The 72,089-nt window shown below is 37.6% G+C and overlaps 3 long non-coding RNA genes across 3 annotated transcripts; 1 reads left to right on the plus strand and 2 right to left on the minus strand.

Annotated features, from left to right (window-relative positions):
* Positions 1-19,380: 19,380 nt before the first annotated feature.
* LOC131506176 (uncharacterized) lies at positions 19,381-47,448 on the minus strand. Its single transcript, XR_009258770.1, has 3 exons — positions 46,806-47,448; positions 32,806-32,868; positions 19,381-19,480 (listed from the first exon to the last, which is right to left on the minus strand). It is a non-coding gene; the product is annotated as an uncharacterized LOC131506176 (long non-coding RNA).
* A 106-nt stretch (positions 47,449-47,554) lies between these two features.
* Positions 47,555-49,744, plus strand: LOC131506177 (uncharacterized). The gene is made up of 2 exons (XR_009258771.1): positions 47,555-47,782; positions 49,032-49,744. It is a non-coding gene; the product is annotated as an uncharacterized LOC131506177 (long non-coding RNA).
* LOC131506178 (uncharacterized) lies at positions 48,076-49,076 on the minus strand. Its single transcript, XR_009258772.1, has 3 exons — positions 48,989-49,076; positions 48,793-48,853; positions 48,076-48,220 (listed from the first exon to the last, which is right to left on the minus strand). It is a non-coding gene; the product is annotated as an uncharacterized LOC131506178 (long non-coding RNA).
* Positions 49,745-72,089: the final 22,345 nt, after the last annotated feature.

Below are 72,089 nucleotides of genomic sequence, written 5' to 3' on the forward strand. Positions count from 1 at the left end.
ATTGTTCTTTGTCTATAGCCATTGGCCACACATCCACCATAGCAAGTCCCTAATTCTGAATTATTGCTTTCAATTTTCCTGTTACAAAGCTAAAGAACACTGCGAGAGGATATTGAGTCGTGTGTGTGTGTGTGTGTGTGTGTGTGTGAGAGTATGTGTGTGTAGTTTTCTAGTGTCATATATTGTTCTACTGTTATTGAGAATAAATAACTCTTCTGGAAGGCAATTAGTATGTGCATTCTCTAGAATCAAATAAATTTGCTTTATGTTTTCTAAAAAAAGAAAAAAATTAAAGACAAAATTATAACCATATGATTAAATATTGTAACAAATCAATAATAATAAAGGATTGGAACCCATCTAAATAACAATAATAGGGCAGCAATAAATTAAATTCTGGTACATATGATATATTGAAGAATACTCGATCACATGGGAAATGTGTAGTATATATATGCGTATATAAGTATATATATATATATATATATACACATATATATACTTATTTAAAAATACTAGGTTATAATATGTAGCTATACTATGATTTCATTATAAAAACTATTAAAATCACATAATAAATGCACATGAAGATTTAGATACATAAATTTAAATATAGCAGTTGATGTACAGAAAAGAGTGATGCTACTGAATTTTATTTTTAAGAAATTATAATTTTACTCAAAAGCAGATATATTTCCATTTTAAAATGCCATTTGGATTGGAATCTCTGATGCAGCTATTTATAAATATCCATAATAAAAGGAAAGAATGAAATTAAAAGTTAATAGTGTGAGATACAAAGACTACAATAGTGAGATGAAGAGGAAATTAAGTGAGTTAAGGTAAAAACTAGAAAGAAACTAAAATTTGAATAGCTAGATCAACAAAAAACAATATTATCAGAATAGATTCTGCAGAATCTTTATTTAGTCACATTGAAAACACAGAGAATCTTTTTAAATTAAGAAAAAAGAGACAAAAGATAAAACCATGATGATGAACTTGAAAGACCTTACACTCTAAATCACTTACCTCGCTTAATCTGCTAACTTATGTCGCAAGAAAATTTTCCACAATCTAATGACCAAATAGGCTTTTATTCAGCGATTCATGAATCAGGCAGCATCCAATCAACAGGTAGAAAGGAACTCCAAAGAGGTGCATGAAGAGAAAGACTTTTATAGAGCAGCATGAGCAGAAACAAAGAAATTACACTGGTTGTTTGCTGAATGGTTAAAACACACTTCTTTTACCTAGAGCAAAAGGCAGTCGCAGAACCTGGTCAGGTAGCCTGTGTTGAGATTTTACATACGGCAGAATAAGAATGTGTAAATTATTTATTGAATTTGGTGTTTAGAATCACTTACGTTGAAAAAAAAATTTTAAGTCATTTCAAAAGTAGACATTTATAGAGCTAAAAGTAAATTATTTATTTCCAAATAACTGAGGAAGACAAAAATAAAGCTAAACAAAACAAAGTTGTTTATACGAAGATCATAAAAAGGAGCAATAAAATAACCATAAAATAAAGACAAACTATGGAAACTAAAGTTCCAGAATGACAGAAGACCCAGTATATCATTTACAATCACAAATAAAAATGACTTAAATTCTTTCTTAAAATTCAGTGGTTTCCATTTTATCATAGAAAGATTAAAATAGAACGGAAAGTAAAAGTAAGTCTAATTCAATGACACAAAAATATAATAAATAAAATAAGTATAGCAAAGCATAAATCAAAATAACATTTAACATATCAAATACAAATAATATAAAAGATGAGCAGTGGGGCACATGTGTGGCTCAGTCGGTTGGGTGACCAACTTTGGCTCAGATCATGATCTCACAGCTGGTGAGTTCGAGCCCCACGTCAGGCTCTGTGCTGACAGCTGGGAGCCTGCAGCCTGGAGCCTGCTTCGGATTCTGTGTCTCCTTCTTTCCGTCCCTCCCCTGCTCACACACTGTCTCTGTCTTTCTCAAAAATAACCTTTAAAAAACTTAAAAAAAAAAAGATGAGCAATTAATGAAAGATAAAATACAGAAATCAAAAATTCAAAATATCTGAAGACCAAACATGTATGTTACAATGACTGTTTGACTTCTTAAAAAATTCAGTGGCTCATATTGAGTGAAAGAAGATACAAAATAATCATTCTTTTTATATTATGTCCAAGGATAGGCAAAACTAAACTACAGTGAGAGAAATCAGCAATTGGCTAGATAGGCAGTGTGCAGAGTATTGGGTTTACTGGAAAAGAGAATGAAGGAATGTGTTGGGTATGAATACAATGCTGTATAACTGGTCACTCTTGAAGGGTGGTCCAGACCAGCAATGTAAGTACTACCTGGGAACTTGATGAACATGCATATTCTTGGGTCCCACACCAGACCTACTGAAATAGAAACAGGAATTCAGAATGAGGGACCCAGGAATCTGTATTTAATAAACCCTCTCACAGATTTTAAATGTATGCAAACCTTTGAGAATCAGTACTTTGTTTTGGGTGATAGTTACATAGATGTAAGAAACTATCAACAGAACTAAGTGTTTAGAAAACTTTTTACGTAAATTATAATTTTTTTTTTAAAAAAGTCAAATATAAAGATTCACTGTTCAAAAAAAAAAGGCTTACATTTTGGAATAAATATAAAAATACGATAAAAATAAAACCCACTAAACAATGTAAATGCCAGAAGAACATAAACTAATTATCAGCAAATAAAGTTTAACAAGGAAAACACACGTGAAAATAGAGGAGTAGGTTGTGGGGGGCGGGGGAGGGGGCACCTGAAATTAAAGAAATGTGATGTCCCATGACTGGCTTAGATATACAAACTGGAAGAAAAATTAAATGGCTTATTTCAAAAACATCTTTTGATTCCTATGTGATATGAGATTAATATATAAAAAGGAAAATGTAAGTCAGTTTTATTTAATTAATTGGACAGAATTTTGTATAATTTTTAATGCTCTTTAAAACATTTAGAACATGAGATATCAAAGATCTTTTAGGACACAGATTTCTTCAACATCCTGCTCAGAGATTTGGCTTAAAAACAAAGTTTATTTCTATGGAATAGGGAAATTCTCTATATTCAGAAAATTTAACCAGTCAATTACTGGGCAATACTAACAGCTGTGTTCCATTATAGACAAAATATGAATTCTAAGGTAATCAATCTATCATACTTAATATGTATTTGTATAAATCCCCGATGCCTTTTACAAGATAAATGTAGTTGCTCAGAGTAGTGTATTGAAGCATTTAAGGAGCAGTATGTCAGTGTTTTAAAGTAGGAGTTAGTGTTGTATCATTCTAGGAGAAAATTTTAAAGTCCTTTGATGTCTTTGTGGACAATTTTTTAAAAAGTTCAAATGCTTGATAAATTTCTATGCATTTACCCCATGATACCATTGTGAACTTTTTAAATGGTTAAATTTAATACACAGGAAAAAATATATATTTCCGCATGGAGAAACAACGCAATTTGGTGATTTTCACAAAACTCATTTATTCTAAACGTAGGACATCATAAGGACAGTGAGAATCCAGCATTGTTTGGGGATGGTTCTCTAAATTAAACAGGAGAAACAGGAAAATGTTTAATGAAGGATCTCCTGTTATAAAGGCAAGTTGTAGAACAGAGTTTTTTTATATTAACTTTGGACAGTGACACAGGAAATATCCACCAGGATGTGCAACTGTCATCTCACACTCAACAACTACCACAGCAACGGCACGAATAATCTCTCATCTTGGCCTCTGCATAGCTTGGCATTTCCTGTGTCTGTCAACTCATCAACTAATCATGACATCTAGAAATCATAACCAATTTCCTCCTTTCTTTATTCTCCTATTTCTTACTAGCTATCATTAGTTTTCCCTTTCTCTTCTTAAATATTCCTGTTCCAGTTAATCTAATCTTAGGTTGCACTGTCCAATAGAACTCTGTGAGATAATGGAAATCTTCTGTAAATCTACACTGTACAGTAGAGTAGCCAGTAGCCATATGTGAGCATTTGAAATATAGCTAGAAAGACTGAGAAACTAAATTTTCAATTTGACTTGCTTCATCCATACATGCATTTGGTCATTTAAAAATATCTTTTGGGGGGGGGTGCTTGGGTGGCTCAGTCAGTTAAGCATCCAAATCTCTATTTTGGCTCAGGTCATGATCTCATGGTCATGAGATCAAGCCCTCCTTTGTGGAGCTCTGCACTGGGCATGGAGCCTGTTTAAGATTCCCTCTCTCCCTCTCCCCCTGCCCCACCCCTGCCTCAAAAAAATCTTTCAGAGGACATCTACTATGTACGCAAGCATAGTTAAGCTTCTAATTCCAAAAGGGTCCAGTGGCAGAGAAAAGAAAGTGATAGATATTTGTGCATAGGGGGTTATAGGAGAGTGGACAAATACCAACTAGGTGCTCAGAAAAAACTTCTTGGGGAAGGTGGTGCTTTAAATGAGACTCAGTAGGTAAAGAGTACAGATGAAGGAGGAGCAGAGAGACATATATAGTATTAATGAAGCAAAAGAGAACATGGTCCACTTGGGGGGAAATTATAGAAGTTTAGCATGGCTGAAATCTGTAATTTGAAGTGACGAAAATGTCATAAGATGAGCTTAGAAAAGTTACTCAAAGACTCCAATGTCATGTCTAACCATTCCCTGCCCCCTATTTTAAAGTGCTTAGAAGATAATTGTTTGGTAATGGACTAATCAGGACTATTTTGTTAGTTAGAATTTATTTTTAAGCAAAAGAGAGATATAATCAGATGTGGAGTTTGACAAGTTATGCAGGAGAATGGATCAGAGTGTGCAAAGTTTGTGGGGCTGTCAGTGGGAGATTGTTGCCATGGTCTTAGCCTGTAATGACAGAAGAGAAAGAAAGTAAAATGTATTGGAAAAAAATTATTATGGGGTTAGAATCAGCAAGATTTGTGACTGATTACCTGTATGGGGTGAAGGGAGTTGGGGAATCAAGACATCCCACAGGTTTCTGACTCTGGCCCCTTTGACTTACAAGAGTCATTAGTGTGGAAAGGTTTGACTTGGACCAAAAATTATTTCTAAGATAACTCACTCAGGTGGCTCTTGACAGAAGACCTCAGTTCATAGACATATGAACCTCTTGACAGAGTTCCATGAGTAGTGTCCCTATGACTTAGAAGGTTTCACCCCAGAGCAAGCGTGAGAGGAGAGATGAGAGAGAGAGAGAGAGAGAGACAGAGAGACAGAGAGAGAGAGAGAGGACACAATGCCTTCTAATGACCTAGTTTTGGAAGCTGTGTACCATAGTTTCTGCCTTATCCTATTCGTTAGAATGGAGTCATTAAGTCCAGCTCATAGTCAATGGGAGGGAATTAGGCTCCACCTTTTGAAGGGGAGAGTGTCAAAAAATTTGTGGACATATTTTAAAATTACTGCACTAATATAGGGGACAAACAAGCTTATTTATTCCAGCAGGAGGCTTCACTCTAATTATTGTGGGGGAACAATGAACTTAGTTCTGGTCCCACCCACTTGCCTTTGTGAAATATATAAATGGCAATTTTCAATAGACTGTCAGGGAATACCTGTAGCAGGAATATATGGATGGAAGTAGAGCCCAAAAGTGATTGTAAAAACTGATAGTCAAATTGTGTGAGAGAACCAAGAAAGAGTGATGTGTTAATGAATCATAATATTTGGAAAAGGAAGAAGTGGATATAATACAAAATGACTTTAGGTTATAAGTTACTCCTGGAGAGGAAGAAACAGGGAAAGGATGGGGATTTTTAGGCATCCCTTGTGTTTTATTTATTTATTAATATAGTTAAAAATATGGCAAAATGTCTGTATTCGTTTAATCCAAATGATAAGTCATGAGTGTCTGTTATATTTATTATGTGAATTTTTATATTTGAGACCCTTGTGTACTTGAAATACTTACAATGTTAATAAAATTCCAAAAATGGATTAACTTTTGAAAGTCCTGAAGAAAGTTAAGTAGGGCAAGGACTTAAAAATATCCATTGGATTTGGTAATCAAGTGGTCACTAGGGACCTTGATAAAAATAATTTCAGTGAACTAGTGGTTGTAAAAGCCAGATTTCAGTGGGATAAGAAGTTAATGGGGAGGTTGGCTGGAAAGGTCAGATATTGGACTTCGTAGAGCAAAAGAGATTATATTTTTGTTACTGCTTCCTTCTAAAACAAGGTGACTTCAATTTATTTATTGACCAAGGTGTGGGGAAGCCAGTAGAGAAGGAAGCCATGCGATACCAGACCCGAGTCCCCAAAGAGCAGAATAAGATCCAGAATGCACATAGAAGCCTTGTCATGAATGGGACGTGGGCCTTTCTTTGTCTTTTTATGTGGTGGGGAAAAAAAGGTGAGAAGGTGAAAATAGAGCTTCTAGAAATAGCAGGAAATTGAGGGAGTCACTGAGATAAGAAGGATAAGAATGGGTAGGGCTTATAAGCATCATAAAAGTCTGGATATCTGTTTTAGGAATCAAAAACCTATCACAAAACACTGCCTGGAACTACCTGCCTGAGCTATACAGGCTGGTTTCTAAGAAGCAGATGGTGAAATGGAGTTTTGGGTGCAAATGTTTATTGGGGACCAATGCTTATGAAAAAGTGGAAATCATCTAAAGCTTTTTTTGTGGACCACAGGGTGAATAGCCATGGAGCATTCATATTGTTAAAATAAATGTATCAATATGGAGAAATCCCAAGAATAGAACATTGAGTGAAAAAAGTAACTTACCTAAAGGTGTCTGTCATATGGTAAAATTTGTATAAATTTTTAAAGCAAACAAACCAATAGTATATGTTATGTTATGGATAAATATAGACAGAATAAAAGTACAAAAACCCCTAGGGGAATGATATACATCGGTGTAGGTACCTCTGGTCGGCACGAAATGGAAAGGAGTGGGAGGTTCTGTGAGGTAATTATGTCAAGCCTCATTCTTGACACATAATAAACACAATAAATAAGTAAATAAATAAATAATACAATAATACAATAAATAAATACAATAGATGTTAACTAATATAATAATAAAACATTAACATATGTTTATTCTCACTGGTATATATACAAGTATCTATTACAGTATTTTATTTTATTGTTATTATGTTTAAAAGCATTCGTACTTGATGATTTTAAGGAACCAAACACCATCAGGGACCCTTTCCTAATTATACAAGGCCAATAATAGTACTAATTTCCAACATGATATGTGACTTTCATCTCAACTTTCTGAGGGCCAAACCTCTATGAATTAATTGGTGATGAAATGAAATAGTCAAGTCAGTGGCATACTGTTTGACTGAATACACACACGCTCATATGCATGAACATCCTCTTAGTGTAACATAAGCACCAATAACCTCATTAAAGGCTAAGGCCAAGTGCATCTGTCTTTCCTCTTTATCTGATGAATTCTTCAAGGGTAGGACAGTGTCCCTTTACGCTCTGCCAGCCGTCCCTGGCATATTGTGAGCACTCAATAAATAATAATTACTTCAATCCCTTAATAAAAAAAAAATCATGCATTTCCTCAATAAATAATACTTAATGATAATGAAATGACTGAAAAGAATGGCAAAACTTGAAAAAAGTTCTAAATGAGATATACCTGTTTGAACCTAATTAAATATAATTTTATGAAAAGTGTACTTAGAACTTAACCCTGTAGATTTCGTATTGGTATTCTATGCCTTAGATTTTAGGACACTATTGTTCTTTTAGTTCATATTATCACTAATGTCTTGGCTATATTCACATTTATATAAACCTGTTATGCATGTGTGTGTGCATATATGTATATGTGCATATCCCTCTATAAGTGTGTGTGCATATATGTATACGTATATATATTTGTGTATGCACAAATACGTTTTTTCCATCTCAGTCTATATATCACTGATTCTCAGCAAGACTGTGAGGCATTACAGTTCTCTTTGTGGGTGTGTATGTGGGAAGAATATTCTCCATTTTGCAACACCATTGATACTATGTGGCCTCACTGTGCCCCCAACCTTTTATGCCGTGTCCTCAACTATCACAGGTGTTAGCTAATATTATCATTATCATCTTACTATTTAGCTAATCTCATAAACTAATTTGTAATGAGGTATTACTATGTCAATGAATTGTTTTCTTACTTTAATAAGGACTGTTGGTACTTTCCTCTGAAAAAGTGATTGACAGTATGAATTCGAGACATACATACCGTCCAGACATGCTGTGTTGGAAATGCAGTTCCACAAGGATCCTTTGGTAGTACTCAGATTATGACATATGTAATATTCTTGCTACACAATTCAGATGAAAGATAAATTCACCCTGACATTTGTTCTCAGATATCTAGCTTTTTCATCAAACAAATAAAACTATAGAAAATATTGATTTTATTTTACTTTACTTTTAGGTTGTACAGCATAGTCTTACTAAAATTTAAACTGACGCTGGTTGGCTCAGTTGGTTAAGTGTCTGATTCTTGGTTTAGGCTCCGGTCATGATCTCATGGTTTATGAGTTCAAGCCCGCATCAGGCTCTGAGCTGACAGCACAGAGCCTGCCTTGGATTCTCTCTCTCCCTCTCTCTCTGCCCCTCTTCTGCTCTCTCTGTCTCTCAAACTAAACTAGAAAGTTAAAAAAAAAAATTAAACTAACTTTCAGAAATGCATTTAGTAAATAGAGTAGCAAAATCATGTGACATGCTGTAAACCAATCTAAGTTGATATGACCACAGTTATCTACCAACTTTCCATTTTGATTTTCACTTGGACATCTTCTTGGAGACTCATCCATTTCCTCCTTTCCCTTCTATAACTACAACTGAAATTAAATACTGTTCATCTCATTCAGGATCCAGGATGTGCCTCTCAAAAAAAATGAATGACTGCCCTTTCTGAGTTGGTTCCATAGAGTAACTTTAAAAAGTGAACACCACACTTGAAGAACTATGTAATTCAGACAATGTTTTTATTGATGACAACAATTTTGCTTAAGTGTGAATGCTTTTTTAAAAGAGGATAATATGAGAAATAGATGTAATAAAAGGAATGAGCCCTTTAGATGACAATGGGGTGATAATAAGCTTGTGATGCTGTGCTTATGACTTATTTTGTTATTTTAGTCTAATGGCCTGAAAGGTCCTTTAAAAATCATCTAGGTGGATATATATTACCTGAAGATAATAGTGTTGATGGTTGTTTCCATTTGACTTTAAAATAAACTTCAAAGTCAGGAACTTTTTGTATTATGTTGAATTGTTCAATTATGTACTTTTGAAAGGCATGGTTTTCATATGCAAAATATCTTCCCAACATGTGCATGCTTTAAAAGAATTCTTTTACTCGAAATGTAAAAACACAAAAATAAATACCTCAATTCAACCAGTGAACTTGGTTGATGAATCCTCTAATGGAATAGCGTGTCAACTCTGCCCCTTTTAAACTCACCTTTGTCTCTAATGCCTGAGCTATCACTGAAGATTAAAGATTGGATTCAAAGAGAGCTATTCTTCATATTTTACCTGCTCATTAAATGCCAAGATAGTTTTTTACTCAATTATACATCTGCCAATGAAAATGGTGAGCAAAGACAACACCAAGGCCATGTTTTCCTTTCCATCATTGTCCCCTAGTGAATTACAAGGTTGTGAGCTCTCTTAAAACAATTTATATTGACCCAGGCTTCATAAATCTGGTACAGGAGACTGAGTTGCTGAGCTATATGTTGTGGTCATGTCTTTCTGCCAACAACATTAATCACTTGCTCAAGAAGAAGTAGCTGTTCAAGAGTGTTCTGTCTCAGGCTCTTGTCAGAAAGGACGTCTCAGCAGAAGGCTTTAATGTTGCCCTTTCCCCTCTGGCTTTCTACACTCCTCTCTATAGGTAGGTTTTCAGGCTCTAACCTACCATGTACTCTTTATTAGGTAACGTCAAAATGAACAAAAATGTAAAAAGAATCATATGCTCGTGAGAAGAATATTATATTTGTTAGCCACAATTTCTAAAGATGGAGATAAAATTAAAAAGACACTAGATACGTTTGCATATGAAAAAAGTAATCTTCCATGTTTAGAATCACTTGAAGTTGGAGATGTATTTGAGATGAAATGATTTTTATTTGTGCCCTTGCGATGAACTGCTTCTAACTCATTTTTTAAAACAAATAATTTTCTCCTTAAGGAACTACTAAACTTAACCAGAAACCAGCCAGCACATCTGTCTCTGAAATGTTCCAGGGGAAGACATTAACAGGACTCTGGTAAGTTATGCATCTGGCCACCAACATTTTATTTGGAAAAAGGAAAGAGGGCTATGACTAATATACAGGAAATTATGTTATTTGACACCTTATTATATTAGAGAAAAAAACAAAACAAAATATTAAGCTAGTATGAATGAAATGAAATAAATGAGATTGTTTTAGGTATTATATACAATAATTACTCCATTTCTTCCCATTGCCTTAGTGAATTAACAGAAGCATTACTATAATATTTTTACTGAAAGTAAATAAATAATATGCCCTTTTAAAATCTCAATTTTCGGGGCGCCTGGGTGGCTCAGCTGGTTAAGTGTCTGACTTCGGCTCAAGTCATAATCTTGTGGTTTGTGAGTTCAAGCCCAGCGTCAGGCTCTGTGCTGACAGCTCAGAGCCTGGACCCTGTTTCAGGTTCTGTGACTGCCCCTCTTTCTGTCCCTCCCATGCTCATGCTCTGTCTCTCAATAATAAATAAAAGTTAAAAAAAATACTTTAAATACAAAAATAATAAAATCTGAATTTTCATGTGTCTTCCTATAACTACTATTAAGTAACTCTTAAAGGAGACTTTTGTTCTATGCGCAGAGCAGTTTGTAATCAACCAGTTGATTATTTTAAAACGGAAGATATACTTCGTTGAACACTATTCTCCCTGACACTACTGATGAGTGCCTAGAGCATTTCTTTCTTTCTTTTCGTTATTCTCCTGCTTTTTTAAAACTTCCATGAAGAATAGAGTATGTAGGGGATGCTTAGTTTTAGTTCTCAAAACAAATACGTTAGCATTTGATTACAGAGAGACAAATAGAAGAGTGCTCAGAATTATTTTTTTTCTAGCCAGTGTAGAGCATGTGCTACGCTTTTAGAAAATGTGGTTCTCCCCTCTTGCACTGTTGGTGGGAATGCAAACTGGTGCAGCCGCTCTGGAAAGCAGTGTGGAGGTTCCTCAGAAAATTAAAAATAGATCTACCCTATGACCCAGCAATAGCACTGCTAAGAATTTACCCAAGGGATACAGGAGTACTGATGCATAGGGGCACTTGTACCCCAATGTTTATAGCAGCACTCTCAACAATAGCCAAATTGTGGAAAGAGCCTAAATGTCCATCAACTGATGAATGGATAAAGAAATTGTGGTTTATATACACAATGGAATACTACGTGGCAATGAGAAAAAATGAAATATGGCGTTTTGTAGCAGCGTGGATGGAACTGGAGAGTGTGATGCTAAGTGAAATAAGCCATACAGAGAAAGACAGATACCATATGGTTTCACTCTTATGTGGATCCTGAGAAACTTAACAGAAACCCATGGGGGAGGGGAAGGAAAAAAAAAAAAAAAGAGGTTAGAGTGGGAGAGAGCCAAAGCATAAGAGACTGTTAAAAACTGAGCACAAACTGAAGGTTGATGGGGGGTGGGAGGGAGGGAAGAGTGGGTGATGGGTATTGAGGAGGGCACCTTTTGGGATGAGCACTGGGTGTTGTATGGAAACCAATTCGACAATAAATTTCATATATTGAAAAAAAAAAAGAAAATGTGGTTCTCATCCTTCGTTCCTTCGTTTGTGATAATTTTAGAAAACCACTTAAATAAGAGTTTAATTGTATACAATTTATCAGGCTGATCTCTTTCATATTGCTGGCAGTTTTAATTACTGTTGATAATATTGATTCGCCAGTTATAGTGAGTCTGGAAATAGAAAGGTCAATTGAATCGACTTGTTAAAAAGTATAAAATGGTAATAATTATCCCCAGCCCCATATGCGAAGTTGCCAGATAGTGGCAACTTGTACAGCCATCGATCGGTTCCCTCAGCATTATCTGTATGATAAAGACCATTTTTAATGCTACAGTCTCATGATGGATATAGAACCAGATTGCTGAAGATTTTTCCCTACTTATTAAGTCATCTTATACCATCTGTACCTGGACTACATTTTGCTTACAATAAAATTAAAATGAGTCTATGGGTAATGAAGACATTTAAAGGAATGCTGGATAATACAATTCAAAGCATGAAAAACAATACCAACGCTAATATTTTGTACACATACGACGCTGTAAGATAGTGAAGCCACCGTATGAATAATATTTATTTTTTAATGATGTAAAATAATGCTTACAAATCATAAAAACACACAAAAAATTTAAAGAAGGAAAAGCACCTCATAATCATAGAGGGATTAATGTGATTTTAGAACTTTTACTTCCACTTTTTTTTCACTCCATATGCTACTTTGTATTGGATGCAAATTTCCAAATTAAGATATCTGTGGAATCCTAATCTGCATTGAAGCAAAAACACTGTGCATGATCAAGAAACTCTTCTTGCACACATGGAAATCATGTAAGTCACAGGAAAGAATATCTATATTTTCTAAATGTTTATTTTTGAGAGAGAGAGAGAGAGAAAGGGAGCTGGGGAAGAGGCAGAGAGAGGGAGACACAGAATCCAAAGCAGGATCCATGCTCTGAGCTACTGGGCACCGGGCCCGACGCAGGGCTCGAACTCACAAGCTGTGAGATCATGACCTGAGTCAAAGTCAGATGCTTAACCGACTGAGCCACTCAGGCACCCCAGAAAAGAACATCTTAAAAGGGGTATTTCAAAGGGTAGGTGTTTGACAATATCTTTCCTCCTCAAACTGTAATTACTTTACAAAACTAAGATCAAGCTTGATATTTCAACATTGAAGTATCAGTAGGTTTCTAGGAATATCCCAAGAAAAATAAACAGTTAAATGGAAGGATTGAGATTATGATAGGCGTTTTGAGATTTTCATGCAGAAGATTATTTTAGATTTTTTTAAAATATATATATAGGGGAGGTAAATGACAAGAAATGAAAACAACTACTTCAAGAAATGGCATGGTAATTACCACAACACAAGAAAATTGAGTTGATCCATCTTTAAAAAGCTAATCTACTTAGAAAATACTTGAGCCATATTCTTTCTGGAAGCTCTTATAGCGTTGTCAATGTGCCATAGAATTTTAAGTCTTTATCTCCAGTGAGGTCTCTCTTACTCCAGACTCGTTTTGCCCACTGTCCCATACCAATCATTCGGATAGTTGAGACTCAACTTGTACTCAGCATGTCCAAAACAGAACCTCCCACATTTTGCCTAAGCCAGAAATCAAAGGGGGAAATGCTCTTCCCTTCAAATTCAATCAATGGTCAAGTCCTGTTATTATACTACTTAAACATCTGTAGCCCGTGTTTCACCTCTCTCTATCCCATGATGATTCCCTACATTTAGACCACCATTGCCTTTCATCCAAAGATGCTAAAATAGCCTCCTGGCTGGCTTCCTGGTCTCCTTTCTCTCCAATCCACATTGCAGTAAGGGAGAGAGATAGCAGGAGCTACGGAGAAAGGGAGGGGGGACTGAGTGAAACTCTGATTTAGACTCATCCTTGGCAAAAATCTTTAAATATTTTCTTTAAATTTCTTTTTTTTCTTTTTTTCCCTTTTTTTTAGAGAAAGTGTGTGAGTAGAGGAGAGGGGCAGAGAGAGAGAAAGTGAGAATCTTAAGCAGGCTCCATGCTCAGTGTGGAGCCTGATGTGGGGCTTGATCCCATGACTCTGGGATCACGACCTGAGAAGATATCAAGAATCAGATTCTCAACTGACTGAGGCACCCAGGTTCCCCCAAATATTTTCTGAGTATGAACAACTGGAAGTGGATTGCAGTGGCTCTTATGACCTGGTTCTTGCTTTCCTCTCCAGCATGTCTCTCTAACTAAACCTCTTGCCTTGAACCCACTGAAATATACTTCAATGCAACACATCCCTCCCTTCTTATCTGCAAACATTTTTGTCTTTGTTGAGTATTATGTTCTACCCTTTGCCTGGTTAGCCCCTACTCAACTTTCCAATATCATCCCTCAGAACACTTTCTAAATGTAAACTTCACTGGCCCCAAAGGCTTGGCTAGACACTCTTTCCCCCTATGCTTCCAGAGTACCTGTATTTTCTTCAGCAGGGGACCTATCATTCTGCATTGAGATTCCTAATTACTTGCAAGGTATAAGGCTAGGAATTGAATCTTTTTAACCATTATATCCTCAGGTTTATATTTTCCAGATTTCTCTCAGTTCTCATATGTATGCATTTAGGCTCCATTCAGCTGGACCATCCAGAGCCTGGTGAATTCGCCCCTCTTCTTCTTCTCTCCATTATTTTCCCTTGAAATCACTCATGTTTCCCCAAATCTTACTTGTTCTTCTAAGTTCTGTTCATTTGGCACCCTTTCCAGGAACCCCTCACCAGTAAAAAGTGCACAACTCCTTAGAGCCTTTATAACAATTATATAACACTTACTTGGACTTGCATGTTAGAGGCCTTTTTGGTAGTCTTCTCTTTCTTATAGCACATAGACAGAAACTATATATTATGCGTCTGTGTACTCTTAATTCCTACCACTTAACACCAGTACCAGGAAATAAGTGTTTAGTGTATAAATAAATGCCTGCTGATCTTTGGACTAGTTTAGAAACTCACGTGTCACATATACTAATCTCTGTCTTGGTGTCTCTCTTCCTGACATGCCTTCTCTTCCCCCACCACCCCCCCGAAGTCCATCTGTCCTTTTCCCGATTCACCTCCTTAAGGAGACATTTCAAAATCATATTTTCCAGGGAAGCCTTTTTGAATCCACCTGCCACACCCTGACTTCTCCCCCACTCTCCTTGTCTTGTATGCTTCCTTAGTATTTTATTTTATATGATATTATTTTATTTTTTAGAATATTACTTTGTAGATGCTAACATATCATGTTGGTTGTTTTCAGGTTATTTCAAGGATATTTATTTTGCCTCCTAAAATAACTTGTAAGTTCTGGACAGAAGCTTTCCAATACGACTCTCTGCCATGATGGACAAAGTCTATATCTGTGCTATGCAGCAGAATACTCTCTAGACATATTTAGCTACTGAGCACTTGAAAAGTGTCTCGTGTAACTGAGGAACTAAAATTTCAATTTTATTTAATTTTCATTAATTTAAATGTAAATAGCTACATGTGGCTAGAGGCTACAATATTGGGCAATGCAGTTTTCAATGCCAAAGAGAGTATATTTCAAATTATTCCTCTTCCCTAAGGTGTCTGGTACTTAACAGGAAGCAATGCCTCATGTTTATAAAGTATTTTACAATAAATATATAAACTCAATTAAATACAGAACCTTACTCAAGTTTCAGAATTACTCTTTCATGCAGGTAGGATAAATATTATTAAACCCATTTAATCTAAAAAAAATTTTTTTTAACGCTTATTTACTTTTGAGACAGAGACAGAGCACGAACGGGGGAGGGTCAGAGAGAGAGAGGGAGACACAGAATCTGAAATAGGCTCCAGGCTCTGAGCTGTCAGCACAAAGCCCAACGCGGGGCTCGAACTCACGAGTGGTGAGATCATAACCTGAGCCGAAGTCGGACGCTTAACCGACTGAGCCACCCAGGCACCCTTATTAAACCCATTTTAAAATAACCGGGAGGGTAAATGACTTATGCAAAGTCATATGGAAATCACTGGCAGATTGGAATCTGCCCCTTTAAAAAAATATATCCTAATCCTTTTCTTTTCAATGTTATGTTGCCACTCAATAAAGTCTACCAATAAACTGAATTATCAAAGCAAGGATTTAATTTGATCACAGAATCTTCATTAACTGGTCATTTATTTCTTCACTCAAAAAATATTTATTGAATCCCGGCAGTGAGTCAGGCATGCTACAAGCTGGCAGTAAACTGGTGAATATGTGGTTCCTTGCTCAGAAGGGACTGATTGTGTGTGGGTTGGGGAGTGGTGATGAGTGACAGTGAGTAAGCAAGTCGGTAAGTAAATAAATAAATGAATACAGATGAAAAAAAGTGCCGTGAAAAATATAAGCTGGGTGGTTAGGTAGAGAGTAACTGGGGAAGTCTTTTTCAGATAAGGTTATTCGAGGAGAGTTCTTAGAGTATATAAGATATGAATTGAGATCTAAAGGACGGAAAGAGTTGGAAACTAATTCTGGGGAGGAGGAACAGCAAGTCCTGAAGCTGAGAGGGATTAGCTGAACTTGAACTAAAGGGAGGTTAATGTGTCTAGCGCCTGGTGAATAGGGTAGGGGCTGTCTTAGTCTGCTCAGGCTGCCATAACAAAATATACAAACTGTGTATTACACAGCATACAGAAAAATCAATTGAAGATAGACCATGGACCTTAATGTAAAAGCTAAAGCTGCAAAGCTTATAGGAGTAAATATATGAGAATATCTTCATGACCTTGAGGTAGGCAGAGAGGTCTTAGAGAGGACAAACATATATAATATAATGCATCAATTGTCAACCAATTATACAATAGAATACAATGTGCTTTATAATTAAATACTACATATTTTTAATACAATTATACAATACAATATAATAATTGACAATTGGACTTCATCAAAATTGATAAAAACTTTCATTTGTGAGGGCGCCTGGGTGGCTAGGTCAGTTAAGCGTTCAACTCTTGGTTTCAGCTCAGGTCACCTTCTCATGGTTCATGGGTTTAAGCCCTGCATCGGACTCTGGGCTGACAGTGCAGAGCCTGCTTGGGATTCTCTGTCTCCCTCTCTCTGCCCCTCACTCTCTCTCTCTCTCTCAAAAATAAATAAACAAACATTTAAAAACAAAAACAAAACCTTTTGTTTGTGAAAAGACACTGTTACAAATGAAAAGACAAGTGATACACTTGAAGAAAACATTTACAATGCATTAATCCACCATGTATACAAAAGGTCTTAACTGTATAAACCACAAACTTAAAAGTATAAACCACAAAAAGGTGGGCAAAGGACACTTAATGAAAAAAGATATATGAACGGTCAATAAGTATATGAGAAGATGTTCATCATTAGTCGTTGAAGAAATGCAACTTTCCTGCACTCACTAGAATTGCTAAAGCAAAAGAGATAGGCAATACCAAATGTTGGTGGTGATATGGAACAAATCAACTCTCAGACATCTAGTAGAATTGTAAAGTGGTTTAACCAGTTTAGTAGATCCTGATAAACTTACATATACACCTACCTTTTGGCTAGCAATTCTACTCCTTTGTGTTTAGCCAAGATATATGAAAACATATATTTGACAGAAACTTGTACATTCATGCCTGTGGTATATTTATTTATAACAGCCAATAACTGTAAACAATCAAGTGTCTATCAAGATAAAAATAGAACCCAATTTGCGTTATATTCATTTGATGAAAAAATAGTAACAAAAATACTGATACATTCAACATCATGGATGAATCACAAAAATATACTGAGCAGAAGAAAACAGCATGAAAGAGTATATACAGCATGATTATATTTATAAGAAGTTCAAGTTCAAGCAGAATTAATTTAAAGTGATAAAAACTTTAAAGTAAAGTTTCGGGGCTCCTAGGTGGCTTAGTCGGTTAAGCGTCGGACTTCAGCCTAGGTCTTGATCTCGAGGTCTGTGAGTTCGAGCCCCTCATGGGGCTCTGCGCTGACAAATCAGAGCCTGGATCCTGCTTTGGATTCTGTTTCTCCCTCTCGTTCTCTGCCCCTCCCCTGCTCGCACTCTGTCTCTCTGTCTCTCTTTCAAAAAATAAACATTAATTTAAAAAATAATAATAAAATAAAGTTCCAGGAAGGGGTGAGGATGATTGTCTAGAAACGAAACCTTCAGGGAGTAAAGGAATTCTACATCTTGAGTGGGTGATATTACATAAGTGTGTCATTTGTCAACATTCAACCAACTCCACACATAAGCTCTGTACATTGTACTATGTGTAAAATATATAAAAGAAAAACGTCATTTACTAGTAAAATGTGATGAGTAATAAGAGTAAAATGCAAAGCATCTGACTGAAATGGAAAGGATCAGGAGTGAAGTTTATAATTTAACCCATCTCATTCGGGAACCCATTTTGGGCCCAGACACAGAGAACTGGACTGACTTGACAATAGTATTTCACTCTACCAGGCACATCGGCCAAGCTCAGTGGCTGGATACTTCCTTTCTTCCTACCTTTTTTTTTTTTTTTTTAAGTTTTATTTATTTTTGGGACAGAGAGAGACAGAGCATGAATGGGGGAGGGTCAGAGAGAGAAGGAGACACAGAATCTGAAATAGGCTCCAGGCTCCGAGCTGTCAGCACAGAGCCCGACGCGGGGCTCTAACTCACGGACAGCGAGATCATGACCTGAGCCGAAGTCGGCCGCTCAACTGACTGAGCCACCCAGGCGCCCCTCTTCCTACCTTTTAAGTACAGATACTCCAATAACTACCAGGAGATTCTGATCTCAAGAAGAAGGTAAGTTAGAACTTGTGATGCGATATAAATGCTCCCATTAGTGATATCCATTGACTTCGTCAGGTCCTGAGTTTGAACTCTGCTAGGAGGGCGGAGAATTTTCCATTTTGGAACTCATTTATGTTGTTATTCTGCTGCAGCCTGAGAGCTCTAACCTCCAGGGCACAGGGCAAGCCTCATCTGTTTAGCCTCAGTATTAAGGGAAGGGTGGTTCAGCTGTAGTCAGTTTGGCAAGGGTGGAGATGTAAATATTTTATGTTTTCACTTGCTAATTTTAAGTACATGCATAAGGCCAGTGGTTGAATACTAGCTTTAAATTCAAAATCAAAATAAGGCAAATTACAACTAATAAGTCCAAGACATCAGATTAAAAGAATTTCAGCTTTTTTTTTAGAAAGATGCTAGAAAATAAAAATGAACATACTTGGGTAAATATTTGAATAAGTAGATCTTCATGACCCTGGTGATACTCCTTTTAAAGGCCCTATACAACTAACTACCTGTTTCCCTGACATGCTTCCCCTTTACTTACCATCTCTTCAGATACACCTGCTGTATTTCTGCAGCTAAACTCTCAATTTTTTGAGCCCAAACACTACCATGTCACCACTATGATATCATTGAGTCTATCCTGTGACGTATGTACTATTATAATTTCTTATTTACAGATGTAAAAACAGAGAAGCTAAGTAGCTTGCCCAAAGTTGCACAGCCTCTAAGAGAATCAGGATTTTAACTCAGATCATCTAATAGACATGCTTGATCACCAAGCAAAACCAGCTCTCCTTAACTTGCCCCTTTCCTTCGCTTCCTCAAGCACTGATGTGCTTTTGCATATAATATTTAATATAATTCTTGTAATGACTTTGAAAGATGAGATGTCAAATCTTTACTGACTAAAAACAAAAAAAAAAACAAAAAAAAAACCAGAACACTGAATTTCAAAGATTAACTTTCCCAAGTTTGCATGGCTGGAAAGTGTTAATGGCACCCGAATTTGAATCCTTATCTACCTACCTGCAGCGCTGTGAGTTTTTCTACCTAAAAGACACACTTTTAACGTACAATTTCTCCCAGGCCCTTTTGTGTTTTAGAAACCATTTCCATATACGGCTTACTTAATTAGGTTTTACTGAAGCTAATTTTAAAATAGTTTACATTCTTTGGGCAAATAAACTTGAAGGGAACCCAGAAGTGAGTTGGAGGTCATCAGAGAACTGGGCAGTTGTGGATATGATTGAAACAGTGTGGCATTCACACATATTCCATATGTATTTTTCAAAACCTTGAGATCTCTAGTCAATATAAAATGTTAAATTTCTCTAAGTCTTGTTTTCCTTATCTTTAAAATAAAGGCATTGAGCCTGCTGCTTTTTAAGATCTTTTCCTACGAATCATTTTCTTTTCTATTCTGTAATATGCTCTGCCTATGTACTTTTGTGTTTTTTAAAAAATACAGAAGTATACAGGGCTTAGTATACTAAACACCTTGGAGGCTTAGTCGGTTAACATCTGACACTTGATTTTGGCTCAGGTCATGATCTCAGGGTTTGTGAGATCGAGCCTGGCATCAGGCTCCATGCTGTTAGCACTGGTAGCCTGCTTGGGATTCTCTCTCTTCCTCTTTGCTCCTCCCCTACTCGTGTGCTCTTGCTCTATCTCTCGCTCAAAATAAATAAATAAACTTAACAAAATGCAGAAGTGTAAACAGGATGGATTCATTATTTCGTTTGTTCATCTGATTTTCCATTCCACAAATATTTATTGAGAACCTACTAAGTGCCAGGCAGTCTGTTGACTCTGGTGCAACAAGTGTAAATAAAGCACAGTGTCTGCCCTCTGGAAGATCCCTTTGCAGAGTTGGATAAAGCTACACAGTACAGAGGGATGGTGCAATTCTCATGGGTGACATTCTTCTCAGAGATGACAGATGACAACTGCTCTTCCTTTCATCACTAAATGTACAAAAGGTCCGTTTACTTCATAAGCTAACACGCACACCTCCCTCTAACAGTGCTGTTATCTTTTGTGTAACTTCTTCAGAACCAGGAAGGTTTTTTTTTCTTTTTCTTCCTCCCCCCCCCCTTTTTTTTTCCACATAAATGAATAATACAGGAGACAACCAATAGCCAGTTTATACTCCCTGCTGTCCTTCCAAAGCTTCATAGCCCAAAATAAAGGTGCTGCGGAGGTGGAGAACCCAATTTCCATTCTAAGTTTCACACAGTGGGTTTCAGTCAATTAAAATTTCTGTTCCTAAGATACAGTTGCTTATGGAGGCAAGTAGCACCCACATTTTCTGGAAACAGTGATCCTGGTCTAGAGGAATGGTCTTCCCCCAGTATCTGCTGAGACCCCAGTCAAAGGATTCTATTCAGTTGCTGATGCAGGATTTCATCTCCTTTCTCAGGCATCAACTTCCTCTTATTACCTGGGTTTTGACTCCTCTAAGCAACACAACAAACATCTTAGGGGGGAAACAACATGTTTGTCATTCTTTTTATCCTCACTAATGCATTGGAAGTAGGCCATCTGGCTGCCTTTTGGGTAAATCCATTTTATAACAAGATTTTTTGTGTGTGATTCAGTAATTAAACCCCTTTGGATAGAGTTCAAGATGGACCTGCCTTATGCTGAATTTTGCTTTAGAGCAAACTGTTAGTCACAGGTGCCAGTGAATTCGTAAATCAGGATGAAAAATCTTTTATAGATTTTGGAAACTTAGTCATCTCTCTGAGTTTCTTCTGGCCTTAGGTACATTCTTCTTCAGAGGTGAGCAAGGTGAGAATATCCTTAGGATGGCCCCTGGTCTAACATGGCTAAGATTGTGATCTGCCATCAATTCTAAATCTAACCTCCTAGAGCTGAAGTGTTGAAATTAAGATAAGAGACTATTAATATTGTTAGTCATTGCTATAGACAGCATAATAGATTTATTCACTCACTCACTCACTCATTCATTCATTCATTCGGTAAACATTTGCTAGCTGAAGGTACAGAAATAACTAGAAAAGCTTGTGAACTCAATTTCATTATGACATGATTTATTCTATTAGAGACCCAATGTTGTGTGTGTGTGTGTGTGTGTGTGTGTGTGTCATTTATTATGTGGGGGCTTCAGTTGTCAAAATCTGATATGACATAACATCTCCTTTGGAATATTTTCTAAGAATAATTTATTTCTTTGGACAAATGGCCCCATCTCTTAAACCCAAAAAATATAAATCAGTACAAAAATATGGTTAAAAGTCAAGTGATCAGTCATGTTTTGTTGGATATCTTGTAGGAAATATTTCCTCTTATTGGCTAGTTGTGCTCCCAATTTCTTTTGCCATGAGTCATGGAAAGTTAATATTCCATTTGAGAATTTTCTTCTGGCCACTGATTCTTATGAAAATCCCTTTGAAAAAAATCATCACTTTGATTAGACCCTATTTGCCTTTCTTCTTGCTTTCTCCTTGGCATCCACTTTCTGACTGATGAGATGACCTATTCCTTAACATGCTTATGTCTTTCCTTAACTATGATCTAGTTATGATGTCATTCGTTTCAGCAGCCCTGAGAGCTTGTTTGACAAGGAGAGCAACCCTCTATGACAGTTAATTGGGTAACAACTCACTTTTATATCAAGCTAAGTTGTCTGCATCTTTTAAATAGATAATGAGCTTAGAATCTCTCCTCAGGCATACGAGTGGCTTGCTTTGGGAGGAGTAAACTCTTTGAGTTGGGGCATTTTCCCTCCTTGGGCATAGATTTGCTTTACTTTTGGACCCCCACGAATGGTCACTGTGGTATAGTGTCATTGAGTAGAGACAGAATGTTCCTAAATTCCTGGAAATTCACCAGATGGTACCAGACTTCAGCAAACAAATGGTGACTTTGGCTTCCTTGTGGCTTCTGTCTTGACTGACATAAATCAGCCTCCACAAGTGGACAGCTGATGTTTGTAGTCAGAGAGAAATGTGTTCTACGACTTAGGTCTAGATTCTGCAAAGACTAAAGAGGTAACAATGGGTTTGGGTGCATTAGACCAATTGTTGGAATTACATCTGGGGTCACACTTGGGAAAGGTTTTCATCTCGCTCTCACTGAGATTCTTAAAAGCTGCTTATACAATTGTAATTCACTTTGAAACTTTCTGAAAACAAACTTCATCATGAGATTTCTAAGGAATTTTTGGTTCTGGTTGGGTCCCATACTAAGAGAAAACTATCTAAGTAGAAGCCAAGACGTGCTGCAATCCAGACATGTTTATGAGGAGGCAAATTACCACAGGTGTAAAAACCTCTCAAGAGCTCACCGAGTTTAGATAAAATTAAAAATAGTTCATTGCAATATTGTGAAATGTATTTTTGTCACACATTCTTGTGAGTACTAAAGCATGATTATTTCAAAGGGTTGTCAAACCGATCTTGTATTCGCAGAATTTTTTGTGTACTAATGATTTATTTTTTGCTTGTGGGTTTGGTTCTTCTTGGCCACAGTGGATTGTTCTCTGTATAGTGTATGGGTTGGAAGGGCTTAAAAGACATATTGATGAGGTTTACAACTTGCTAGCTGGAACCCTTCCTTGTTAGTGAGGGGTAAATTCCAAAGATTCCCCTGCTGAGAGCAGACTTGAGGACATGTGCCTCCTTAGGTAAGAATAGGATGCTCTCTCAGTTCTAATGATCTGGGCTTGCCTCGGTGGCTCTGAGACTTCATCAGAAGTCTGTGTGAAAAGGAGTGAAAGGCACAGTGAATATTTAGAGTTGCAAACTTAATGTACATCAAGAGCATTGCCTGTGCTGCTCAAATTGATGACCAAAGCAATGTAGTGTATTACTGTGTAAATGAATGACCTGGTTTTTCAAGAGTTAAACTTGGAAGACCCCCCAGGAGAGAGGCAGGTGGGGTTCCAGGTAAGGGACCACACAAGACTTGATTTTCTCTGGCAGAACCGGCAGAAATTATGCCATTGATGGAAAAGCCATTATTACATGAAGAGGCCAGAAGCCTTTGAAGGTTAATAGAGTTTTAAGTTTTATATTTCTTCTTGGATACATTAAGCCATGCATTTAAATTTTGTTTGAATTAAACTATGTACAGAGGTTTCAAATAAAGCAAGTGGTCCACCTATCATACATTCTCCATCCTTGAGTTCCACTTCTCAATGTGAACTTTTTTTGCTTTTGCTTCTGGTATTCCTCTCCATTTGTCTAAATAGCAAAATATTTCTTTATTTAAAAATGTTAGACCTTATTATTTGATTTTTTACTACAGACAATATTTACCCCCATCCCTCCCACAGCCCTCTCTCAGGTGTACATGGGACTCTCCCCTATCATTCTAATACAGTTGTTTTGCCACTTTTGACTAAGTCGGTATTCAGTATTTAGATTATTTTTGGTTAGATAGATGTCAACTGCTAAGCCACTTGATATAATAAAGTGACTTTCCTATATTTTTTTTACAATTTTTGCATTTTGCATTTTGAGGTCTTTTTAAAAGCTAATAATTCTTTTTTAGTTCATTTACTTATGCATTCTTCAGTCATAAAAATCTCTGAAAGAACTGACCAAACACATCAAATAAGAGGTCAATTTAATGATTTTTTTTTCTTTGAGTTCTTTAATATTTCTCCAAGAGCTTTCAATTTTCTTTTTCTAATCTTCCCTGTCAATTGCCAGATCTTCCAGGATTTTTTCACAGCCATCTTGTCCTTGTTTTGTCTTGGATCTCACATTGCTTTCATGTTTCCTGCCCTATTGATTCACTCCCTAATTTTGTTGGAGTGCATTCTCCAGTAGCTTTCTGAGAACAGCTGTGTAAGAGATGGATGTTTTGAAGCATTGCATGTCTGAAGATATCTCTATTCTATTTTATCAGCCATTGGTACTTTGGCTATAGGATTCTGGGTTGTGTGTCATTTTTTCACTATCTCTTATTTTAGCTTCCAGCACTGCAGCTAAGCAGTTTCATACTATTCTGATTACTGATCCTTGGTAAATGACTTTCTTTTTTGTCTCTCTGGAAGCTTTTGCAATCTTTTCTTCCTTCCTTCCTTCCTTCCTTCCTTCCTTCCTTCCTTCCTTCCCTCTTTCCTCTTTTTCCCCTCTCCCCCATCTTTCTTTTTTCCATTTAGGGTGTTCTTGCTGAGAAATTTGAAATCACAGACACATGTTCTTAAGTTCTAGAAAATGGAAAACTTCCTTGTATTTTGTCATCAATAATTTCCTCTTTGATTCTTTTGAAAGATTATTTTTCTAGAACCCCTATAAGTTGCAGGTTGATGTCCCATATTGATCATTTTCTGACCTCCCCCCTCTGTTTGTCTTTTGGTTCTACTTTCTCAGTCAATTCCTCAACTTTATTTTACAGCATTCTTATTGGCTATTTATACTTCTTCTCTCATATCTTTAATCTCCTAAAGCACTTTCCCATTTTCTGAATGTTTTCCATTTATGTTATTCTGTCCTTATTACATGGTTGTAAACTCATTTCTAACTTCTGTGGGAAAATTAATTGAAGTGTTTCCTTTAATCCTTTTCTTTGGCCTCTTTTATGTTAGAGTCTTTTTCCAATGCCAGGTTTTTCTTTATATTGAAGAAATAAGATGGGCCCCTGTTTCTAGAAGTACGGAAGATTATTCTAAAATTTCCTCTTAATGAAAATAAACTTATGGAAAAAATTATACAAACTTTTAATTAAATGATTTTTAGGCCTGCACAAAAGAGTCTGCAGAGACTAAAAACAAAGTGAAAGAACCTTGAGGTTAAGACACATCCAAACATGCCTCTATTGCGAGGAATTCTAAAGAGAGAGACTGAATGAGATTGCTGGATTGGATGAGAGGGTGGATGAGTAATTCCAGCCCTATCCTCTTTGGACACCCTTTAAATATATTTTATATAATTTCTCATTACCTTAAGTTTCACTGCAGCATATACAAAGTCTTTATATAGTCTCCCCCCCCCCCCAATTTTACCATTGTATAAGGCTATGAAAAGCACAAGTGAAGATTAAGGAAGAGGGTCAGATATCAACAAGATTCTTTATGGATGAGGTTTTAGAGACTTTTGATCTAATGGGAGCAAGGGAAAGCTTTCTAACACTTAGCAACAGAAATTTAGTGGAATAAAAAATATTTCTATTATTTCTTTCCACCCAAAACTCTTCGTAGGGATAAAGTGAGCTAGGTTTTCCATAGGTGACAGCTTCTTTCATTTTCCAACTTGAATTTGCCATGTTTCAATATGGATTTTTGTTTTGTTTTGTGAGGTAATAAGCATGAGATATTTCTGTGTTCAACATTTTATCAAATCTCCTGTTGATGCTTGCTTAGACCTTTCGTAGCAAATGACTATTTCATACTTTCCAATTGGGATAGCATGGCTAAAACAGGAAGATTTCCTTTTCCCATTTTAATGGCAGATCCTTATTTCCCTTTCATTGTTTTTCTTTTAAATAAAGTATAAAATATCTTACTTCACTAATTAGCCAAGAAAACAAGATTTACTCCCTCATCCTTTTGAGTTTAAAAGAGAAGTAAAACTCTAATATCAAGGGTCTTTAGAATAATGTCTAGATTAAAAGTGCTTCAGAAACACAAGTATTAGAAAAGAGAGAAACATATGTCTCAGGAAGCAGGTGGCTGTACAAGAAAAGAATGTCTATACTGGCTGGCCTGCATTTCTGGAAGCCAGAAATACTGCACAAGCACAGCCTTAATATAACCATAACAGACAGCAGGGTATGACTTAATGATCAAATAATAAATAACAAAGAAAAAAAATGAAGCTACAGGTGTTAAATGGTGAAGTGTGAAATGGAAGTCCTGGACTATGGAGCAGAACTTAGCAAGTAACTTAAGCACTTCTGCAGCACTGTAAAGTCTCTGGATTGAACTAAAATCTTTTTTAAGAAAAGAAATTGTATATATATATATATATATATATATATATATATAATATAAATGTTTTATTAAAATGTACTCCATCTATTATTTTTGTTTAAAGTTTATTTATTTATTTTGAGAGAGACTGAGAGAGAGAGAGTGCATCTGAGTGCGGGAAAAGCAGAGAGAGAGGGTAAGAGAGAATCCCAAGCAAGCTCTGCACTGTCAGAGTCAGAGGTTGAAATCAGGAACCATGAGATCCTGACCTGAGCCGAAACCAAGAGTCAGCTGCTTAATTGACTGGGCCACCCAGGCCCCTGTACTCATCTATTGTGGCAGAAATTGTTTCTAATTGGCTGATCATCATCCATTCAATGACTTACTTAACAAACCTTAACTGAGTGCCTGTTCTATGCCAAGTCTTAAGCTAGGCACAGTGGATGCAAAGATGTCCCAAAGTTCATAGTCTAGTAATAGAGACAAACACCAACTTTCCAATTAGCACTATAGGAAGATGAGTTCTGTGGTGAAAGGAGACAACAGATGCTGTGTAAGAAGAACTACCTAACCCAGCCTAGAAGACTTTCAAAGGCAGCTGATATTGAGGCCACATAAGAGTGGAAAGGTTAGGAGGGTTCTTCTAGGGTGGGGAAGAAGTATATACAAAAGCCTGAGAGACTTGGCTCAAATCAGCAATTTTGAGTTGAGTATATTGGTATATACAGTGCAAGGACTAGATGGGTAGACTTAGATAAAGGTGTTGCCTAAAGTCACTGTGAAGGCATGGCAGGATTTAGAAAGATCAAACTAGTGGCTAAAAGTGGAGGTTGGGAGACCAGATAAAAGGTTGTTATAATAACAAAGTGAGAACTAATAAAGTCTTAAACCAAGGAAATCACAGTTGACATAAGCAGATACCCCAAATTTAGGAAGTACTCCAAAAGAGCAGAAATAACTGTAACTGATGACAAATTTGATGTGGAATAGGGGAGTAAGGGAAGATGATGAGTCAAAGATGATATTCAAGTCTCTGATTTGAAGAATGGGTATGGGTGTTGCCAACTATGTAGTTAGGGTAATCTGAGAAAAGAAGCAGATCTAGAAGGAAGCTAATGGGTTCATTTTGAGATGGGTTCTGTTTATGGCATATTTTTTGGCATCCAAGTAGAAATTCCAGTAAGTGGTTATATATAAAAGCCTGGAAGTCAGGAGGAGGGTGATCTGGACTTAGATATGTACAATAGGGAATTATTGAACAGTCATAATAGTTGTTGTCATCATTAGTATAGATGTATTTGTCAGGTTGGCCAAGAGATAAAGGTATAGAAATATTAACTTTCAAGGAGAAGTGGAAGAAAGAGTATGTTATAAAAGGGACTGAGAAGGACTAGCTGGTGAAGTCAGAGTATAACCACGTGAGAGTGGTCTTCCAGAGTCAAGGAGTTCGAAGAAAGAGCTGGGTCACAGAGGTAATCGCTGCAATGCAGTCAAGTAAATTAAAGATCAAAAAGTTGAGTGATGATATAAATCATCATCCAAAATAGAATAAATTTGAGAGAGAAGGGACTGTGATGGTCGCTTTAAGCGTCAACTCAACTGGACCATGCAGTGCCCATATATTTGGCTTAATATTATTTCTGGATGTGTCTGTGAGGGTGTTTCCAGATGAAATTAACATTTGAATCATTAGACTGAGTAAAGCAGATTGCCCTCACCCGTTGGGGTGGGCACCATCCAATCAGTTGAGTCTGAATAGAACAAAAGGGCAAAGGAAGGGAGAATTCACCATTTCTCCACCTGAGTCAGGTGAGTGTGAATATTGGTTTCTCCAGCCCTCAAACTGGGATTGGCAATCCTGGTTCTCAGACCATCAGACTTGGATTAGAATTTACACCATCAACTCTCCTGGCCTTTGATCTTGGACTGGAACTACACACAACCAGCTTTCCTGGCTCTCCAGTTTGCAGACAGCAGATCTCAGCTTCAATAATTGTAATAAAGCCCTTTCTATATCATTTATCTCTACATCTGTATCATCTCTATCTTTCTCTTTATCTATCTCTGATCTATCTATCTATCCATCTTCTATCTACCTGTAAATCTATTTATCAATTTGTCTACACATTCTGTTGGTTCTGTTTCTCTGGAGAATCCTGACTAATACAGGGATTGTTACTAATGACTATGATAGGACAACAAGTATAAACCAGAAGTTCTCTATGCAAAGAACTACATTTAGAAGAATTATTTCAATGAAGTAGTTGGAGTGGGGTTGTAGATGGCAAGAATAAAAGAGTGAAGTGAATGATAAGTAATTAAAATACTTATTAACAGACTATTTTTTTAAACTGACTTCTATTTAAAAGGGGAGAGACTGAGTGCAAATTAGAAGGGGATAGCAGGTTAAAGGCAAATGTTTTGCCCGGCAGAGGCTTGAGCAGCCCTGTATGCAAAAAAGAACAGGTCAATGAAGAGGGAGAAGTCAGGGAATTTACCATAAGAGAATAAATGATTGAACCACTGCTGTATGGGAACTGGAGGGGATGGCAGGATTAGCTTTAGAAAGAAGGATAGAATATCTTGCCTAGAGAAATCACAGAAAAAAATGAATGGAAAGCAAATATAGCAACATATGGGTGGTGAGTATGAGGTTGGCCAAATTTCCTCCTGATGGTCTCTGTCTTCTCTGTAAAGCATGATGGGAGGCCTAGAGCTCAGTATGGATTACATACATACACTAATAGGGAGCTTGGGAGGCACAGGTAAAATGGTATGTTACTCTGGATAGTAAGGGACAAGCTGATTAGGAACATGACAGTATTTTCAGGCAATATTAAGGGCCTACTGGGCACTATTAACTTGCAGTGACATGGACCTACAGAGTTTCATGTTTTATCCATTGTAAGTAGTGGGGATCACGGGATTGGTACAACAATATGATGCATGAAAGAGTGGTTTGAGTTCTGGATTATTGTCCCCATGGAAATGGGGACAGGAAGAGGCTGACTGATGGGTTAGACTAGGGAAGTCAATAAACTTCAAGTCTCACTAAAGTTGGGAAACAAACATGTTATTAGTACAAACACAGTAGCTCGAAGGATAGGAAACTGTGGATAGGTTGGACATAGAACTTTAAGATTTCAGAGGTGTGTGAGCTTGGGGTGATGGTGAAGTCCCGGCTATGGCCATGGTTGCATGTATACAGTGGAGATGAGATATGTTCTGGAGTTGCTGTTGGCTAATTCAGCCACAGGTTTGCAAAAATTACTAAGAACAATGATAAAAGTTAAAGCAGAGAGGAAAACCTTAAACCAAGTATCACTGAGATGACTGAAGTAAACAAAGAGATGGAGATAATGTGCATGATATAGCTCTTATTTTTTGCAAGAATTTAGAGAAGCAAAGATTTTGTGTGGCCACACAGAGTTGAAACTGCAAATGCTGCCTTTCAGTATAATTCTTCAGTGGGCTTTTAGGCATATGGTATCATCAGACAGAGATTTTCACAAAGACATTGAGATCTAGGAAATGTCCTGTGAAGAGGAGAGTGGAAGGGTTTACAAGAATAAGAGGATTGTCATGAGATAGGAATAAAAGACAAGCTGGGAATAACAGTAATGAAGAAAAAAAGTATAACTGAGAGGTCAAGCTGCATTTTTGGAGGTGAGGAAGGATGAGAGGCATTCACTTATCGAAGTTTCTACCCTGTTCTAACCTTCCTAGCACTTAATAGCCCCTGAAATGTATGTGAAGAGCATGGGCTGTAAGCTCCAAGACAGCAGAAATTTGTAGCATTTTGTTTATTGCTGTATCTAAAACACACCTGGCACAGAGCGAGTGTGCCACATTTATTAAAGGAAGGAATGAGTGAATCCTGGGAGGTGGGACAATGGGTAATGGGTAATGGGCAGCGGTTAAGAGCATGAGCTATTAAATCAGAGAGCTCTGAGTCAGGACCCTGGCCAAATCTTGGGAAAGTTGCTTAACTTGTTTAAATTTCAACTTCCTTATCTATGAATTCTAGGTTAGGTTGGTAACTATACTTCAGAATTTCTGGAAGCATCTGGCACCTAGTTGGCACCCAGTAAATGGCAACTATTGATGGCACTATTACTTTAACTGTTTTATTTGTTGGGAGGAAATCTGGTAGGACAGTATATAATTTGTAGCTAGAGCTCTGATATATACACACACACACACACACACACACACACACAATTATATATAAATATATATATATATAAATATATCTAGCTACAAATTATATATGTTGGGAGGAAATCTGGTAGGACAGTATATAATTTGTAGCTAGAGCTCTGATATATATATATATATATATATATATATATATATATATATATCTTGATCTTTGGCATATATATATATATATATATATATAGCTAGAGCTACAAATTATATGCAATTATATATATATCAGAGCTCTAGCTACAAATTATATGCTATATATATAGTGTATATATGTAATATATAATATACTATATATATTAATTTAACCAGGCTTTCAAGCAGAATATTGGTTAAAAATCCCAGAAAGGTTATACCAGTTTCAGAATTTGTTAACTCCTTAGAAAGTGAAAAGCCTTCCTTGCTTTTAATAAAAACTGCAACATTTCTACCTGGTTACTTTTAATAAGTGTTTTTTGTGTTTTTTTTATATCAATTTTTTGCCTACACCTGGACACCCTAAGCAGAAATATAGGATGTTCTTTTTTTATTCTGTGAATAATACAAATATTTTTCCTGTTTCAAATCTACTCAACCTGGGAAAAGGTAAAACATTATGGGAGTGTGTGGCTGTGCTTTCTAGTTAGTTTGTACCTTTCCTGAATTTTCTTTGACTTTGTAAACTCTTGGGTTCCAATGACAATCACTGCCTACAGTATTCAATTTTCCCAGAAATCCTGAGTGCACATGAGTTATGAATAAGAAATATTAACATGAAATTATTTTAATTTACTTAATTAATAGGAAATATACTGTCTCCAATGTGCCCATGGATAATTTGGCTATGATCTCTATCAGCAAACCCCCTTGATTTACCTAATCTGCTCTTTTGTTTCTTCTCTGGGTTTGCATTGGGATCTTGTGTTTTAGATGAATGTTGGCTTCCCCCCCAACCCCCCGCCCCAGTTGACTCTAATTCCTTCTCTATCAGCCCTGAAAACATCTTGTTGGGGGTAAGTAGCTCATTCCTTTTCCAAAACTTCACTCTAATACCCTTAGAATGTGCATGATTCATGGGAAAGCCAGGAAAATCGCTTCCAACACTTTTACACTGATTCTGGCCCAGCCTACAGTTTCCTCATGCTATGATCCTTTTGCTTTTTTTGCTTTCAAAATCCACAGACTGCAAAACAGCTCCCACCCATTGAAATGACTTTCCTCGCAGATCACCAAAATCTACTCTGATCTTTCCATGTGGGGGAGGTGACTTGATTCCTTTCAATGTTGGAAACCACCTCTCATTTCCCCCACCCACCAGTGAACTTTGTGGCCTTTTCAAGATTTTGCTCCAATGCCAAAGATCAAGTCCAACCTCCTGTGACATATTCTTGATTTAAGGTTGTGAGGTTTCCCAAATGATGTTGAGTGTTCAACCCGAATATTTTAAATGAAAACTTGAGACATTTTTTTTTTTTTTTCAACAGAGCCATAGTCGTGAATCTCTCATGTCTGCTCTCCTGGGTCAGTTTGTCCTACTGGACACAGAGCCCTCCTAAAAGCCCACACAGTGTGGGGGGTGGGGGGGCGGTCTCCACATGATGGTGTGATGCTGCTTTGACGCTGCAGCTGGCCAAGTGGTCACTGGTTGATTTACTCAGCAGGAGATTTTGCAAAAATTAATTTGATGAGAGTAAAATAAAACTATGCCTCCCCCCCCACCCCTGGAAGCTGTAGTAAAAATGAAGCAATAAATAATTTTGATTATTTTGATTAATTTTGATTAATTAACCCTAAAGAGACAATAGAAGAAACATAAGGTCATTCATTGGTAAGGGTAGTTTCTGGAACCCTACTGAAGCAAATGCCGGTATTGTTTTCAAGGTCAAAGACTAGCAGACAGTGAAGTTCAACTTGGCTTGTTTCTCCTATGGCATGTGCTGAATGTGGAAATTCAGGGAAGTTTAATCTCTTTTATACACAGATTGAATTATATGGTCATGAATTTCTGCATTACTAACTAGCTTTAATCCAATGAGAAATAACTTGATGGAAGAAGAATACAGTGCCTGAAACAACCAGAAAACCTGAAAAAATTTTTATTCTATGTTGTGGCTGTAAAGAACACTGCAGTATTAAGCAGAATGAGATAAAAATTTTTACCTCTTTTCTTTCTGCTGCTCGATTTGCTACTGAGCCTTCTCTCACTCATAAATGCTGAATAATCTGTGAAGGAATTAGAATGTAAATCAGGCTTATGTAACTGTACCTGTAAGTGCTAAACTTGTTTGAGACTAGATGCAGTTGAGTATTAAGGGGTTTGTTTTTTTCAAAATCTTTTTCCTGATTAAAAGATCAACTCATCCACACACATCCAGACACACACATATTGTTAAATTGGTTATTAGATAGATATTCAGGTATGTAATTATTAGATTGTTGTGTATGAGCAAAGAAATGGGAGAAATTGAAAGCGTTGAGGTAGTTTCAATGAACTCATAATATTTGATGTATTTTATTACTTAAAATATGTCTCTGAAGGAAGAGAAAGATGAACGAATAACGTACTGGGGGCACAGCTTCACCTGAAAATCTCATGTGAATTTCGTGCTTTACTGTGTATTTACATCTGTATAATGTCTTATACCTACAGTATCCTTTTAAGAGGAAGCAAAATAATGCCAGTTTTTCTTCCCCAAATCTTTGAGTAACATTAGTTTTCCAGAGAGACATGTTCCGTTTTTATCCAGTAGTTTTGTGTACCGCTGAGCCCACGGGAGTTGCCCTAATTCAAAGGGTCGAAGCTCTGTCAGAACAGTGGACACACCAGGGTACCTATATAAAAATGCCAGCTCCTGTGCCTCGCCAAAGTCCAATTAAATCTGAGTCTCTGGGAAAGATTCTTAGCATTGATATTTTTAAAAATCTCCCCAGGTGAATCTAGAATTTGCCCAAGGGTAAGAACCAGTGCTGTAGGTGGAGGCTTACTACAGCTTGAGGACCAGGGAGGAGGTTATATTAGATATGATCTGTCGTTATACCTTTCTGCACATCAACCTCTCTTTGAACTCTTTCCCCTCATCACTGGGACCCTAGAGAAGCGAACTGATTGCCACGAAGTAGAAACATGGTCTGCAATGAAATCCAGCCTAGTGTATATAGCCCGATGGGATCCAGCATTCAAGTCACTAATTCTACAGCAGAGAAATAGAACTACTAACTCTAAACACGTTGGGCACGGGTTTTTTTCTCCCTCATGGTAACTTCCTACATCTGAAGAAAATTTTAACATGATAAATTCCAAATTGTTGAATTTTGAATGTATTTAATAATTATAATCTTTATCAGTTTGACTTTTTAAAACCCCACCAAATTCTCCTGCAATATTTTCAGTATTTGCTGAAGGATGACATCCCCCTTGCCTTAATCATGTGCCAGATTACTCGTAAACCTGGACCATATGCCACTGCAATTTGCTGATGGGCCCAAGCTGTTTTGATAGATAAAAAATCCAAGGGGATTAGAATGGCTCAATCCTCACTGTGAACAGAGCAACGGCATTAGGGCAGCTCTATGCTTTCCGCTCTCTCCTTGTCCATGCATTACCTAGTTTCTCTTCGTTCAGGTCACTGGTAACCCCAAACCAGAGATCGCATCAATGCCTGCAAAAAATGTATATTTCACCCAGATAAGGCTTTCTGTATCTATGTCGACAGAAACCAAGTTTCAGAGACCCGGATCATGCAAGCAAGGGAGTAAAAATCATTATGTGCAAAAGTAGGAAATATTTCCTCACTTTTGGCTTTAGGATGGTCCTGGGGGGTGGTAAATACTCTAAAATTGATGAGTAACAAAGCATCTTTCTCCTTTATTTGGCTCCTGGTTTCTGCTCGGTACCGTTAGTGGTGATATTCTCTGTCATTAATATTTGAATGACTACAAGTTTTTCTGTTTATAATAAAGTGAACCTCTATGAATTCACTTCAGAACTCCTCTGAATCTTGAAATCAGAATCAGATGGCTGATTAAATTGTTAAAATTCAAAATGACCTTTGGGAAAATATAATTTTCTGGAAGACACTTTCCCACACTCCCCTTTTCCTTTCTTTGCAGGTGAAACTTTCCTCAAATAAGGAGATCATTGTGATTTATTTCTTGTGTCTTGAAATCCATTTTCTTGATAGCAGCCCTTGTTTTAAGCCTCTGACATGGTGTGCTTAAAGATAAAGCAGTAAAGCGTTTGGTTTGAAGTATACTGCTAAGAGTGCTTTAAAACAGTAGGAAAATGCTGGTTATTCAGATTTCTAAGTTACCATTAAATAATTTGCATACTAAATAGTTAATAGTCCCAGTAGTGGGGAGTTTTTTTCATTAATCACACATTAATTAATTAGTTCATTGATTTACTAACTTCTTACATTGTCTCTTAATCAAGTTTCTTTTAGTTAAAAGTGACACAAACATAACTCTACCATAAGAAACAAAGGAACTTGTATTATTATTATTATTATTATTACTATTGTTGTACAAGCAAGACTCAGGTACAAGATTGCAGGATTCCAGCAACATAACCAAGACTCCCTTTCTCTTGATCTCTTGCTGTTGGGGGGAAAACCACACTTAATAACACTTCTGACATCAGAGGTGTGGGTTGTGGGTTTATTGCCAAACTGCCCAATTCTCCAACACCAGCTGAGTGTTCACAATTCAATTCAATTCTGACACAATCTCCCTGGAGATAGCATCAGATTCCAGAAGTTAAGGGCTCAATCCCATAAGACTGTCCCCACTTCAGATACCAGTCACAAGCCCCAGGTTGTCACCTATATTTCTGACTGCCTAGCTATAAATCAGCGTTCCCACAACCCCCTCTTTGGGTTCAATAAATTTGTTAGAAAAACTCATCAAACTCAAGGAAACATTCATTGATAGTTACTGGATTATTATATAATAAAGGATATGACAAAGGATAAAAATGAACATTCAGATGAAGAGATACACAGGCAGAGGTCCGGAAGGGACCCACGTACGTACAGAAGCTTCTATCCTTATGGAGTTGGGATGAGCCACCCTCCTGGCAGGTGGATGTGTTCACCAAACTGGAAGCTCTCTGAACCTTGTGCTTTAGAGATTACAGGAAGTTACACGGGTTTTAAGAGTTCTGTGTGAGGAATCAGGATCAAAGACTAAATATCAGCAGGAACAAGAGGCAGAGACTAATATATGTATCTTCATGCAGAAGGAGGACACAAAGATAGTGCCCACCTTTCTAAGGTCTCTGGAGAAGATTACAGACGGTGTTTAGAAGTATGTTGAACTAGCTAGCAGCCTGCCCCTCAAGCCACAGCTCTGAAGATAAACTAATAGGCCTTTCTCACAGAAAGACTGGTTTGAGCTGGTTGCTTCTGTACTGGGCCCTGAGGTAGAGCCAGGGTGAGTCTGAATGAACTATTTAAGAACTGTTTCCCAGGGCACTATAGCCTTGTGGGTCTTGTCTATGCAAGCTCCATTGACATTCAAAGCTAGATGTTTTGGGACTTCTCTCAGCACAGGTCTTAAAAGTTGGGTACCAAATGTGGGGAAAGCACTTCTTCTCTGAGGAAGCTGGGGGTTATGAGTTCCCTCCTGATGGTAGATCACTGCACTGGGGCTGGGGTTTCGGGTGAGATAGTGTCTCAGGCTCTCCTACCCATTTTCTCATTCATCTGATATGTATTGTCTGGAGGGAATTTAGGTTTCTCGTGTTTTCCAAATTATCACTTTATCTGCTATGTTTCCATTTTCTCTAGTTATGGAACAGGCTGTAACATAAGGAGAGGTGCAACACCATTGAGGAAGGAACTATATATATTTCTTATTATTTCACACCTGTCTTTGTTGGTCTCATTCTCTCCTACTCTATGTAAACTTTTCCATGTGGCAGGTGATATGTTTATACATAGCCTCAAGTTCATATCATTCCAATTCAGGGAACTCACAGGAATGAAAAAGTTCCCAAAAGCTTCTGCATGAAAAAATCCAGGGATTGTGGCCCCTGTATGTATACCTGAACTGGTGACCATGACCATTGGATTGATACTGTGAGTGGTCAGGTCAGAGTCACATACCTCACTTTGTACCCAGGTTCCAATAAATGAGTTTTTACTTGGTCTCTTCTTGTCTTTTCCACACTGGTATGGAAGGCAAGGTGTTATGGTAAATGTGCACATAATTAATGTGACCGCTGTGAGCTTAGGATTTCAAGTTACTTTCCTAGTGATTTTCGGAATACTGCAAGCTAGCGAAACATATTTTTTAAATTATTATGCTTCTACTGCTGAACTCCATCCCTGAACTGGCCTACAAAGTGAATACATTTCTAATTTGTTTTTTGTTCTGAGATCAATTATACCATAAAACCCACAAAAAAAATCTCTGCCACATGGAAAATATGTTAAGGTAGATTGATTTATAGTGGTCAGAAAATAAAACAACAGAATTTATGATGAATGCCCTGAGTTATAAGAAATATCTTTCAGCTATCAACTTAAAAAATGTCAAAGTCCCTTTGTGTCAAATGGAAGCTTAGTAATACCAAACTTGTATAAAGATGTATTTACTAGGTTTTGATAGTTAAATAAATAACCACTTAAAAGATTCTTAAAATCTTCAGATCTTAAATAATTCCTATAAAGAGAGTATAAGATGTGGGAAGTGCTAAACCAAAAATGTTTTCACTCATTAGAGATGACCTTATATAATTTCACCACTTCTGAGTTATCAGGGCATCTGTAACTTGTGAAAATGATTTTCATATTTTATTCCCAAATATTATGTATTTTCTCTTTATTTTGGAAAACATGTAAACATACAAATGCACATATTGAGGGACCTAGCTTCCATATTTAGTTACACCAAGTTGTTAGAATATGAGTTAAAAAATCTATTTGATAAGGCATCCCAACAAAAGCATAACTAAGTATAGCAAAATTCTGTGTCCTTGTTCCTTCACAGAAAATGTCACCTTTCCAGAGGTGAAACAAACTGGAGCATTGGGATTCGAGAAACGTCAATAGAGTCAAGTACATTTTTCACTTGTGGACTGAAGGCACAGTAGGGTAAGCATAATTTTTTTTTAATTCTTAAAAAAACAAAAAGCAAATAGTGAATGGAAGATCAATGTGCTGGTTTAAAGGTTAAGCAGATAGAGAAAGGGAAGTCTGTTTCCAAATCTATTTTCATACGATCAGTTTTGAGAAGGTCATGAGAGGCAGTATTTTAAATAGGTTAGAAACTGCAGACTGATTTTTTAGTATGGTTATGCCCGTTGACATCTGTATTGGGTGCTCACATGTCCTGTCTTACATCTTCTTGGGCCATTTTTACTCCAGTTCTTGGTGCAGCAACCAGGGGTGTGAGGCTGTAACATGACAGGACTTTGCCTCAGCTGCACAGCCACATCCGGGCTTCCATGGAGTAGAATGAGGCTGAAATTGAGTCAGCTGGTGCAAGTGCTATAGACACAAGGAAGCAGGAAAAGGTGACCAAGGATAGGATAGGGTGCAACTTTTAATAAGGTGGTCGCTGAAGACCTCTCAGGGAAGACAGTACTGCTATGAAGGCCTGAATGGAGTGAGAGAGTGAGCCTTGTGGGCACAGGAAACAGAGTGCAGAAGCTCTAAGGCAGCAGCATTGTCGGAATGCTCACCAGGGCCAAGTGTTCCTTGACAGAAACCAGACAGGCAGAAGAGCAGGAGAAGAGGGGAGAGGATGATGCCAGGATGTAGAGATCCTCACAGGCTTCTCTAAAGATGGTGGTGTGGTCTCTGATGAGCCAGGAATGGAACGGAAAGTTTTCGGAGAAGGGATGACATGATGTGGCGGGTGTTGAGACTAGAATGCAGAGTGTGTGGGCAAGTGTGGAAGCAGAGACATCTGTTAGGAAACCAGTGTAATAATTCAGTCAAGAGACAATAGCTTTGTGAAAGGTGGAAGCAATAGATGCGGAAGATGAGGTAAGAATCTGGATATATTTAGAAGGTAGCACCAAAAGAATTGGCTGATAGGCCAGATATGAGGAGAGAAATGAAGGATAATTTCAAAGTTTTAATTGAGAGACAGGAGGGAAAACATTGCTATTAACTGAGGTTCCAAAGACTGACAGTTGTGAGGTTTGGGGAGGGGGTCAGGTTTTGGATACAGTAAGTTTGAGATACCTACTGGCCATCCAAATGGAAATAGAAATAAGGCAAGAGGGTGGGCACACGCGTCTGAAGTGCAGGAGAAGGTCTGGGATGGGTTGTAAATTTGGGAGTCATCATCCTATAGATGATATTTAAAATCACAAAACCGGATGAATCGCCGAGGTTGTGTGTGCAGAGAGAAAAGAGAGGAGGCCTGAGGGACTGAGCTCTGGGTCATGCCAAGGTGCAGATGTTGGGGACCTAACAAGAAACTTGCAAGGGAGCCAGGGAAGGAGTGGACATGGAGGTATAGGGCAACTGGGAGAGTGTGAAATCTTGGCAGCCAGATGGAGAAAGAGTTTGAAGAGTGTCAAACCCTGAAGGGAGGTGAGGGGTAAGGACTGAGAATTAAGCACTGGATTTAGCAATGCAGAAGTCACTGGGGACCTGGAAGAGCCAGTTCAGTACAATGGTGGGGGCAAAACTCAGAGTCAGGGAGACGAAACTTAAAAACAATGAATACCATGAATGCAAACGACTTCTAAAAGGAAGACCAGACCAGAGTGGACTTAGAGCTGGAGGGGGTCTGTGAGTAGAAGAGAAGGACTCTTTTTCTTTCTTTCTTTCTTTCTTTCTTTCTTTCTTTCTTTCTTTCTTTCTTTCTTTCTTTCTTTCTTTCTTTCTTTCTTTCTTTCTTTCTTTCTCTCTTTCTTTCTTTTTCCTCTGGGAGAGATGATAGCAGGCACACAAACTGTTGGAAGTTATTTGGTGGAGAGGGAAAGAGAAAGAATTGCAGGATGATAGGAAGCTTGGAAGAATGCACGTGCAAGAAGGCAGAGAGGTGGCTAGATGTGGTGATGCAAGAAGCTGTGGGGGTTGCATTTTCATTGTTTCTCTTTCCCTGTTGAATAGGAAGCAAGGTCAATGGCTCAAGTGAAGGTGGAAGCAGAAATGTGGGGCATATGAGCATAGAGAAGGAGGTTCCAAATGGTCCTCTAGTTGTGGGGAAGTGGATAGATTAGGGAAATGGATGTGGTTTCCGAGGAAAATCAGGGGCCTGGTACACAGTGGTGCACATTTGAACTTGTGTGCTTTTCCCAGCCGTGTTCAGCCTGGGGGAGGAACAGAGCAATCAGAGTTGAACTTAACCGGGATGGGGTTTTTGTCAGTCCAATAGGCTAAAGTGAGAGATGTGCAAAGGAAGGGAGGGTTACACAAGACAAGATTTCCATGATTGCAATGGTTTTATGCTAGAGAGATTCATGTTTTCTTTCAAATAAGTTTCCTACTGTGACTTCAGCCTTTCTACTAAAGGTAATACCTCTTCTTCATCCTACTTCAGAATTCCAGAATCATTGTGTTTTCTTTCCTCTCACTCTCCAGTTACCCCAACCACCAAGCAGCAGCATGGTGTCACAGAAGCTACATGTCCCACTGGTGACACTGTCACAGAAGATACATGTGGGAGCAGACCATACACGGAGAGCTTTAGAGCAGGGTAAGGCAGGAAAAGCCGCTCAGTGTCAGGATATGGAGGTTCTAGAAGGCTGAGTTAAATACTATTCTTAATTAGGCAGGCATCCTCAGAGTGAGCATCCCAGGAGAATCAGGAGGAAGCTGCAGGGTCCTTGGTGAACTAACCTCAGTAATCTGACTTAAGGAGGAACTTCTTTTTGTAAATAAATGTTATTGGAACACAACCACATCCATTTCTTTGCATGTTGTCTATGGCTGTTTTTGCACCAACAGCAGAGCTGAGTGATTGCAACAGAAACTATATAGTCGGAAAAGCCTAAAATCATTACTACATAGCCACTTAGTGGAAAAGGTCTGCTAACTCCTTCTCTAAAAAATAAAAGTGTCCTAAGCGAGAGCTTTCAAACTGACCAATCATGGCCTTTGTTGTAGAACTGAACTTCCTAACATGTAATGAAAACCTACAGTATTTATAGAGCACTATCCACAAAAAGATCAAATTTCTCAGTGAGATTAGAGGGAAATTCCTACCCCTCATTTCCCCTCTCTGGAGATATTCCCTAAGACAAGACAAAATACATGAACTGCACCCAGATTTAAACATTAATTTTGGGATGTTTGCCAGACCAGATGGTTAGAAAAGCTAAATACCATTGATTTATTTCTTACCCTTTATGAAGCAACATTACAGACAATGGACCTTATCAGAACAAATGAGAATAAACAACAGAATGCAGATCAGAGGAGAATTAAGAACAAATGCTATTGGATTTTATTATGCTATAATTAATTTTGTATATAGAAAAGCACTAATTATTAGCAAATTGTAAACTCCACCAACCAAGCTTTAGTTTATAGCAGCTGGGCAAGGATGGACTTTTCTGTTTTATGAATGTCACTTTTCCTCGTGTGACACTTTTCCATCATTTCCGGTACCCAGAGGATGTTCTCTTGCAAATGCATCAAATACCTTTTGAGCACTCTACACTTTAGCGGCCAGGAACACACGATCCCTGCAAAAAATGTCTCAGTATAGTGGTGATTTGCACCCAGAACTGCAACAATAGTTCTTACTTGTTTTGGATCACAGACCCTCACGAGAATGTGATCAAAGCAGCAAACCCCTTTTTTCGAAAAACGTGCAAAGGCGCATATAAACAAAATTCTGCATGTGATTTTGAGAGTTTATTTTATTTCCTGAAGGTCATTTGTGAAACTGCATTTGGGGGCTAACCCTGTTTTTAGAATCTTTGTGATATAGCATGGGCACAACTGAGTAAACGTGCGTGTGTGTGTGTGCGTGTGGGCGCCCATGAGTATGTACAAATGTCTTAGTTCCTTCAGGAAATTAAGATGGAAACGTATTTTCTAGGTGGGCGGATTGGTTTGTGCAAAAAGTGATGAGACAGACATGACAGAGGAATTGAGGGAGTTCAGGCAGTTTGGGATGACACTACCATAGGGAGGAAGACTGAGGCCTTGGGAGAAGAGGCTGAGAAGAAACTATAGCTTGGCTCCCACAAGTCTTTGTATGTTGTATGAGACTTACCTCTTTTCCTTGGGGAATCGTACATCCTTAAGGAGCACACACGCCATTGGAACTGGCATTGACCACAGAACACTTAAGGACCTACATTTGCTTGCTCCTGGCTGGTTGTTTACTGCTGAGTTTCTCTTCCTTTTTGTGTGTAAAGTATGTTACTAAACAAGGATATTTATGTGTATCCTTTCATGGTATTTAATTTTGTAGCAGTCTAGATTTTATTTTACCTATTTCACTCACAAAAACAGTGAGAGCCAGGGAGATAGCTAACTTGCTCAAGCCCACACAACTGGGAACTGAACATCCCTTTTTTTTTTTTGACTCTAGTTTCTATACTTTTCCCTCTAGGCTTACAATACTGAGCCAAATAAAACTTTTTTAAAAGAAGAACTGATCATTTCTGGCTAATGTAGATATTCCCTTAGGGTAAGTCAGATTATTAATTAAAACCATGCTTTTTTTTTTTTTTTTTTTTTTTGAGTCTGAAACATCTTTTGTTTACTTATTTCCATAGGGTATTTCTTTCTCTTTTTTCTTTTTGTCACAGGATATATTTATATATTTATTTTTTTAAAATGTTTATTTATTTTGAGAGAGAGAGAGAGAGCACGAGCGGGGGTGGGGGGGGGGCAGAGAGAGGGAGGCACAGAATCTGAAGCAGGCTCCAGGGTCTAAGCTGTCAGCACAGAGCCCAGCGCGGAGCTCAAATTCACAAACCATGAGATCATGACCTGAGCTGAAGTTGGACGCTTAAACAACTGATTGAGCCACCCAGGTGCCCCTATTTTTTTTAACATTATATTCAAGTTAGTTAATATACAGTGTGGTCTTGCCTTCAGGAGTAGAACCCAGTGATTTCTCTCTTACATATGACACCCAGTGCTCATCCTGAAATGTGTCCTCCTTAATGCCTGTCACCCATTTAACCCATCCCCCTGTCCAACACCCCTCCATTAACCCTCAGTCTGTTCTATGTATGTAAGAGTTGCTTACGGTTTGCCTCCTCTGTCTCTATCTATCTTATTTTCCCTTCTCTTCTCCTGTGTTCATCTGTTGAGTTTCTCAAGTTGCACATATGAGTGAAATCATATATCTTTCTTTGACTTATTTGGTTAGCATAATACCCTCCAGTTCCATCCACATTGTGGCAAATGGCAAGATTTCATTCTTTTTCATCGCCAAGTAGTAGTATTCCACTGTATATATAAAAACCATACTTTTTAGTAAGTATTTTTATTTAGTAGTTTTATTTAGGCTGAGAATTTTGGAGGGTATGTGTTAGAGATCCTTCACTCGTGCCTACCCTTCCTTTGGTTTTTATTTTAAGAAAGATAAAGCTGGAGAAAGGCTCATAGCTTGGGTTGAAGTGAGCAAACTGGACAGACTGGAAAGGATTGGCAGGGCTAAGACCTGGATTACAAGACCCTGGGAAATCCTCCAAGATAAGAATTCCAAGCAATAAACAAAATGACTGTGCACGATAAAGAGAATTACACATTAGGAATTTTTTAAAATGTGTTCCGCCTTCTCCAGAGGTGGCAAAAATACATAACCACGATGTGGGGAAGGCACTGGTGGCCCAGGGACAGGGGAAACTACCTATTCACAAATAAAGCCCTCTCCAGTGTCAGGTGTGGCTTGAACTCTCCCTGTGAACTTTGCTTTGGGGCATAATGGTTTATTGCCAAAAGGCTGTCCAAAATTTAAACCTAATGAACACCTGAACTCTTCTTGAAAACTACATGCCAGTTAAAGACCGCAGATTCTGAGGTGATAAACTAAGAAGGGGACAGTGTCTAGTAAATTCGGGTTGTGATAAGCTTTAGACCACTGAGCCATCAGGGAGATCAGGCTTAGGTGTGGCACTTTGACGTCAGATTAGCACAAAGTAAATACTCAAAATTCAACAAAAAATGCAAAGATAATGGTGACGGACGACGCCAAAGAGGAGGCTTCCGTGGATGAATCTGGCTTGCTTCACGATTGTGCTTAGGGCCTGCTCTGCAGGTCAGACAATAAGATTCATCATGTGGTGAAATAATTTGTAATGAGACCGTGAATCGTATTCACAAGCCAAGGGAAAACATTGTCAAAGGCCCCTCCCACTGGTGCATAAATGACAGGGAAGCATTTCTGGAGCAGGGCTTGTTGAGTACTGTTTGTGTGTTCCCCTCTGCAGGACAAGCATCCTCTAGTCCTGCTAACACACAACCGGTCAAGTCACAGATGTTTATGTGGAAGTTTCTGTGACCTTTCCGGCATGCTCTCCCCTCAGCTGGATCCCAAACACAGTCCCATTTCACAGCCTTGCATCATCTAGTAGGACTCCAGCCAGGTGGAGAGGGAACAGCCTGGGAAGGGATGAACAGGAAGAGCCCCAAGGATTCTAAAGTGGGTCCAGAAATCCCTTCGCTGAGTAAACTTGAGGAGCCCAAGGGCACTTTCATCAAGCACAAGCACAGTGTGAGAAGAGACAAACCAAATGCAAGTTGAGAGTGTGACCACGTTGAAGGGCAACTGACACTTGTCACAAGGCTAGAAGTTTTGTATGTTTTTTAGCCCTTGGTAATGTGACAGACATGTTTACTAAAGCCTAAGAACAGATGCTCTTGATACAACCATAGGGCGTGAAGTCCCACAGTATCTTCATAACTGAAATACGTATTTTTAAGGTCTTTTCAATTGTTCAGTGTTACTGATCACATTGTGACTTATTTTTTTTTTTTAATGTTTATTTTTGCAGGAGAGAGATAGAGTGTGAGTGGGGGAGGGGCAGAGAGAGAGGGAGACGCAAAGTCTGAAACAGGCTCCAGGCTCTGAGCTGTCGGCACAGGGCCTGACGCGGGGCTCGAACCCCCAGACCGTGAGATCATGACCTGAGCCGAAGTCAGATGCTTAACAGACTGAGGTGCCTCTCATTTTTGTTTTAAATCTGTTTCTAAAGTGACTCTTCAGTATTGTCGATAGATCCATAATAAGAACTAAAATTCTTTTAAGGGAGTATCAGTGATCATTTACTCTTCTCCCATTCCCCTAAACTGAAAGACATGGTCATGACTGCAATTCTCAGAGATAGGAAATGATTTTCCCCTCGATTTTGGTTCTTTGAACGGTTTTCCTTGCTGCTTCATGGTTTCCAAGCTGGCTATTATTGTGGAACCTTTTAATCTCTCTGTGCCTGTGGAATTGTGGCTACCAAATGGGGGTGACATCAGAATTTACTGGATACAGTTGTTGGAGAATGAAATGGAATGATAGATGTAAAGTGCTTAGCAAAATGCTGGGACACAGAAAGTGCTCAGTAAGTGCTAACTATGATCGTCTTTATCATCACCATCATTATTCATTTAAATTCAGGTTAGTCAAGGATACAGTAATTTTTAAATGATACATTTTGTTTGAAGATAGCATATAACTTCTGATTATTAACTTTACATAATTATCACTGCTATCTAATTTGAAAATGCCCAATAAATTTTTTCAGCACCCTCCACATTTGCTTGGTAAGGGTGTTATATGTACGTAGGAAACATTTTTTAATTATTTTAGATTTGAACAATAACCAGATTTAATTTTCAGGCATGACAATGTTGAATTTGTGATAAATCTGAAAAGCTGAATGATTAAACTTTGTTGATAATCATTTGCATTATATGTTTTGTCTAATCTTTAAATCTACTATGCCAGCAGAGAGCCTGTGATGTTTTAGAATTTGTTTATTCAAAGAAAACATGGAAACATTTGCGTACTGATGTGGAATGCTTAAAAAAATGTGCCACGCAGAGGAAAGTTGGAAGCAATGTCTGTGAACCTCAAACTCATCTTGCTTCTTGCATTTTTAGGACACCAGATTCCCAAGCTGTGTTGAGAAACGTCCAGAGATGAGTGGAAGTGTTTTGAAATCACAAAAGAAGTGCGTCAGTGCCTATCTGCCACAGCATGGAGACTGCCCTTTGTTTAAAGGCGAGCCAAGCATTGTCTCTGGACCTTCATGCACACATCCCAGTGACATAACTGGGAGTGTCAGGTTGAGATCCCTCTAGACTTGGCTACATCGTGTGCTGGATTTTTAAAACAACTTAGCTATCAGAATAGTTTCCAGGCTTAGAATCAAATGCAATGAGGATAAAATGCCCCCATAAATTAGTTTTCTGAAAGCTTCAAATATACTTTAAGTGAGGTGAATCCTGATATAATAAACGAGTTTCCCAGGTTCCTGTGTAGAAATATAATGCCTCAAATTGGGTAACACTATCATGTTTCAGAAATCCCTCCATTCTGGGTTACCATAACATTAGGTTTCTTAATAGTCACTTGTCTTAGACATTCTCTGAAGGCAGATTCTAAGGCTTTTGTGCAGGTAGTATATTCATGAATTGCTGGAAGGCAAGAAGGAAATGATACTGGAAAGCAAGATGTGGAGGATTAAACAGGAAGGAGGAAAAGCCAATTTAGGGATGAGTTACAAGGTTGGCCACACCAGTGGTACTCAAAGTGGTATTTTGTTTGTTTTTGTTTTTGTTTTTGTTTTGTTTTGTTTTTCCAAAGAGCCTTATGTTTGTGTTTCAGAAGTGACTAACTAGGGTATCAAAATGGTGGACACATCTTTTATCTTCTGTCCCCCACTGGTCAAGGGAAACCACGTTAATGCTCCTTTGCACTTCTGAATGATGCACAGGTTCTTATATACTTTCCACACAGGTGCATCAAAACCAAAACCAAACAGGGGCACCTGGGTGGCTCAGTCGGTTAAACATCTGACTTCGGCTCAGGTCATGATATCACGGTTTGTGGGTTCAAGCCTCACATTGGGCTCTGTGCTGACAGCTCGGAGCCGGGAGCCTGCTTTGGGTTCTGTGTCTCCCTCTCTCTCTGCCCCTGTCCCGCTCATGCTCTGTCTCTGTCTCTCTCTCTTTCTAAAGTAAATAAACGTTAAAAAAAAAAAAAGCAAAATACTCAGGTAGAAACTGAGAGATACTTACCACAGGCCTCAGTCAAACATTGTCAGGTTGCCCCTATGGAAAGCTGGGTGAAGCTTTCAAAGAACAAGTCACCACGGCAGTCCTGGAGTAGGATGTGGAGAGGGTTTGAGGCAGAGTTCAAGGCACATCTACTACAGTCCATCCCTTTTACCTCTCAGTTTCTCTCATTCCCATTACAGAGTCCCTTTTAAGGTGGTAGGCAAATTTGAGAGGATTTAATAAAAGGTTAGTTGAATGAAGGTTATCCTCACTGCTTGGATGTAAATCCTAAAGCCATAATCAGTATTTTCTTTCCTCCACTATGTATTTTGAATTTCTGTTATATTTGACTAGTAAGAGGGTCTAACTGTGTGCCCAGTGGAGTGACTCGGGACCTTTATCCTGAAGCCTTAGCCGCCTGGCCCTTGTTGGGCTGTGGTTGCTGTACCTGCTGATTCTTAGTTACCACTAGGTGCTGAAGCACCAAAAGACATCCCAGGGAGCCTCCTCTTTTTCAGATATATTCCTCCCTGTCCCCAAGGTGTAGCAGCAATTCTAACTCCCCCATGGTTGTTAAGGTCAATTTTTATCCCCTGTAGAGTTAACTCTTTGCTTATTGGTTCCCTGGCATGACGAGCCCAACACGACCAGATGGTAATTGTACCTCTAGCTACACTAGAATGCTTGCAATGCACCCTGGGAAATAGAACTAATGATGACGTAATGTAAAGGATGGTGATGAGAAGCATGCATTCTGAAAGTGTGTCACCAGGAGTGATGGTGAGAAGTACCAGCCCCACTTCTACCTTTGGTTCCCACACCTGTATATCCAATGAACTGGGGGCACAGAACCAGAAATGAACCATTCGTTCAGAATACAAACCACATTCTGGAGGACTGCACCTCACAGGATGCTACTTGAGCTGGTGCCTTTGCCAAACCTCTCTACTATATTCTATAGTCCGCTCTTCAGCGGACTTCAGCTGATATAGTACATGGTAAGTCTAAAGTGTTCTGTGGATATATGTCTATTCTTTTGCCTCTTTTGGGGTAAAGTGGGTCTATTATCAAGATGAAGCAGAGAGAAGAAGGAAGTATATGACAAATACATGTGCAGTTTTCTATTCAACTTAAATAATGATTTCGTGGTGGATGCAACCTGTTAAGGCAACAAAATTCATTTTGCAAATTATTCGGTAAATCCAAAGTGCCATGCAAAAGTTGTGGTTGTTTACAGTGATCACAGGATAAGGAATTTGGCTAAGAAAGCCATCCAGACTGGTGCAGAGCTGTTTATTTGATTACAGATAGAGCCAGGCTGATGGCCTGAAGTACATGGGCAGCAAAAGAGAAACGGAAATCCCTTGATGTCTGCTATCTCCTCCTCACTCTCCTTCTTTCTGCAGCAACTGCCTTAGCTTCAGGCACCTTGAGTACTGTGGGCAATTTAGAAAAAGAAAATACAATTTGAAATTCTGAATTTGTGAGGGACTATAAGAATAATTGATAGTAATGAGTTTAAAAATCAACTTTTGAGGGGTACCTGGGTAGCTCAGTTGGTTGAGTGTCAGACTCTTGATTTCTACTCAGGTCATGATCCCAGGGTCATGGGATTGAGCCCTGCATTAGGCTGTACTGAGCATGAAGCCTGTTTGAGATTCTCTCTCTCTCTCTCTCTCTCTCTCTCTCTCTCTCTCTTTCCCACTGCCCCTCTCTTCTGCTCTCTATCCCTCTGTCTAAAATTTTAAAAAAGTTTTTTTAAAAATCTACTTTTTATTGCCATCTTACTAGCTGCAAAATGTTTTGAACCATGAATTTTTGCAATAGTGCAGCACAGTACATTTTTAAACTTTGAATAAAGAATAAACTTCACAAAAGGGGAGCGGGCAGAGTGTGTATACAGGCCATGAGGTAGGCACAGCACAGCACGTGTGAGGGGTCAGGACAGTCAGGAGAGGTAGGCCCGTGCTGCTGCTGGAGCTCAGACATGGCGGCTGTTGTTACTCACCCAAAATCCTCAGCAACAACTGGGCTGTGAGGGCCATGGAGCAGCTGGAGAAAACAACACCCTGTGTTTGAGAACATTAGCTTCAAGGGGCTGGAAGCAAATATGTTAGATTCCCCCTTTCTGTCTCGATCCCCATGCAGCTTATTACGAAGACGTCTTGGGTTTTGAGCAGTTCTCCGCAGTGAAAGGAACTCACCTGGGCGCCACAGATGACACCTTCTCTGTTCAATTTGCTACAGGGTGTGTCTCCATCTCCCAGCAGCATGAGATGATGGAACCGAATGTTTCAATGACACCCGTGAAAGTGAAAGTGAGGGAAATACGACATTGGGTACATAAGAGAAATGTGTCATTCAGTTTCCAGACCAAACAGAAGCTTCTTCTATAGAGTACTCAGAAGAGGAGTCTGCCTTAACTCTGGCCCCAGAGGGAAGAAAGAGCTGCCCACGAGACTGTGACTGCTCACGATGTGAGTCAGACCTCAATGCCAAGGAGCGTGTGCTGTGTTTCATCTTATCGTGAATTGCAATAAACATGTATGAGACATCTGAAATGTAAAAAACAATACCTGTTAGTGTGAGGCAGTGTTGTACGTGACACCATATGCCAATGGTTCATCGTTAGGCAAATACTCTAATAGTGGTGCTGGAGTTGCTCTGTAGACATAAAAGAAAAACCCAGATGCCAATTCTGGTAAGGATGATAAAGGACGGAAAAAGTCCAATGCAGTGGAATTGAAATCAAGTGATTGGCTCTTCTCCTCCATGACGGTGCTACATTGCCACTGGTGATAGGGCATTCAGTAATGGTAGCAGCTAGATCATTCTGGATGAGAGAGAGCCCATGCTGTATAGTCCATATGTAGTCTTTATCTCCGGCACAATGGCCACATCATTCATAACTCATTGTGTCAGCCCCACTCGGCTCAATAAATATGATGATTGACACAAGATGGATCACCTTGTCCAGTCAGTTGTTGATTTCCTTTTCTGTGTTGAATGCTCTTCAGTAGCTATTAATGTAAACCATGAACGTTTGCATACTCTGTCCACTTCCATTGTTCCATCAACTTGTCTATTCTCCAGACTTTCTTGCCTCTGATTTTTCATTATTGTTCCCTCAGGCACAGGAATAAATGTATACTCATAACTCAACTTTCCCATAACTCAACTATCCCTTCCACACATGGTAAACAATGAACTGTACTGCTCACAGTTTTTAACATTGATAGAATCTCCTTAACCACAGTCTTTTGGGGCCACCTCTGAGTGAGGCTGTGGTGTGGCCGCAGTACATTTCTGGCTAGTCCCAATGTATTATGTATTACCGTCTGTGGACCAGACCTGAGGTTTTCCTTCTCTGTTATTTGGTCATAATTGTTTCAGGTTGGGTTTCCTAGGAAGCGGACTCTGTTTAACATGCAAGATTTAACATGCAAGACATTTATTAGAGTGTGCTCTTGAGAACAATATCTGTGGAAGGAAAAGGGAGGGGGCAGGATTGGGCAGGAAGAAAATTGAGCTGTGACAGTGTCTGTGGAATGCCTTAGATAGCCCTGAAGAGAAGGCTGAAGACCAGAAGACTCTTGAGAGCTGTCCTGAGCTGGATAAAGGCACCAGACCTTTCTTTGTATCCTTTATCAATGGTCACAGAATGTAGGCTACCCAAGAAAGGAAGAGATCTTAGGCAAGGAAGCTCTGTTCAGCTGAGGCAATCCCAAAAAGGGCTGACAGCTGAGGGCTGGTTATCACAGTATGTGGGGTTAATGAGTCCTTTATTCCTGAAGGGAGATCTGGGTAGCAAATCTCAGCATATGCCAGAGGGGTCAACCTTTAGAAGATATGATTTGAAGGAAAGGCATTGGTACAACAGTGATGGCTTCCATGGAAGTCTGTGAATATATTTTGCTTGTCCTTTCTGAACCTGCTCAAGTCTGAACCTGTAAGAAACATTCTCCCCATTCACACACAGGATTGCTATTATGCCCCCTGAACCATTTGGTTTGGTTGGTAATACCCAGCTTGTGATGGGCAGCTCTGGCCACAAAGGTATTTGTTATCGCAGGTAAAAACTCCTGATCTGAATACCTATATTTTTAATTCACTGGAAGCAAGAAAGCCAAATTCCTATCTGGAAATTTACCACATTGATGAAGAACTTGTCCTTAGAAACTTATTTAACTTTGCTTTTAATCTGTATGTTTATCGATGACCATAGCAATCTCATGGAGAATTAGGGTATTAGAACACTGGGGCACAGATCAAAGTTGAGCATTCACATATGAACTCATTCTCTTGAACAGAAAAATTTCATGGATGTAACAATGAAATGACTGAGCAAAAGAACATGCATATGATAGGAATGCTTACAAGATGTTTTCAATTTGCTCTTTTGGCAACCAGTATCTGAATAGACTAAAATTGCAATTTCTTTGTGTATTCTGTTTTATTTCAGAATATGGATTTATAGAACCCTTAGGTTGCTATAAATTTTAAAACATTTTGTAGTCAGTGTCTTTGCCTATATTTACACACCTATGTTAAAAAATTAATCCTCTGGAAGAAACACTATTTATTTATCTATTTATCGGTCTATTTATTTTATTTGAATATAGTTGATGCACAATATCACAGTAGTTTCAGGTGTACAATTTAGTGATTTGACAAGTTTATACATTATGATGTCTTCACCACAATCATAGTTACCATCTATCTCATCACGTCGCTATTGCAATATCATTGACTATATTCTTTATGTTCTGCTTTTATTTCCGTAAGTTACTCCTTCCATAACTGGACACCTATATCACTCTTCCATTTACCCATTTTGCCCAAACCCCCTCCCCTCTGGCAACCATCAGCTTGTTCTCTGTATTTATAGTTTTAATTCTGCTTTTTGTTTATTCATTGTTTTAGATTCCATTTATGAGTAGAATCATACGGCATCTGTCTTTCTCAGTGTGACCTATTTTACTTAGCATAATACCTCTAAGTCCATCCATGTCGTCTCAAATGACATGATCTCATCCTTTTTATGGTTGTATAATATTCCATTGTGTATAAATTCCACATTTTCCTTATCCATCTGTCTATTGATGGACACTTATGTTGCTTCCTTGTATTGCTACTATAAACAATGCTGCAATTAACATGGGAGTGCATATATCTTATTGGGAGTGCAATTAACATGGGAGTGCCTAGTGGACTTATTGGATCATATGGTAAGTCTATTTTTAATTTTTTAAAGAACCTCCATACTGTTTTCCACAGTGACTATACAAATTTACATTCTCACCAACAGTGCATGAGGGTTCTTTTTTCTCCACATCCTGACCAACATTTGTTGCTTCTTATCTTCTTGATTTTAACCATTTTAACAGATGTGAGGAAATGTTTCATTGTAGTTTTGATTAACATTTCCCTGATGATGAGTGATGTTGAGTATATTTTCATGTTTGTTCATTAATAATCTATTTTAAAACCTGACAATTGTAGTTGAATTTTCCTAATGTCTACACCTATCTATCTATCAATTGATTGATTGATTGATTGATTGATGTAGGTGTTTGGAGAATTTATGTATAAAATATACACATAGAAAAAAAAAATATATATATATATAACATGTAAGGTACATGTATAATAACAAGTAAACTATCTATAGCTACCCATCTCTCTCTCTATATATAACCAATATATTATATACTCTTGGTATAAAAAAATATAAAAACTTAAGAGAAAGTTAACAAAATTACATGGACTATTCATGTCTCAAATCTATAGGATTATGTGGTGGTTTAAAAAAAGTTGTTTGCATATCTGCTCATCAAGATTTGGGGTCTAAAGTTCCCTCCCATTGAATCTTGTAATTCCCAGGGAATTCCTGGTTCTCTCCCAGTGACTCTTGTAATTAAGATAATGTACTAGATGTAACTATGTAACTTCAAGGTCAGATCAGAAAAGATCATGAATCTTTCAACTGGCTCTCTTGGGAAGTTTGCTCTGGGAGAAGTCAGAAACCAGGGAGTACATCTAATTATCTTGATATTTGTATGCTGGAGAAGACACAGGTAGACACTCCAGCAATGGTGCAGCTAAGCTTTCAGCCTACAGTCAACTCCAAGTGTCAGCATTTGAGCGAGCCATTTTTGACATCCAGCCCATTTAGACTGTCAGATGATTGTAGTCCCAGCCAACATCTGAGTGCAATAGTATCAGAGAACTTTAGAGTAAATAGCCCAGCCAAGCTTTACTCAAATATATAACCAATACATGAAGAACAAAGTAAAATGTTTGCTCTCATAATTTTGGGGTAATTTGTTAGGCAGCAATAACAACCAATTAGTATGTGCCATTTTACTCTGCTCTGCACATCATCTCTACCAACTCCCTTAATCTTGTCTATACTGCACAGTGAGTGTTACTGCATTTTAGAGATGAATGAAGTGAGTTTCAGAGAGGTTAACACTCTCGTAATGTCACACAGCTAGGAAAAAGTAGAGTTGGAATTCAAACCTAAGCCTGCCTGACTAACTGAAATCTAAAAAATAAAATCAAAGGAATCTTAAATTTGTACAGTAAGGCCTACTCTTCCAGTAGAAAAAAAAAAATAAAAAAAATTGGCAACGTATCCGAGATCAATTGAATTAGAAATACCCACGTTCAAATAAAATAATTAAAACACTTTCTAGAGTTCAGCACGTGCAAGCTACAAATGAAAAATTTGGTTGAGAGGGCCCTAGTGAAAAACAAATTTAACTATTACCATATGAACATTGTTGCCTGAATAGTGAAGACACCAAATGGCTGAGCAAAAGGTATTGGAAATAATCTGTAACAACTTCTGTAAAGATGTTTTGGCATGAAAGTGTACAGCAATTTCATTTTGAAATACTGAAAAGCATGAGCGAAAACATAATTAGTATCCATAAAAAGTGAATAATTACAGCGCTTTGCTTTAAATGACATTTGATGAAGTTCTAATTCTTCAATATACCATTACCCATTTAACCTAACATGAAAAAGAAGAAATCATCTTCTGTACTTTTCATCCCTTTAGAGGTCTACCGTCAAAAGGAAATATCAAACTTAAACTGCCCTATCATATACCAAGACTGAGGGACTATAATTATGCTCGTTCACACACAAGACTAAACATATTTTTTAAATTTGTTCTGATTGTATATGTGGCTTGCAACTTATTTATCCCAAATAAACATTTTCCATGTCTCTTCTGTCGGACTTACAGTTTTTTACATATTAACTCTAAATATTGGCAAAGAAACTTTTCATCACTGAACAGCCCTTTCATCCCTTCACCTCTGATTGCTCTAGTGTCTTCTTCAAAGGTTCTTTGCTTTATCCCGGGTTAGTGTTTGATATATTGAGAATAGGTTGGATGTTTCAAGTATGTCTATTAGAATTTGATTTGTTTGATCCATAGTTCTCAAATATTTGTGTGCTTACGAATCATCTGGGGAATGCATAATAAAAAACTAGATTCCTAAAAAAGAAGGGGAGGGGGTGCCTGGGTGACTCATTTGGTTGAGCATCCTACTTTTGATATGATTTCCACTTAGGTCACGATCCCAGAGTCGTGGTATTGAACCCCGCTAAGAGTGGAGCCTGCTTAGGATTCTCTCTTTCCTTCAGTCCCTTTTCCCTTTCTCATGCACACTCAATCTCTCCTTCTCTAAAATAAAACAAATACACAAAAACAAAACAAACAACCTAGATTCTTGAGCCACATTGCCAGAGATTCTGTTTGGAACGCTGTGGGGTAGATCCAAAGGATGCACATGTGTAAGAAGGACTTTAGAAATTTCTTTTGCAGATAGTTTGAGTATCACATTTGGGCAAACGCTGTCCTAAGTATTATGGCAGTAATTTTAGTAACTGCCATTAGATTGTAGGATGCCATTTACCATAAATTGCTAAATGTATAGGCTTCATCCATATAGTTTTTAAAAACAAGAAAATTAAAAACTTTCATACTTTAAAAATATTACTCAAAATAAATTAAAACTTAAATACTTAAGGTAAAAACAAATATTTATTATAGCTATTTGGATATATTACTTAAAATATACTTTATCAAAATTTAAATATATACAACAAATAGGACAGAATATTTATAGTATAATGCTGATAATTATATAGGATATATACTTATCTAAGAGTATACTTATCTGAAATAATTTTCATAGATATAAAATTATCTAAAACCATTAACATTAAGTAAAATAATCATTTATTAATTTAATATCACTATCTACCTTAAACTTTTCATGAAAATTTGCAAAAAAATAAGAAGTAACCTATGTCGAAGTGGTTACATAGAGGTTACATAGTGTTCATGAGCTGGTTGCTTATTTATTTGTGTATTCTTTTGTCTTGAAGTGTCAGAAGTTGATGTAAAGCCTATGAATGCTCCTAATGATTTCATTGCTCTTCGACTTGATTTATCTTTGCCAATATAGAGTCCTTTAAGCTATTTACCTCCAGTGTTTCTACATAGAATTTTCCCTCATAATCTACAAAATTATCATATATTATCTCAAAATGATCAACTGAAATTAAAAATGAAACAACAAATCCATTAAAGTTTCCCCCACCATAATTCATTTTTGTATTAACTCAGCAATAAACCTATTAAATAATCTCTGTTACAAAACACTCCCTCAGCCCTCACAATATAAAATAACACAGGGCACCTGCTCTCGAAGGTACCTGTTCTGATAAGCCTCTGTACTTCAAAATCACAAGTAAGTTGTCTAGAATTTTTCTGAAGTAATTATTTCTCTTCTATACCCCCTCTTTGTTATTAAACTAGTTAGTATTATATATTAAGAGAAGGAGCTTTGAAATCTGTATTTTTAAGGACTCTATTCAAATCCTTGCTCACCAATGAATTGCGATGGGAAATAAGAACAATTTCTTTATAAAATCAAGATAATAATACTTAAGTTCACAGAATTTTTTTCAAAGTATTTCAAAATATTCAAAGATAAAAGAAGGTAATATGCAAGCTCTACCTCAAGTAGGATACTAGTATGAAGAGCTCTGTGGATATGCTTCCCTGAAAAACTAATGAAAAATATCAAAAATCAACCTGTAAAGGGATGTAAATGAAGAAGTGTTTATTCAAGAAAATCTACTACAGTTTGGCAAGAACAGTGAGAGTTGGTGGTATGTGAATGAAGACCCACTCCCTCCTTTGTTCTCCCATCTCAGCCACGTGGAAAATCCAGTCTAGGTTTGTATAGCTAAGAACCCAGGGCTCCCTCTCATCCTAGTTCCAAGTCAGAGGGCAATTTCCCAGAAGGAGCAGGACAACCGCATTTCTCAACCTGCTCCCAGCTATCTGTTGCTCAGGCTAAGTTCTGGGTCAGTATGACTGACAAGTGGGGCTCCTTTCTTCCATTCTGCTCTCACTCATGGAACAGAGACTCTACCTTGCGTACAGCATCACCGAGAATCCTGAGGCTTGCTTTTTCTTGGTTTACCATGCTGAGAAAGACAAGCTGAGAAGACCTGACGCTATCCGCCCCTTTCCACTCAGCACTCAGGTACTAAAGCAAATGTTCTCAGAGAGAGACGAGAGACTTAACCATCGTACCATACCTAGCTCCAGAGTTATCACTAATATATTTTGCCTACAGAGAGGTTCAGGATATATATTACAGAACTTTGAATCTCTTCCCAAAGGAACTGACTTCATTTGCGACAGAGTGTGGAGAAATTCAAGCCTAAAGGTTGCTTTCAAAATCAGTAGGAGTTGTGGTGCCAAACAATGGGTAAAAGATTGGTAGAGTCAGTGGAGACATAGGCAATAGTGTTGGCTAGCTAGTTTGCCAAAGAGAGTCAGGGAAACAGACAGCTGGGAGGAACACTCCTTGGGCTAGAACAAATCTTAAACAATGGCCTAGGAGCTATCCCTTCAAAGGAGCCCAAATTTGATTGGATCAGTCTGTTGAACTTTCTTGCCCCAGGACATTGTTGAAAATAATAAAACAATTAGCTGACAATTATTGTAGTTTCAGCTAGGTGTGGGCACAGAAAGAGACCAGAGAGAGTCCTGCCAAAACCCTATCATACCAGGGTCACTGTGGGCTATTCAAGGCTGTGACTGTGGGCTATTCAAGTAGTGGGTGGGGGTGGCATGGCGTGGGTGATACACTTTGCTAAAATAGTCCAGCCAGTCATTAAACAAGTAGAAAAGCAACAGCAATGACAATCCTTGGAGGGGAGGGACCAGTACCTGAATTGCTGCAATACATTATCCATAATGTCATTTCCAACAAAAAAGTATGAGACACGCAAAGAAACAAGAAGATACGATCCATACATTGGGGAAAAAGCAGATTGTGTGAATGACTAAATGTCAGATTTAATAAAGACTTCACTTCAAAGTAACTATTACTAACATGCTCAAGGAACTAAAGGTAACTATGATTCAAGAAGTAAAGAAAGATTATTATGACAATGTTGCAACAGACAGTATCAATAAGGAGATAAAAATTATTTAAAAAAAAGAACCAAATGAAAATTCTAGAGTTGAAAATTTCAATAACTGAAATGATAAATTCATTGGAGGGGCTCAACAGTAGATGTGAACTAGTAGGAGGGATAATTAGCAAACTTGAAAGTAGGTTGATAGAGATTATGCAATCTGAAGAGCAGAAAGAAAAAAAATGAAGACAAATAAACAGACAAAAGTATTGAAGAAATAATAGTTGAAAATGTGCCAAATTTCTTAGAAAACATTGATCTATACATCAAGGTACATCAAAGCAAACATTAATCTCCACATCGGTAAACTCCATAGGATAAAGGCAAAGGGATCTACAAGTCACAGTAAAAATGCTGAAAGCCAAAGCAAGGAAAAAATTTTAAAGGAGCAAGAAAAAAATGAGTCATCATTGCAAGGGAACTCCAATAAAGTAAACAGGTAAATTCTCTCAGAAACGAGGGAGGCCAGAAGACAGTGGGATAGCAAATCCAATGTGCTCAAAAAAGAAACTGTTAACCAAGAAACCAATATTCAGAAAATTCTGAATCATTTCAAACGAGAAAGTAGGAAAAAGACATTAAGAGATAAGCTAAAAGTGAAAGAATATATTATTCATAGATCTACCTTTGAGAAATACTAAAAGAAGTCTTTCAGGCTAAAAGCACAGGATCTTATATTTTCAAATCCATACAAAAACAAAAAAACAAAGAACATCTGTAAATGTTATTGTGTAATTATGAAAGAGTGCAAATGTTTATTTTTTGTCTTCTCTTAACTATTTTAAAAACCAATTGTATAAAACAAATCAATATATGTATAATGAATTATTGAGCCTATGACCTATAGAGATGAAATATATTTGCCATTAACAGTGAAAAGGAGGTGGGAGAGAACACAGCTCAAGTGGGCTAAGGGAATGACTCCAGATGGTAACTCAAATCCACAGAAACAAATGCAATGATAAATAATGAATATTCTTGGTCTTTCCCATAACCCCTCCTTGCTAAATGTGATATTGATTTCACATGCTGTTTCTTACCCTCTCTTGGAATCCCAAGTAGCTCCTGCACTGATATGCTTTTGTGATGCAGGAGGAAAAGGAGAGAGAGGACAAGAGGCAGGACCCAACAATCAACAAGGGGTCTCTCCACTTCATTGCCAGGGGGAGTCAAAGCCAGGGAGGGTTAGAGTTTACACATGAGGACAGAGGAACTAAAGAAGTATGGTTGTGGAGTCTCATCATGATATTCAATTAATTTAAACAAAAACTTGAGAACTTATTTTGAAATTAACTTTTATTTTCTTATCTGCTCTTTTGATAGATAACTCTCTGAGTTATACTAATCTTACCGGGAAAGTGCCAGATACATTCTCTACTAGCTTTTCTCACACCTGCTTCAAGCCTTTCATTAATACATATATCTTTTAATCCTATCTCTTGGACATTTCACCACTTGGCTCAAATAGTATGTTCTTTTCCTTTTTAAATCAATAACGTTAAGTAGCACAATAACTATCAATATTTTATCAATAATATTAATTGTTAACATTTGCTAGCCAAGTAAGTAGTTTGAAATAGTGTAATTGAGTAAGGGATGTGTATTTTTGTATAGTTTTCACTATAAGTATCTTGCTGTCTCTGGAGTATCTGTTTAAATTCTTTGAGTACCAAATTTCTTACCTGTTAAATAATGGAGATGGCTTGATCATGGGTCACAAAGATCACTTCAGCAGGTCTATATATGCCCCAAAATTATATGTGCAATTTTCTCATTACATGGGTTTGTGTTTGTTTGGTTTTTATTAGAAAAATGCATAGCTTTCAAATGATTTTCCAATGGGAAAATGATTTCCTTGAAAAGGGTAGAAAACTCTGCATGGAGTTTTCCAAGGTCTCTTTATAGCTTTAAAATGATATAATACCATTAACTAAACCTATATTTTCAGTCTTGAATGTTATAAACTTGCTTACCTCTTGCCACAAAAAAAGATCATTTCTCAATCTATTCAACGTTCAGTCGTCCATAAAGGAACCGGCTCAATGATTACAAATGCGTTCTTGGAGCCTCCTGGTATGAGCTTCGATCTCTACAGTCCTTCAATGCACAAAAGATTTGTGATTGGTCTTTTACTAGTATCAAAAGAAGTACCACCTGATTCTGGTTTTTATTTGTTTGTATCAATTTCTTTCTTTAGCTCAAGAGTCTTAACAGATCAGTCTGTCCAGCTCTGAATGTTGAGGATGAGGAAACAGAAGGAAACAACCCATTTCACTGACTTTCTTAAAACCACATTTCATGTCTGGAACAGCACTGGATTTAGTACCATTCCACTATGCTATCCAGTCCTTCTAGACCTAGAGCCTTTGTGTTGAAATTTTACAGTTCTGTTTTATACTCAGATAGGCGTGAACAATGCACATTTTTTAAGAGCTTATTTATTTATTATTTTATTTAGAGAGCAAGGGGAGGGCAGAGAGAGGGAGAGAGTGAATCCTTAGCAGGCTCCGTGCTGTCAGCACAAAGCCTGTGGTGGGACTCAATAACATGAACCATGAGATCATGACCTGAGATGAGTTGGACACTTAATTGAATAAGCCACCTTGGTGCCGCCTTTTATTCTGATAAAAAACAAAAAACAAAAAAACAAAAAACTTCACATTTAATTTTCTGGAATATGGTCATTTGTTGAGTTGAAAAAAGTAGAATACACTAGAAAATAGGATAATGTGATTCAGTCAGTGGTAGGATGAAGTAAGAAAAAAGTACAGTTTTCAAACCACAGGAGATTCTTAAATACAGAGAACAAACTGAAGCTTTATGGGGGTGGGGAAAATGGGTGATGGGCATTAAGGAGGGCACTTTTCAGGATGAGCACCGGGTATTATATGTAAGAGATGAATCATTGGGTTCTACTCCTGAAACCAAACCACACTGTATATTAACTAACTTGAATATAAATAAAAAAATAAATAATAACATAAAATAATACATTGAACAACAACAACATAATATTTAAAAGGCATGTGTGCTGGTAAGCTTTGAAGTTGTTTCATTTCCAGTGAGGAGAATAAGATAATTTAATTACATCTTGTCTATTAACGGATACACAGTTTACACTTGTTATGCTTGAAAGCAGAGACTGCAACTTTAGTTATAATTTAACACTGAATTCTTATCTTTAGAGTCTTAGCTAACACTTCTTATAGTCATCTAGGATGTGTCTCAATACGCAAAATAAAAAGAGAAAGAAGAAGGCTTATTTTATGTGTAATGTTAAATGCAGAGAACGTAAAATCTAGGCAGTTTAGGTGAGCTTTATAGAAAACAAAATTACTGTCTCTAATGCAATAGGGATTCCTGTTTGACTCTTGTTTATAAAGAACGGTGGAGTATTTTCCAGGTGATTGTTCCTGATGTAAACATGTGGAGCTCGTAGAGAATAATCCATATGCATAAGCAATTTTCATATAACCAGCTGTGGAAGAAGGTAGGGCAATTTCTAATCCTATGAAACAGCATTTACAATTTATCCTGGTTAAGAAGGTATATCAGTCAGTGTCCTGCTGGGACAAAAGAAACCATTTTAAGTCTTTCAAATGAAGAAACTCGATGCAGGGAGTTGCTGATAGATGCAATGGAAGAACTGAGAAGCCAAACCAAGTCAGGCTGGGGTAACCCAGAGATTAGTCAGCAGGAAGTCTTTACCTTCCTAGTGGATAGGGAACCAACAGGAAGACATGATATTATCAGAACCCAGGAACTGGGGTATCTGGTGAGAGGACAAACCCATGTCAGATGCTGCCTGACAGGAGCTGGAGCCACGGATAAAGAGTAGCACCTGCAAGAATGGCTGCTGAAAAACAGAAGTGTCCTGTGTTTTTCTCTCCTCCCTCTCCCTTTCCATGAATTCCTCCCATTACTGAATTTACTGGGAAGCTAGAGAGTAGGCAGCCTGGTCAAAGTAGATGAAAATAACGCAGGACAAAGCAGGGAAAGAAGGGAGTGTGCATCTGAGAGGTAGAAGCCAAACATTGGAGGATCTCGCCTATTTGCGGAAACGATACCAAATGCTAAGACAATTATATGACAGCATAAGAAAATATGTAACCAGGTGCTCAGAATTGTGCAGATAGAAACCACCAGGGAGTTAAGTGTGAGAAACGCGTCTGTTAGAAGGAGCATGGGTGCAGAAATCAGGAAAAGCTGAGATGAGACAAGACTTGACCTGTGAGTTGATGATTTGGAAGGACAACAGGGAAACATCTGACAGAGGAAGTAGAGCATAAGAAAAGGCAGAGAGTTATCCTGGAGTATGTGCGTGAGGCGAAGGTGGAGAAGGAAAGAAGCAGGAGGTGTGGTCAGTGAGAAAACCAGAACAATTCCCCCCTCCCCTTTCACCCTTACTTCCTTTCTCCATTATGTCAAGTATTTATTGAGTACCTTCTATTTGCCTTTACCTTCTGGTAGCCTCTAATAGGTACCAGATATGCAGAGAACATAAAGGTCTAGCTCTTGCCCTTGGGAAGCTTATAGTTTAATTGAGGAAATAGAAAATAAATCAGGAAACATAGAATATATATAATTTCAAATGTTGGAAAGGCTATACAGAACACAAACAGGACTACACTGTATGTTAACTAACTTGAATTTAAATTTAAAAAAAAAAGACACAAACAGGGTAGCATCAAATAGAAAAACGTTTAGTAAATAGAGATATATCAGGGCTTTTGACCCTTCATGTGGAAAGTGCTAAACAGTATTTTGGAAACATTTCTGGCACTGTGGAAAAGGATTCATTGCAGACTGGACTCACTACACTAGGCTGTGACGGCAGCATAAACAAAAATTGTGTCAGGAGTTGGGGACATGGGGAACACAGTTGAGATATCACAAGACTTAGTGACAAAGTTGACTCTGGAGAAGAAATCCAAGCTTAATACATTTAACATACAAGTCCAGAATAATAGTGGCGACATCAGTAAAGGAAGACATAGGACAAAACAGCAAATTTAAAGGGGAAAACGATCAGTTTTGAACATATCATCTTAAAGCCAATATCCATTCAAGGTAAATGGCGACTTACAAAAGTTATGTAGGAAAGCTAATTCTCCCAGAAACAGATACACTTATAGATAGTTAATAAAGAAAAGTTGGGGCTGTGGGGACGGGCAGGGGTGATTCTTACAAATTTGGAGTTCTATAGTTGTATACTAGCAGGGCAATGACAGATAATATAAAATGCGATTATTCTCATCCAATATGATTATCTATCTATCTAAAATTTTATTCTCACCCAATATGATTATCTATCTATCTAAAGTTTTATTCTCACCCAATATGATTATCTATCTATCTAAAATTTGCATGCCCACTGAAGTCTAGGAAATGTGAGATAAATCTTAGATACTCAGAATTGTTTCTGAAACACAGTAGGGACTAAAGCTGTTTCATGATGATTAGATCTTTCTGAGCACGGATTCTGCTTTCTTTCCCTCATTGTTACGTGGCCTTGTATATGAAGACTTTGATACAAAAACACAGAAAAATCTAATTTGTGTGAACGTTCATATGAGTGGAAATGCGTAGGGTAGTCCAATGCCTAAGGCATTGACAACTGTGGCAGACGCTGTGTCACTCAACCCATCTCCAGTCAGGTGTCTATTATTTCCCATACATGAGCTCTGTTACTTCTCAGAGCTAGCCACTGAGTCTCTTGGTAGGCAAGTGCCCTCAGACCTTCAGATCCCACTTTCCTACTTGCATAGAGGTCTAAAAATACCTGGGAGTTGAATCCTATAGCCTCACCACCATGGGCAGTGAGGAAGCAATGTCCAGGCAGAAGAGAATTAGGAACTCAGTCCCGTGGACGTTTAATTTAGGATGACTTGGAGAAGTCACCCACACTGTCTCCAGAGCTCCCCAGTGGAACTAAGCCAAAGTCCCATGGACTTAGCTTGGAATGGTTCCCTTGAGTGGCTTCCTTTCCTTGCTGATGTCACTTCCCTCCACCCCTAAACAATTTTTTTTTTCTGGGAACACTTGCTAATAAAACATTTTCATATGAATCCTTATTCCAGAGCCTAAAACCAGCCTAACTAAAGAGTCGTTGCTTTTGTTTTGCTGCTCTAATAAATTACTGCAAAATCAGTGACTTAGAAGAACACAAATATGTTGTCTTGCAATTCTGAAAGTCAGAAGTCAAAAAGAGTTAAAATCAAGTCACTGTTAAAAGCTACTCACTGGACTAAAATCGAGGTGTTGTAGGGCTTCATTTCTTTCTCAAGGCTCTAGGGGAGAATATTCTCACAGATTCTAAAGGCCACTTACATTCCCTGGCTAATGACCCTCTTTTTCCAACTTCAAAACCAGAAAAATCTGGCTGAATTTCTTCTCACATCATATCACTCTGACCTCCTCTTATGACTCCCTCCTCATTTTAAGAGACCCCTGTGATCACATTGGGCTCCTTAAAGTCAAGTATTAGCAACCTTAATTCTATTTGCAACCTTAATTCCCGCTTTTCCAAGAAACTTAGCATAGTCTCAGGTTCTGGGGGGAGGAAGGAGGTATCACTCTTATATGTTATAATATAGTATATTGTAAATCCTGAGTATAAAGGCCTCCTGGTATAAAAAAAAAAAGTAGACTGTTTTCTTAGATAAGGCATTATCCTACGCTGTTCAAAGTATTATCCGTTTCTGTCTTTTTAGTGAACTGGAGGGCCAGGGAAAGTCACATCAAGATAAATTACATCTGTGTCTCACTTGTGTGGTCCATATTGCTTCTGTTAATTATTTGTGTCCATGGCTAATTAAATCCAGAATTTAATCTAATGTGTGTGTGTATATGGGGAGAATGGGGGAGTCTCTTCTTGCCAGTCCAAATGCCAGAAATTCAGCAGTGATGTAGTTGTAATGCACAGTTTTTTTTTTTCCACTTGGAAGTCAAGAACAAAATATGTGAGCAATGCTTCTCTGCTTGTGAATTCCCTTTAATCTCCGTGTTTGAGGAGACACTGAGTGTCAGCTGCATATGGACATTACAGTAAGAGTTCAGAGTGTAAGAAGGATTCGACTAGATTGTGTCAAAGATATATTCTATAGTATCTTTTATCATTTTCATTGTATCAACACAACAGACTTAAAAATGACTCGGGAATTGTCTTTCTATCACAGTGTAACTCAACCAAGGAGCCGTCAGTCAGCAGGACAGAAAAGGAACCTGTCCCTGCAGCAGTAATTGCCTGCATTCTGAAGAATGAATGGGGAAAGGATGGAATTCTGAGTCACGTTACAAAGGAAACTTTTCAATTTCCAGGCAAGTTTGGAAAACTTTCCTTGGGAGACTTTAGCAAGGTGCACAGAGCCATGAATTAAGTGCTTATGCCGGAGAGGATTTTAGAAGCCAGAAGAAGCTAGATGTTTAAATATGCTTATGCTATTTTATTTGAAGCCAAAAAAGGAGACACTAGAATTGTTTGTCGTATCTGAACTGTTGCTGGGAAACTAAGAAAGGTATTTCCAAAGCAGGATGCCGGCGAGCACTGAAAAACCTTGGGGGCTGCTTGCCAACACTGTAAACTCCATTTGTCACAGAGCCTGTGTAGTACCGAGTTTCTTCTAAATTTATCTTCTCCATTTGTTTTTGTCATACGATTATAAACAATGTGAGGTTAGACACATGAAACAGCTATATGTGTTGCTTCTTTTAGCTTTGTCAGAAGCAGCTTTGTTTAGTATCAACTGCACTGTTAAAATCTATGAGGACTCAGACCCATTAGATCCTAAAGTTTTGAGGGTTGGAGATGCTGTCTTGTTCCTTTCCAGATGTTCTGAATTGCTCTGCCCGTGGCTAGTACGTCCTAAGTATTACATTCCAGGCCAGACTTATGAACCAATGAATGAATGAATGAAAGAAGAGAATGAATTACCGATGAAAAATCAATAGAGAGGTGTTTCTTCAATGCTTTGTGAAATATAATATTAAGCAGATACGGTAAATAGAACCAGGTGAAATTGTTAAGACATTACTATTTTTAATCCACAAAATGGTCATTTCTCATGTTCAACTGAGTAGATAACTACCAGTAGTTCACTACTACTGACTAGTCCCTCCACATATATTCAGAATAAATCACAATTTAGTAGGCCCCTATTAAGAGCCAGGTATTCAGGTAAGTGTTTTTGCATGTTATATTATTTCACCCTTAAAAGAATCCTGCGGTAAGCAAAATTCTGAAATGGCCTCCAAGATCCCCATACTTGAACATTTTTATACATTGCTCTTGGGACTGTGAATCTCATAGGGTTTACTTCTGTAATTACATTACGCTAGGTGACACTACTGACTTTAAGAAAGAAAGACTGTCTGGGTGGGTCGGATCTAATCACAAGAACCCTTTAAGTCTGGGTTTGCGGGTCAGACACAGAAGTCAGAGATGAGAAACAATAGGTTTTGTGTGAGACGTTTCTCCAGTGCTGGCTTTGCAGATGGCGGGACCACGTGGCAAGGAATGTGGCCATCTTCCAGGCGGTAAGACTGGTCCCACACCTGCAGCTGGTAGGAGAATGAGGGTGTCAGTTCAACACCAGAAAGGACAGGAATTCTGCCAACGGCCCTTGCACTCTGAAAAGGACCCTGAGCCACAGATGGCAACCAGAGACCCAGCTGACAGCTGAGTTTCAGCCCGGTGAGATCCTGAGCAGTCCTGTGTGATACACAGAAAACAAGAAATATTAAATTTGTTGTGTGTTGAAGTCCTTATGTTTAAGGTAGGTCATTGGTTACACGGCAATAGAAAACTCATCCGAATCCCCTTTCACTTCATTTTACAAACGAGGAGTGGAGACTCAGTGCAAGTAACTAATTTTGTCAAGGATAGGCAGAAAGATTTTAATACAAGACTTTGACTCTGTCTGTGGTTAGTATTTTTTTTCTAACGGGCCCTACTCTTTGGAAGGAAAAGAGGGTTGGAAGAGGAAGTAAGAACTAGAGAATTAGAGTTCTGTCAAGTCAATGGTAAAGTCTCACGTATATGAGGTCACAGAATGTCATAGGAAATGTCCCCTTACATGTGGCTTTACTAAAGTTTTTATAATTCTGGTTGTTTCAACAAGGAACATACAGATCAAAAGATATTTGGCAAGAAAGAATCACATGGTGTTGGGTTAAGATTAACTGTGCTTCTGAAGTGAGAGACGCATCTGTGGTTTGTGGGAACTTCCAGAATTCATGTGATTCCTCCTTATTTATTTCTTCCTTGCTGAGAAAACAACACACCAAGCCCAATATTTGATGAACCAGTTTCTTGTAAATCACATTATGCTAGTTCATCATCATATGTTGCTGTTTCCTGTGGATCTCTAGGACTAAGAAATGCAGCATTTAGCAAGATAACCAAATAGGTTCCATATCTTATTACATTAAACTGTGTGTGTGTGTGTGTGTGTGTGTGTGTGTGTGTGTGTGTGAAGTGGGGGTGATATCAAACTATGCAATCTACTTAGAATTTTATTTTATTTTTAAAAATAAATAGATTTTATTGTTTTATTGTTTTCAGCATGTGATGGTCACATTTCATATAAATCATGTAACTAAGAAGTTCTAAGGAAGCTTTTTTAAATTATTTGTCATCCCAAAAACTAGAAATAATTTTGCTGTTTTTAATTACCTTTATTGTAGACATAGTTTTATGTGTATATACAGATAAAAAGAATAGAACAAAAATGAACATACTGCAATAATATCTAATAATAAATAGTTTTACTTGAGACAAAAAAGTAAAGATATGCTGAACTTTAGATTATTCTGCTGCCTCTATTAGACACCATTCCGTGCTGGGACATGTTGGCAACCCCACCTGCCTCACCAGGTCACCAGATCACCAGGTGCACTGGTCAACTTCAGGTGTGTCCAATGGACATCGCCTCTCATGCCACCTCTCCATCCAGAAAAAAAAAAAAATTTTTTTTCTCACCACATGACATGTTAGTTCTAGAAGAACCATTGCAAAAGCAGAGGTGGAAAAACTCTTTCTGTAGAAGGTCAGAGAGTAAATATTTTAGGCTGTGATGATTTCTGTGTGCGTAGGGGAGAAGGGTGCGTTTTACAATCTTTTACAAATTTAAAAACCATTTTCCGCCCGAGAGCTGAACAAAAACAGGCCGAAAGCCAGAACTGGCCCAAGTAAGAATAAAATATTATGCCAAACATTAAGAGATTAGAGTAGTTTTTAGCAAATCATTTTATTAAAGTATAATATACTATAGAAAATACCCACATCATGAGCTTAGGGCTCAAAAAGTTTTCACAAGGTGAGCTCACTTGAGTAATAAACCGAAGTGGGGTGAAGAAAGTTACATTTTTGGCAGCTCGGAAGTCCCCCTTCCGCCCGTGGCGGCCATGGAAGTGTCGCTCCCATCTCTCTGTGAGAAAACACTTGTCTTCATCTGCCAAGAGTGCAGTGAGCTGGCCGTCACTTTTCTGTGGCAGCTTAAGCTAGTCGCTGAGCACACAGGTGGTTACTATGGCCTGACCATTTGTGCCTGATGTAGATCTCCTCCATGTGGTAATCTTTTTGGAGAGTTTCCCCTTGGATTGGATGAGACTTTCGCAAATCCGCATTTGACTTTGAGGCTCTTCTTGCTCACGTCTGTTTCCTTTCACAGATGTCAGATCAGCATAGGATATAATGGCTTCCACTTCCCAGTCAGGCTTCCATTTGACTTCTAAATCTCAGTTGTTACTTCTCAATAAACCTATCTCACCCCTAATCTACCTCGGCTCCTGCCCCCTGGAGGACTCAGACTGACACCTGTCCCCTTCCATCTGTTCCTTCACCTTCTCAAGTGGACACCACACTAACCTCTAACACGTAGGTAGCTTCCTGGATTGAACTTGAGATCGAGAGAATCATGCACCGTGAAGTCTTTTGTAATTGGCTTATTTTGCTCAGCATTTTGTTTGTGAGATTCATCTTTCTTATTCTTGCAGTTGTAGATTGTCCATTCTTGTTCTTTAGTTTTCTGTGTGAATGCGTCCATTGTGTAAAACATACCACAATTTATTTGGCTACCCTAAGGTAGATGGACATTAGTTTGTTTCTAGTTTGAAATTATTACCAATAGAACTGCCATAAGCATTGCTGTACCTGTCTTTTGGTGAACATTTGATTCATGTATTCAGTTTCAGTAGATTTTGCCAAACAAATTTCCAAGTTCTTTTACGAACTTCTAGTCCACAAGCAATGTGTGAGTGCCTGTTGCTCCATAGAAAGAGTATTTTTTATTTTAGCCATTCTGTTGGGGGTAAAGATATATCACATCATAATTATCATTTAAACGTCATTGAAAAACAAGTGAAGTTGAGTACTTTCTGTGTGTTCTCCTTTGTCTTCAGGTATTTTGCACCTTTTCCATTCTGTTGTATTCTGTTGTGTGCATTTTTCATATTGATTTTTTTGATGTTCTTTAAATATTCTGGGTAGGAATGTTTTGTTGAATGTATATGTAATTCAAACATATTCTGCGATTTTTACTCTTTTAATGGTGCTTTTGATGAAAAGAAGTTCCTGACTACAATGTGGTCTGATTTATTAAATTTTTTTGTTAACACTTTTTGTATCCTGTTCAGAAAATATTTCCCTACTCCAAAGTCATGAAGATACTCTCCTATGTTTTCTTCTAAAATCTTTATTGTTTTAACTTTAATGTTTAGATTTTGACTTTATTTTTGTACGTTAAGTGAGACAGTGGTGATAATTTTTTTTTATGAATATTCAACTTGCCCAGCACCATTTATTGAAAAGACTATCTTTCTGCAATGCATTGAATAGTCACCCAGACCATTAAAGAGATGATGATTTCTCTACTCTCAAATTCTGTTCTATTGGCTTATTTCTTTTTCCTTGCACTATTACCATATATTCCTAATTATTAGACTTTTGTAATAAATCTTGATATCTATCATTGTAACATCCAGCCTTGTTCTTCTCCAGTAATGCCTTGGACATACTTGGGCCTTTACATTTCCATAAATTTTATAATCATCTTGCCAATTTTCATATGGTTAGATTTAATTTATACATTAATTTGATGACAACTTACATTTTTATAATACTGAATCTTCCAAACCATGAAGGTGGTATAACCTTTCATATTTTTGGATGTCAATATGGTCATGACAATTTTCTTATGCGTATTGTCTTCATGGTATATGTTTTCATATTTATTTATTCCAGCTATCTCTTAAAGTGAGTCATTTATAGAAAGCATGTAGTTGAATCTTACTTTTTTATGTAGTCTGACAATCTCTGATTTTGAAATGGAATGTTCATTTTACATATAATTCAATCAACTTATTTAATTGGATTTATGTCTACCATTTGCTATTTTCTTTTTGTTTGTTTCCTCAGGTTTTTATCCCTGTTTCTCTTTTGCCTTCCTTTGAGATAATCGGACAATTTTTAGTATTGCATTAAAATTTTTTTTTGGCTTTTTATTAAACCTTTGCATACTTTTAAAGAAACTAATAGAAGAAAAATGCACATAACCATCATCCCCCGTGTTCCTCATTTATTTCTGTAAGTCTGATTTTTCATTTGGTGTCACGTACCTTCAGCCAAAAGAACTTTTAGCATGTCTTGCTAAAATTTTCCATGTTTTGATTTTTCTGGGAATGCCTATATTTTCCTTAGTTTTTGAAAAATAACATTGACACTGAATATAGAATTCTTTTAGCATTTTAAAGATATTATTTCAAAAAAAGATATCATTTCATTATCTTCTGGCTTCTTTTATTTCTAATAAGAAGTCTGCTATCATTTGTATCACTTCTTTCCTGTGTATAATTTGTTGTTTTCTCTGGCAACGTTAAATATTTTTTCTTTATCTTTGGTTTTTACCTGACTGCTTGGTTTCATTCAGCTTCTTGCATTTGTAAGCTTATGTTTTTTACAATATCTTGGTAAACTTTAACTAGTATTTTTTTTTCCGGATCTATTCTCTCTTGGCCATGTCTGAGATTATATGTTATTTGTAATAGATTCCTTGATATTGTTCTCCAGTCCATTGAGGCTTACTTTTTTTAAATCTCCTATTTATAGGAGATTGAATATTTTCTATTAGTCTGTCGTTAAATTTACTGATGCCATCTTTAAGCAGCTGTTAAGCCTATTCAGTGAGTTTATCATTTCAGATACTTTATTTTAGCTTCTAAATTTTAATTTGCTTTTGTAAAAAAAAACATAGCCTCCATTTCTCTGTTGGAATGGTCCATTTATTAATATATTAATATTAATTAATATATTGTGACCCTCCTTTACTTGGTCTTGGAAAACATTTATAGCTGCTTTGAATTCCTATAAGCTAATCCTGACGTCTGGGTCATTTAAGGTTTGGTTTCAGTTGGCTACTTTTTATCTTTATTACCAGTAACATTTTGCTGTTTCTTTGAATGTCTCATAATTTTTAATTTTATCCTATGTATTTTGGGTAATCCATTGTAGAGACTCTAATTCTGTATATTCTCTGAAAGACTGTTGTTTTACTTTGAGAAGGCAGTTAACTTGGCTTCACTCAAACTCAGCTCTCTCTCCTGCAGAAGGCCAACTGAACTCTCTACTTGCTAGCAGCTGTTGTCTCCTGCTCTTACCAGAGTCACTCCACTTATCTGCAAACTTGGGTCAAAACAATGAGAAGTTCATACACTAAATTTTGGTGTTCTCCAGTGGCTCTCCCCAACACAACACCTTTGTCTTCCTGGTACTAACTGCTCCAAACTCTGTCCTGGTACCTCTCCAGCTAGGAAGACTACAGCTTTTTACTATCTTGCTAGCACTGGGAAGTGCCCTCAGTTGAAAAGCCATGTCACATAGTGCAGTTCCCTTTTTCTTAAGAGGTTTTTTCTAAAAGTTTCTTAAAAGGTTTGTTGTTGTTTGTTTGTTGTTTGTTGTTTGTTTTGTTGTTGTTTTCTTTAAAGGTTCTTAAAAGGTTCACTTTCTTCCAGCTGTTGCCTGTTCCTGGTTACTCTTCAGTGGTGCATATGGTTGTTTGGTTGTTTTTGTATGTCTTAATAACTGTTTTCTGTGCAATGAGTTCAATACAACTGTTCTGTAAAAAGTGGGACTTCTGTATATCTCTTTGAATGTCCTTTTGTGTGATTTTCTCTATTCTACCTACCATTTTCTCTTTTAAGTCACATATGTTTTGCTGTTACTTTTAATGCAGATTTCTTCTCTGAATGTACTTGTTCTTCTTACATTTGATTTAAAGTTTGCTGGTCCAATCTCATCTCTTGATTTTCTTTTTTTTCCTTTTTTTTGTAATTTTATCTTTGAAAGCTTAGTTGTATTTTTTGTCTTTACAAAATACAATGATGTCCATAAAGAATTTGTTTTTTTCTTTTCTTTTTACAGTTCATGGCTTTTTCATTGTTTTTTTTTGATTTTCTTTTTTATTTTTTTAAAATTTACATCCAAATTAGTTAGCATATAGTGAAACAATGATTACCCATTTAGCTCATCCCCCCTCCCAGTAACCCTCAGTTTATTCTCCATATTTATGAGTCTCTTCTGTTTTGTCCCCCTCCCTGTTTTTATATTATTTTTGTTTCCCTTCCCTTATGTACATCTGTTTTGTCTCTTAAAATCCCCATATGAGTGAAGTCATACGATTTTTGTCTTTCTCTGACTGACTAATTTCACTTAGCATAATACCCTCCAGTTCCATCCACACAGCTGCAAATGGCAAGATTTCATTCATAAAGAATTAGTTTTATGATTTCCTT

This window comes from Neofelis nebulosa, chromosome 3 (assembly GCF_028018385.1).
Source record: "Neofelis nebulosa isolate mNeoNeb1 chromosome 3, mNeoNeb1.pri, whole genome shotgun sequence".
Classification (NCBI taxonomy): domain Eukaryota; kingdom Metazoa; phylum Chordata; class Mammalia; order Carnivora; family Felidae; genus Neofelis; species Neofelis nebulosa.